The sequence below is a fragment of the Eleutherodactylus coqui genome, chromosome 13 (assembly GCF_035609145.1).
Source record: "Eleutherodactylus coqui strain aEleCoq1 chromosome 13, aEleCoq1.hap1, whole genome shotgun sequence".
In the NCBI taxonomy this organism is placed as follows: Eukaryota; Metazoa; Chordata; class Amphibia; order Anura; family Eleutherodactylidae; genus Eleutherodactylus; species Eleutherodactylus coqui.
In genome coordinates, this window is record NC_089849.1 from 6,604,547 (window position 1) to 6,676,635 (window position 72,089).

The window sequence follows — 72,089 nt, forward strand, 5'->3', positions numbered from 1 at the left end:
AGACTAACCGTAAGACAGCGACCAATCACAGCGCAGCTTTCACTTTACCTCAGCAGTTTCAGAAATGAGAGCAGCGCTGTGATTGGTTGTTCTGGGCAACGAGGACCTCTTACTATTAGACAAAGGAGGACCTATGGTCTTACCTGCTGACCCACGTATCCATATGATGACTAAAGCGCTCAGTCGTACGGCTTCCCATAACCGCCAGCAGCAGTCTGCAGACCCCCCAGCGGTGGCTCGTCCCCGAGTCGGTGGGGTCTGACGGCCATAAATACGCACCAACGCTCCATTCACTTCAACTGGACCGCCGGGGATAGCTGCCTCGGTGGTCCCATGGCAGTGAACGGAGCAGTGATGCGTATTCGCGGCCGGCTGCTACCATTGACTCGGGTATAACCGCTGGGGGGTCCGCAGGACGGGGGTGACATCTGCATCAGACGGCCTCTTTAATCTGCAGTGTTTGAGGTAACCTTTGCCCTTCGACTCCTCCGGGTTATTTTTAGGCTCAGTGTTCCTTCTGGTGTATTTTTAGAAACATTTCTCGCATCGCTCCCCACCGTCACCTGCGAGGCGGAAACAATGCGCTCATCACTGTCAATCATTATCGGACGCGGCGAACGCCTCACGTGCAGCCAAACAGCAGAGTATCACAGGTCATGGGATTAGATACAGCCACACAACAGACAGTATCACACAGGATAGGATTAGATACACAGCTCAGCCACAGTATCACACATGATAAGATTAGATACACGGCTCAGCAGACAGTATCACACATGATAAGATTAGATACACGGCTCAGCAGACAGTATCACACAGGATAGGATTAGATACACGGCTCAGCAGACAGTATCACACATGATAGGATTAGATACACAGCTCAGCAGACAGTATCACACAGGATAGGATTAGATACACGGCTCAGCAGACAGTATCACACAGGATAGGATTAGATACATGCTTTAGCAGACAGTATCACACAGGATAGGATTAGATACACAGCTCAGCAGACAGTATCACACAGGATAGGATTAGATACACGGCTCAGTATACAGTATCACACAGGATAGGATTAGATACACGGCTCAGCAGACAGTATCACACAGGATAGGATTAGATACACAGCTCAGCAGACAGTATCACACATGATAGGATTAGATACACGGCTCAGCAGACAGTATCACACAGGATAGGATTAGATACACGGCTCAGCAGACAGTATCACACAGGATAGGATTAGATACACAGCGCAGCAGACAGTATCACACAGGATAGGATTAGATACACGGCTCAGCAGACAGTATCACACATGATAAGATTAGATACACGGCTCAGCAGACAGTATCACACAGGATAGGATTAGATACACGGCTCAGCAGACAGTATCACACATGATAGGATTAGATACACAGCTCAGCAGACAGTATCACACAGGATAGGATTAGATACACGGCTCAGCAGACAGTATCACACAGGATAGGATTAGATACATGCTTTAGCAGACAGTATCACACAGGATAGGATTAGATACACAGCTCAGCAGACAGTATCACACAGGATAGGATTAGATACACGGCTCAGTATACAGTATCACACAGGATAGGATTAGATACACGGCTCAGCAGACAGTATCACACAGGATAGGATTAGATACACAGCTCAGCAGACAGTATCACACATGATAGGATTAGATACACGGCTCAGCAGACAGTATCACACAGGATAGGATTAGATACACGGCTCAGCAGACAGTATCACACAGGATAGGATTAGATACACAGCGCAGCAGACAGTATCACACAGGATAGGATTAGATACACGGCTCAGCAGACAGTATCACACAGGATAGGATTAGATACACAGCCCAGCAGACAGTATCCCACAGGATAGGATTAGATACACAGCTACGCAGACAGTATCACACAGGAGAGGATTAGATACACAGCTCAGCAGACAGTATCACACAGGAGAGGATTAGATACACGGCTCAGCAGACAGTATCACACAGGATAGGATTAGATACAGCAGACAGTATCACACAGGATAGGATTAGATACAGCCACACAACAGACAGTATCACACAGGATAGGATTAGATACACAGCTCAGCAGACAGTATTACACATGATAAGATTAGATACACGGCTACGCAGACAGTATCACACAGGATAGGATTAGATACACAGCTCAGCAGACAGTATCACACAGGAGAGGATTAGATACACAGCTCAGCAGACAATATCACACAGGAGAGGATTAGATACACAGCTCAGCAGACAGTATCCCACATGATAAGATTAGATACACGGCTCAGCAGACAGTATCACACAGGATAGGATTAGATACACGGCTCAGCAGTCAGTATCACACAGGATAGGATTAGATACACAGCTCAGCAGACAGTTTCACACAGGATAGGATTAGATACACGGCTCAGCAGACAGGATCACACAGGATAGGATTAGATACACAGCCCAGCAGACAGTATCCCACAGGATAGGATTAGATACATGGCTCAGTATACAGTATCACACAGGATAGGATTAGATACACGGCTCAGTATACAGTATCACACAGGATAGGATTAGATACACAGCTCAGCAGACAGTTTCACACAGGATAGGATTAGATACACGGCTCAGCAGACAGTATCACACAGGATAGGATTAGATACACGGCTCAGTATACAGTATCACACAGGATAGGATTAGATACATGGCACAGCAGACAGTATCACACAGGATAGGATTAGATACACAGCTCAGCAGACAGTATCCCACAGGATAGGATTAGATACATGGTTTAGCAGACAGTATCACACAGGATAGGATTAGATACACGGCTCAGCAGACAGTATCACACAGGATAGGATTAGATACACGGCTGAGCAGACAGTATCACACAGGATAGGATTAGATACACGGCTCAGCAGACAGTATCACACAGGATAGGATTAGATACACGGCTCAGCAGACAGTATCACACAGGATAGGATTAGATACACGGCTCAGTATACAGTATCACACAGGATAGGATTAGATACATGGCACAGCAGACAGTATCACACAGGATAGGATTAGATACACAGCCCAGCAGACAGTATCCCACAGGATAGGATTAGATACATGGTTTAGCAGACAGTATCACACAGGATAGGATTAGATACACGGCTCAGCAGACAGTATCACACAGGATAGGATTAGATACACGGCTGAGCAGACAGTATCACACAGGATAGGATTAGATACACGGCTCAGCAGACAGTATCACACAGGATAGGATTAGATACACGGCTGAGCAGTGCACTCTTTCTGCGAATGACTTTATAAAATCACTTCTGTGTTCCTTTGGCGTTCTTTGCCGACCAGCCGATGAAACAACATTAACAGCTATTTAGTCGTCTTCTCGGATACATATTAATTAATCACTGGAGTGTGAAAGACCTCAGCATGCTAATGACGGCTTGGCCTGTGCAGGGGTCGCGGGGTCCAGCTCGGCCTGTGCAGGGGTCGCGGGGTCCAGCTCGGTCTGTGCAGGGGTCGCGGGGTCCAGCTCGGCCTGTGCAGGGGTCGCGGGGTCCAGCTCGGTCTGTGCAGGGGTCGCGGGGTCCAGCTCGGCCTGTGCAGGGGTCGCGGGGTCCAGCTCGGTCTGTGCAGGGGTCACAGGGTCCTGCTCGGCCTGTGCAGGGGTCGCGGGGTCCAGCTCGGTCTGTGCAGGGGTCGCAGGGTCCTGCTTGGCCTGAGCAGCGGTCGCGGAGTCCAGTTCAGGCTGTGCAGCGGTCGTGGGGTCCAGCTTGGCCTGTGCAGGGGTTGCGGGGTCCTGCTCGTCCTGTGCAGGGCTCTGGGATCCTGTTCGGCTTGTGCAGGGGCAGCGGGGTCCAGCTAGGCCTGTGCAGGGTTTTGGGATTCACCTTGGCCTGTGTAGGGCTTGTGAGGTCCTGCTTGGCCTGTAGAGAGGCCACTGGGTGCAGCTCGGCCTGTTCAGGGGTTGCGGAGTCCAACTCGGCCTGTACGGGGGCCGCGGGGTCCAGCTCAGACTGTCCAGGGGTCGCGGGGTCCAGCTTGGCCTTTGCAGGGGTCAATGGGTCCAGCTCAGACTGTGCAGGGGTCGCGGGGTCCAGTTCGGCATGTGCAGGGGTCGCAGGGTCCAGCTCGGCCTGTGCAGGGGTCGCAAGGTCTAGCTTGGCCTGTGCAGGGTTTTAGGGTCCATCTTGTCCTGTGTAGGGGTTGCGGGGTCCTGTTCGGCCTGTGCATGGGTCGCAGGGTCTAGCTCGGCCTGTGCAGGGGTCCCGGGGTCCAGCTTGGCCTGTGCAGGGTTTTAGGGTCCATCTCGGCCTGTGTAGGGGTCATGGGTTCCTGCTCGGCCTGTGCAGGGGTCGCAGGGTCTAGCTCAGCCTGTGCAGGGGTCCCGGGGTCCAGCTTGGCCTGTGCAGGGTTTTAGGGTCCATCTCGGCTGTGCAGGGGTCGCAGGGTCCAGCTCGGTCTGTGCAGCGGTCGCGGGGTCCAGCTCGGCCTGTGCAAGGGTTGCGGGGTCTAGTTCGGCCTGTGCAGGGTTTTAGGGTCCAGCTCAGCCTGTGCAGGCGTCGCGGGGTCTAGCTCGGCCTGTGCAGGATTTTAGGGTCCATCTCGGCCTGTGCAGGGGTCGCGGGGTCCATCTCGGCCTGTGCAGGGGTCGCGGGGTCCATGTCGGCCTGTGCAGGGGTCGCGGGGTCCACCTCAGCCTGTGCAGGGGTCGCGGGGTCCAGCTGGGATGCAGGTGGCCGAGGTTTATTAGTGGGATGTGCAGAAAATAAAACCGTCTGTTTAGTGATTGCACGAGATCAGTGAGTCCGCGGGTAAGAATAGATGTTGTGACGCACGACGGGTCGCAGGGCGGTTAACGAGTGATAAAAGGTTAAGGTACGGTTACGGATTTGGCCGGGACATTGATGTGACGTGAATAATTGACTCTGCAGAGATGCTTCTGTGAATGGGGCTATAATGTGAATGAGCTGCACTAATAATAACCATGTGCGGGGTCACGGAGTGCGGGCGGCGATGGAGGGGTGACACATGCCTGACATCTCACTCAGGAACACGCTGACATGTAACGCACCTGATCACCTTTCAACTAAACATTCCTGTTCTCTCCTCACGACCGCCCCGACCGTGACTCGCCGCCCCAGGGGAGATGCAAGCAGCGGCGGTGAGTCAGACGGCACATCTGTAGCCGCGGGCCACAAGCCAGCTTTATTTCCACCTTCTACAATAATTCCACTGAAAAACAAACTATTACTTTTATCCACCGTAAAAGATTTTAATGTGGTTGCATAAATCTTCACACCCTAAAACTAATACTTTGTTGTTGTTCCTACAACACCCCAGAGGGGCGACCCCGGGCACCCGGCTAACATGAAGAGCTGGGAGGGTGAAGTGCTGACGTGTGACGGTGGCACTTACCATGCTCTGGAGGGATGCCACACAACCAAGGCCAGTGTAGATTGCCGGCCGAGCTTCGACACTTCTTTGGCTGGTAGTGCCAATAAAGGGGATGAGGGGGGTCGTAGTAGATATCACTCGTGACGCCAGCGTTCCGACACACCATCAATGCAGCGGAGTAAATAACACGGAGACTTGTGTGTAGTACTGTATCTCCGGTCCTCAGGAACGGTTGAGGCCCCTTATAACTTTGTTTGAATAAACTTTGTATAACAGGCAGTTACAGGTATCATTCACTTTCAGCAGTTACAGGCTATATCTCAGAGGTAGGGAGGATACACAGGAACAATACGGCTCTACAGTCCATGTTATCTATATGTCACCGGTCCTGGAAATTGGGTATACTCTGGAGGAGGTAAAAAGTAGGGGTCTCTCCACATACACTCTGGCAGGCAACATTACTCAAGAAGACGGCTTAGCCTAGACGCACCCCGCACATCATCCACGTGGGTGTCACAATCACGTACCTCTGTGCGGTGATCCTAATGACGGACGACAACACAGGAAAAATGCCTGTTTTGTGAATAGGTACCTGTTGTAGTAAAAGTTGTGCACTATCTCTCTGAAAGGGACTCACTCCTCTCACATCTCTCTCTTCTTCCTCCATCTTCACCAACATGGAAGCTGATGGTGCTCCCATGCGGCTCTGTGTTAGCACTCTGTAGCAGGCAAGATGGAAGACCGCTTTCCGCTCTCAGACACTCACTTTTATCACCTCACTTGTACCACATGACACTATAAGATAGATACATTCAGCAGCAGAGCTGACAGGCAATGATTTTAACACAGTTAACCCTTCAGATGCTGCAGCTGTGCAACACACATACAGAAAATGACATGACAGTTTTGCACAGTGCATCTACATGAGGCAGAACATGTATGACATTTATGAAGGGGACCAGGGTGGTGTCCTGGGACACTACATACCCTCTGACTTTATGGCAGCATTCAGTCTTTTTGGCACATCCTGACTCGGGAATCTTTGCCCGCTCTTCCTTGCAAAAGTGCTTCTAATTTATCAGATTGGGAGGGCATCTCGTGTTTAGCGCCCTCTTCAGGTCACCTACAGATCTTCAATGGGATTCAGGTCTGCGCTCTGGCTGGGCCATCTCAAAACTTTGATCTCCCTCTGACGAAGCCATTCTGTTGTTGATTTATAGCATTGGCGTACTGCTGGGGGTCATAATTGTGACCGAGCCCCTTGGCTATGCTGTCTAATTGCCGCGGCCCGCTGGCCGGTTCTGGGTGATGCTCAGGGAGGGGAGAGCCCTTACCCGAAGCAGCTGGCAGCCAATTACAGGCTGCGGACTCCCCCGGCGCGATCCTCCTTTCCACTGAGAGACCACGGTTGTGATTCTATCAATGTGCGGCCGGCTGCGTGATTGGTCCCGCCGGTGGTGGCTGATGGAGGAGGGGAGCGGACCATGCGATGTGACCAGGTATATACCGCTTGCACATACTTGGTGGTCTCCTGTATATAATTATATGTAGGAAATACCCAGGTTATACCAGCATATCACTATGTACAGGGGCACAAGGTGTATATATACAGGGTGTGAATGTTCAGTCTTTACCCTGGGTGATTATTATATCTGCCCCATGTACCCGCGGCCGCCAACAGGGCACTGAGTGAGAAATCCTCTACTTGTTTCCAACCGGCTACTTATATTCCGGTGACTTCTGGAAAGTATGCTCACTAACACTAACGGAGTCCTGGACCAGATATATCTGTGGCACTACAAGTCCCAGGGTGTTGTGTTATAACTGAGCATGGCAGAACTCTTGTGAACCTTTGCTTCGCCCAACGACCCCTCCAGCTGCAGCCGCCGGACCGTCTGGGGTTACACAACGCTTCCTCTCTGGTCAGAAGAAATTCCCTGGCGCTCCGTCACATCCAAAACCCTCTGAACATCTCAGACCACAAGCATAATGTAACATTCAACAAGTCTGAGCTGCAAAGGGCACATTGCGGGCACCACAGCGACATGCCAAGGACCCTGTACAACTTACCACATTATTTATGTGCAGCTAGTATAAGCTATACATCTCTCATGTAGTTATATGGAGCATGCTGGTATAACCTGGGTATCTCCTGTATATAATTATATATGTACAGCTGGTATAAGTTATACATCCTGTATATAGTGATATGGAGCATGCTGGTATAACCTGGGTATCTCCTGTATATAATTATATATGTACAGCTGGTATGTTATACATCTCCTGTATATAGTGATATGTAGCATGCTGGTATAACCTAGATATATCCTGTATATGATTTATATGTGTACAGCTGGTATAAGTTACACATCCCCTGTATATAGTGATATGGAGCATGCTGGTATAACCTGGGTATCGCCTGTATATAATTATATACATACAGCTGGTATAAGTTATACATCTCCTGTATATAGTGATATGGGGCATGCTGGTATAACCTGGGTATCTCCTGTATATAATTATACATGTACAGCTGGTATAAGTTATACATCTCCCTGTTTATAGTGATACGGAGCATGCTGGTATAACCTGGGTATCTCCTGTATATAATTATATATGTACAGCTGGTATAGGTTATACATCTCCTGTATATAGTGATATGGAGCATGCTGGTATAACCTGGAGATCTCCTGTATATAATTATATATGTACAGCTGGTATAAGTTATACATCTCCTGTATATAGTGATATGGCAGATGCTGGTATAACCTGGGTATCTCCTGTATATAATTATACATGTACAGCTGGTATAAGTTATACATCTCCCTGTTTATAGTGATACGGAGCATGCTGGTATAACCTGGGTATCTCCTGTATATAATTATATATATACAGCTGGTATAAGTTATACATCTCTTATATATAGTGATATGGAGCATGCTGGTATAACCTGGGAATCTCCTGTATATAATTGTATATATACAGCTGGTATAAGTTATACATCTCCTGTATATACTAATATGGAGCATGCTGGTATAACCTGGGTATCTCCTGTATATAATTATATATGTACAGCTGGTATAAGTTATACATCTCCTGTATATACTAATATGGAGCATGCTGGTATAACCTGGGGATGTCCTGTATATAATTATATATGTACAGCTGGTATAAGTTATACATCCTGTATATAGTGATATGGAGCATGCTGGTATAACCTGGGTATCTCTTGTATATAATTATATATGTACAGTTGGTATAAGTTACACATCTCCTGTATATAGTGATATGGAGCATGCTGGTATAACCTGGGTATCTCTTGTATATAATTATATATGTACAGTTGGTATAAGTTACACATCTCCTGTATATAGTAACATGGAGCATGGTGGTATAACCTGGGCATCTCCAGTATATAATTATATATGTACAGCTCGTATAAGTTATACATCTCCTGTATATAGTGATATGGAGCATGCTGGTATAACCTGGGTATCTACTGTATATAATTATATAGGTACAGCTGGTATAAGTTATACATCTCCTGTATATAGTGATATGGAGCATGCTGGTATAACCTGGGTATCTCCTGTATATAATTATATATGTACAGCTGGTATAAGTTATACATCTCCTGTATATAGTGATATGGAGCATGCTGGTATAACCTGGGTATCTCCTGTATATAATTATATATGTACCGTTGGTATAAATTATACATCTCCCTGTATATAGTGATATGGAGCATGGTGGTATAACCTGGGTATCTCCTGTATATAATTATATATGTACAGCTGGTATAAGGTATACATCTCTCTGTATATAGTGATATGGAGCATGCTGGTATAACCTGGGTATAACAAATTTGATTTGTTAATTGCTTTACTGTGATACTATTTATATGTGATTGTGCACCACTATGAGTGAGCTTGACAAAGGCCAACATGGCCGAAACGTTGCCTGTTTTTCTGTGATGGGGGAATAAAACTTTGGATATCAATTTGCACCCTGGATGCTGCCGAAGTCTTTTTTCCTTGCTGCATGTGATTTTGGTGATAAGGATCCATTCACCTGTTTCTTTGGCTACTGCATAATCTATGCCCAGCCCTTGGAGGGATATGCAATTTGTGCTGCTGGCGACCTGCTTTCTCTGGGCTCTCCTGTATATAGTGATATGCACCATGCCGGTATAACCTGGGTATCTCCTGTATATAATTATATATATACAGCTGGTATAAGTTATACATCCCCTGTATATAGTGATATGGAGCATGCTGGTATAATCTGGGTATATCCAGTATATAATTATATATGTACAGCCGGTATAAGTTATACATCTCCTGTATATAGTGATATGGTGCATGCTGGTATAACCTAGGGATCTCCTGTATATAATTATATATGTACAGCTGGTATAAGTTATACATCCTGTATATAGTGATACGGAGCATACTGGTATAACCTGGGTATCTCCTGTATATAATTATACATGTACAGCTGGTATAAGTTATACATTCCCTGTATATAGTGATATGGAGCATGCTGGTATAGCCTGGGTATCTGCTTTATATTATTATATATATCTCCTGTATATAGTGATATGGAGCATGCTGGTATAACCTGGGTATCTCCTGTATATAATTATATATGTACAGCTGGTATAAGTTATACATCCTGTATATAGTGATATGGAGCATGCTGGTATAACCTGGGTATCTCTGTATATAATTGTATATGTACAGCTGGTATACGTTATACATCCTATATATAGTGATATGGAGCATGCTGGTATAACCTGGGTATCTCCTGTATATAATTGTATATATACAGCTGGTATACATATAATTGTATATCTTCCGTATACACTGTACTTTTCTGTTTATAGGGTTTGAAGTTTTCCTGTCTTAAGCCCCATTTAGGCGGGCCGACTGTTGGCCAAACAATGCCCGCCCCTCGTCCCGGCACATGCTGACTGCCGTGCTGTTACACATGAGCGAGTATCGTTGGCTCGCAGCAGGGCAGCTGGAGGAGATTCCTCTCCCCGCTCTCCTCCGCTCCTCTCTATTCACTTATAACATAGCGGCCGTTTAGTACTGAACTGCTGTTTATACTGAACGCTCATCAGTCAGCTCATCGCCCACCGTTTATGCTGCATAGGATCCTGAAGGATGAGTGTAACCAGCAGTCGGTCAGTACTGGACGGCTGCTATGTTAGTGAATGGAGAGGGGGAGCGAGAGGAGAGGAGTCCGCTGTGAAGCAAGGATACTCCTGTGCAGCAGCACCGCAGCCAGTGCATGCAGGGATGAGTGGCGGGCATCATTTGCCCGACCCTCGTCCCGTGTAAACGGGCCTTTATTCATGTATCGTGCCTGTAGATGAGGCTGCTATCGCAGGAGGCACCATCTTATCTCGCAGCATCATTTTATCTTCGCTCGATACTCCAGGAATCATTTTATGTTTTATACAGTGGAAAAAAAATATAACCGCTGATGGACGGAGTTTTATGTTTTGTGTCCTTGCACTTTGAGTGTCAACAATAAGGTTACGGCTGAGCGATAAGTTATTAACAAGAGATTCCGCTTTGTTTAGGTATTAATTGTATAGTTAAAATGTTTTGTCCTTGCCCTCCGGCCCCGCAGATCACTGCCCTTTTTCCAAGGATTTTGCCAGAGCATTCAGGTCATAGCACAATACTAAAGGGAGTTAACACATCATCGGCCCACATGCACCTCAGACATAGAGGACCCCAACTGAAGGTTTACACCTCATCTACAGTACAGACAGCAGGAAAGAAGGTTGGATCCTAGAATATTGGAGTTGGAAGGGACCTCCAGAGTCATCGGGTCCACCCCCCTGCTCAATGCAGGATCACTAAATCATCCCACACAGATATTTGTCCAGCCTTTCTTTGAACACTTCCATTGAAGGAGAACTCCCCACCTCCCGTGGTAACCTGTTCCACTCATTGATCCCCTCACTGTCTAATATCTAATCTGTGTCTCCTCCCTGTCAGTTTCATCCCATTGCTTCTAGTCTTTCCTTGTGCAGATGAGAATAGGGCTCATCCCTCTGCACTGTGACGGCCCTTCAGATATTTGTAGACCGCTATTAAGTTTCCTCTCAGCCTTCTCTTCTGCTAAACATTCCCAGATCCTTTAACCGTTCCTCATAGAACATGATTTGCAGACCGCTCACCATCTTGGTAACTCTTCTCTGGACTTGCTCCAGTTTGTCTGTCTTTGTCTTTTTTAAAATGGGGTGCCCAGAACTGGACCCAGTATTCCAGATGAGGTCTGACTACCTATTAGTGCCTCCTCTACATCCCTTGTTTAACAGGAAGCAGCTCAAGTGAAACCATGAGATTGGAAGAACTTTATAGACCAGTCAGATATGCAGGTGCCCAACCTCTAACCATCCCCCCTCCCCACATAAAACTTTGTGTCTTATCCTCAATACCCCCCCGCCCCCTTTTTTTGTTATTATTTCGGCAGTTTTAACTCTGGATAATTATTTCCAGTGATTATATTTGATGTTTATGAAGCAATGACTGCTTTGTTTATATTTGTTTTAATGTATTATCCCAAAATTCAATAAAATTTATGAGAAACAGATGAGGTCTGACTAAGGAAGAGTAGAGGGGATAATGACCTCACGTGATCTAGACTCTATGCTTCACTTAATACATCCCGGAATTGTGTTTGCCTTTTTGGCTGCTGCATCACATTGTTGACTCATGTTCAGTCTATGATCTATTAGTATAGCCAAGCCTTTTTCACATGTGCTGCTGCTTAGCCCAATTCCTCCCATTCTGTATGTGCTTTCTTCATTTTTCTTGCCCAGATGTAGGACTTTGCATTTCTCCTTGTTAAATACCATTCTGTTAGTCGCCGCCCACTGTGCAAGCTTTTCTAGATCTTTTTGAATCCTCCCTCACAAATCCCTTGTGTTAGCTATCCCTACTAGCTTTGTGTCGTCCTCAAATTTGATTAGTTTCCCATAAATTCCCCCCCTGCAGATCATTTATAAAAATGTTGAACAACACTGGTGCAGCGTCCCATAGGAAGACCCCGGACACCTGACATATGTGGGAAGCTGGGAGGGTATAGTGCTGGCTTGTCACTGCGGCACTTATGCGCCTTCCCGGAGGGAAAACATGCAGCCAAGGCCAGAATGCCACTGCAGGCCATCGGGACAGCACTAGGATAGGGAATGCCCACTAAACAGAGAACAGGGGTTGTAGTTGTCACGTGTGACGCCACGGTTCCTGCACACTGGTATGACCCTCGGTAGTTGAATAAATTCAGTCACAGACAGTTCTTAGTACCACGGGTCTCTAGGAACGGTTAGAGCCCAGCATAAACTTTACTTGCAACCAGATAATAGAAGGCAGTTCAGTGATAGACTTTACAGTGTAGGAAAAGGACTTCAGAACGTAGTACCTCCACACGGCTCTCATAAGCTCAAAGTCGCACATGTGTGAACAGAAATTATCTTGCAGCACCTCCACCCAGACTCGTGGCTGTGACAATTAAAGGGTGTACCTCTACGCGATGAACCAGGCCTCAGACGGTCACATAGGAAAGATTAGAGGATTATTTAGTACCTCTGCACTGGCCTTGAAAGAAGTTATTACTCACAGATGCCCTCTTACTCTTGGGGGCTCGCTCCATTCACATCCCACTCCCAAGCAGCACGGGAAATCTCTCCTCCTCTTCCATGCTTCAGCACATAAGGGCTGATGGAGCCCCTATGTACCTCGACCCCCTAAACAGCAACACTCCTGAAGACATGGACTCCACTCCCGCTCTCAATCACTCACATTTATAACCTCTCATATACCACATGACATAACTGATAAAATCCAAAGCCTGCATGTAAATGTAAACATTAACCCCTCAAGCACTGCAGCTGTGTAACACACTGCAAATGACAAGACATCTTTGCACAGGGCATCAAGACAAGACATACATGTATGACATTTATGGAGGGAACCTGGATGAAGCACCACTGGTCCTAGGACAGAGCCTTGTGGTCCCCACTTGATACATTCTTTCACTTGGATGTGCAGCCATTTATGACCACTCTTTGTGTACGATCACTCAGCCAGTCGTGAATCCACCTAATAGTTGCCTTGTCAATCCCATATTTGGTCATTTTTTCAATAAGTATAGTATGAGATACTTTGTCAAATGCTTTAGTAAGGTCAAGATATACTATATCCACCGCATTTCCCTGATCAACCCAGTTGGTGATTCTGTCATAGAAGGAAATTAGATAGAGGTGGAAACTTCATATCTGTGTTTGTGATTAGAGATGAGCGAGCATACTCGTCCGAGCTTGATACTCCTCCGAGTATTAGGGTGTTCGAGATGCTCGTTACTCGTAACGAGTACCACGTGATGTTCGGGTTACTTTCATTTTCTTCCCTGAGAAATTTGCGCGCTTTTCTGGCCAATAGAAAGACAGGGAAGGCATTCCAACTTCCCCCTGCGACGTTCAAGCCCTATACCACCCCCCTGCAGTGAGTGGCTGGCGAGATCAGGTGTCACCCGAGTATAAAAATCGGCCCCTCCCGCGGCTCGCCACAGAGGCATTCTGACATAGTTCAGGGAAAGTGGTATCTTGGTGAAGCTGCTATAGGGAGAGTGGTAGGAGTATTTTAGGTTTCAAGAACCCCAACGGTCCTTCTTAGGGCCATAGAAATCGCAGATTGCACCTATGTGCGATCTCTGTTCTCTTCTCTATATGCGCTCAATGGGGCCGGCGGCAGCAGCGCCGACCCCATTGAGAACATATAGAAGACAAATCATTCCTCTGCCACAGCTGTAACAGCTGTAGCAGAGAAGAACGATGTTTGCCCATTGAATTCAATGGAGCCAGCAATACAGCAGGTTCCACTGAAAGCAATGGGCTGCCGGCGATCGCAGAATGAATTGTCGGGAAGGGCTTAAATATAGAAGCCCTTCCCTGCAATTCATCCAGAAATGTGTTACAATAAAAATATATACCGGCGTATAAGACGACCCCCCAACTGTCACCTTATACGCCGGGAATACAGTGGAGCAAAGAATAAAAATCATTACTTACTTCTTCAGACGTTCTGCGGCGCTGCTGCAGGCTGTCGCTCCCTCCTGGTCCACGGCAGAGCATTGCTTTCTGGACGCAGGGCTTTAAATCCCCGCCTCCAGAAACACATGTGCCTTCAGCCAATCACAGCCAATGACAATGATGTCATTGAATGGCTGTGATTGGCTGTGTTTCTGGAGGCGGGGATTTCAAGCCCTGCCTCCAGAAAGCAATACTCTGCCGGGAACCAGGAGGGAGCGACAGCCTGCAGGAGCGCCGCAGAACGTCAGAAGAAGTGAGTAATGATTTTTATTCTTTGCTCCGCTGTATTCCCGGCGTATAAGGTGACAGTTGGGGGGTCGTCTTATACGCCCCGTCGTCTTATACGCCGGTATATATTTTTAGTGTATCACATTTCTGGATGAATTGCAGGGAAGGGCTTATATATTTAAGCCCTTCCCGACAATTCATCCTGCGATCGCCGGCAGCCCATTGCTTTCAGTGGAACCTGCTGTATCGCCGGCTCCATTGAATTCAATGGGCAAACATCGTTCTTCTCTGCCACAGCTGTTACAGCTATGGCAGAGGAGAACGATCTTTATGCTGACAGTGTGGGGGGGGGGGCACTCTTGCCGCTATTGTGGCTTAAAGGGGTTGTCCCGCGCCGAAACGGTTTTTTTTTTGTTTTTTTTTAACCCCCCCCCCCCCCCCCCCCCCGTTCGGCGCGAGACAACCCCCGATGCAGGGGTTAAAAAAACAAACCGGAGAGTGCTTACCTGAATCCCGGCGGTCCGGCATCTTCATACTCACCTGCTGAAGATGGCCGCTGGGGTCTGCTCCCTCCGTGGACCGCAGCTCTTCTGTGTGGTCCATTGCCGATTCCAGCCTCCTGATTGGCTGGAATCGGCACGTGACGGGGCGGAGCTACACGGAGCCGGCATTCTGCACGAGCGGCCCCATTGAAGACAGCAGAAGACCCGGACTGCGCAAGCGCGGCTAATTTGGCCATCGGAGGCCGAAAATTAGTCGGCACCATGGAGACGAGGACGCCAGCAACGGAGCAGGTAAGTATAAAACTTTTGATAACTTCTGTATGGCTCATAATTAATGCACAATGTACATTACAAAGTGCATTAATATGGCCATACAGAAGTGTATAGACCTACTTGCTGCCGCGGGACAACCCCTTTAATAGTGGGACCTGGGAACTTGAGATGCAGCCCAACATGTAGCCCCTCGCCTGCCCTATCCGTTGCTGTGTCGTTCCCATCACTTTCTTGAATTGCCCAGATTTTCACACATGAAAACCTTAGCGAGCATCGGCGAAATACAAAAATGCTCGGGTCGCCCATTGACTTCAATGGGGTTCGTTACTCGAAACGAACCCTCGAGCATTGCGAAAATTTCGTCCCGAGTAACGAGCACCCGAGCATTTTGGTGCTCGCTCATCTCTATTTGTGATACATTACTGAGCCCGGGGATTCTTTATATTTTAATAGATACAAAGTTTGTTGTAATTGATGCCATTCAGCGAATTACTGATCTTGAGCATTATAGATGGGAAGATGGTGTAGAGATGGCAAAAGTCAAAGATGTTGAGGAGTCGTTCTCTGCAGAGACCGGTTGTGGCTGGGAAAAGTCTTCAGACTTGGATGAAGAAAACAACCTCAGTCTGAGAATCCGTCATCCGTGGGCGCTGGAGGTGACTGCACCGTAATCCTGAGCAGTGATTGGACTTGGCGTAGAGTTTATAAGAAGTTGTACCTTTCACATCTGTAGAAACATTCTCGTGACGGGTAGGGGCATCATAACTGGACTGCTGGTGGGGTCTCCGAGGCAGACCCTGACAGTTACAGCCGGAACAACGTTTATCAAGTAAAAAGACAATTTTTTCAGTTTTGAGATTTTTTATTGAATAAAAAGAAACAAAATGAGAAAGATACAAAGTGAGATAGAAGTGGAGACAAACACGTATGTACAAATATACAAAGTCACATCCAGAAACGATGCACATAGCAGAATACAGCCATACCACACACTGATATCAGTCACAGTTCAAAAAGTTCCAAAATGTGGGTGGAGTCTGCCCAGGCGTAAGGTGGACCAACGTTAGGGAAGATGTTGTGAAGCTGGTGACTCGTCAATTCACGTGAGGTACATACGAATTCTGAGCCGTCAGTTTCATGGAACCTGGAGCCATAAAGTGAGGCAGGAGGTACATTGTGCCTCGGTTTCTACTTAATTACCGGGGAAGATATTGGGATAAGCACAGAACTGATGCGACTCTTCCATGTGACAGCCATCACTGCTTCAATGGTGCCGTCACCCCACTTTCCACTGAGTCCTGGTGCGTGGAAATTGGGGTCCCAGAAATAAACTCATCCGACTCCTCGTTGGAGACACAAAGTGCAATCCTCTTTTGCGCCAATCCTCTACACCAATTGGCGTCAAGGAGTTTTGGCGCTGTGCCGCCTTTGTCATTGACGAACCTCTATGGAATCTTGATCTCCTTATGTATCAATAGACCTGTATGTATGCGGCTATAAGTGCCCCATGCTCCGGCCTCCATCCGCCGCCGAAGGTCCCGACCTTTGCAGATTTCATAGATTTGACTCCAGGGTTACGTGTAAACATCTGCATTGCATCGCTGCAATTCAAGCATTGTGGATTGCGCCGTCAGTAAAAGCCGGAGGCGCGAGTTTAGAAACCAGTATGGCCGGTCCGGTCGTCTTGTGTGTCATTGAGAGATGGGAGCACAAACCTGTCAGTGCGAGATGATGGGGATGGAGTCAGTTTACAGGCACATGAGCAGCATTTGTCACCTCTTATTTGTTACTTTGTGTCCTTGTTTGTTACATAACTTGATTTATGCAGTTGGTTAACCCTTTCAGGGCCAGAGATTTATCCCCCCCGCCTTCCAGGAGCCGTAACATTATAGTTTTTCCACTGACAGCCGTAGGAGCGCTCGTTTTTTGCGAGTGAAGTTGTATGTTTTTATGGTATCATTTAATGTGCGGAAAAACGGTTACAAATTTTTACGTGGACTAAAATGAAGAAAAAACTTAATTGCGCTATTTTTGGGAGGTTTGGTTTTTACAGTGCACTAAAATAGACATATGAACTTTGTTCTATGTTCACTACGATTACTGTGAGATCACATTTTCATACCTTTTTAAAAGGTTTTTCTATTTTTGAAAAGTAAATAAAATTTCTTAAATCTTGCTTTTTGTTGCCGCATTCTGAGACTCGTAACTAACTTTTTCGGCGTTTGGGCTGTGCGAGGGCTTGTTTTTTTGTGAAGTGAGCTGTAGGGGGGGGAGGGTTGTACCATTTTGGGGTGCATACATATTTTTGATCACTTTTTATTCACATTTTTGATAGCTGTGTTTCGAGAGAAAAAAAAAAAAAGTCTTCATTGTGCAGGATAAATATTATGACACCCTAAGAATTCATACTTTTACATACACAGCAATCCCAAGTATGTGTTTTTTTTTTTAATTACTCATTTTTTTAATAGGATTTTTTTTTTACCTTTTTAATGTTTTTTTAATTTAATTAAGTTAAAAAATAAAGAATTTTTTTTCACACTTCTTTAGTCTGCACGGGGGACTTGAACTTGTGATCATGCAATTGCTGGTACTATACATTGTGATATTGCAGTATAGTGATTTTTGATGTGCTTGATAGGCACTTATGCATGGCAGCCCTGGGAGCCTTCAGTAGGCTGGGCTGTCATGATCGACCATTTGCATCTTCCAATTGTGCCCATGAGGTGCAGAATGACGTCCTCCCTTCCTACTGCCTGTTTAAATGTGCGGTCAGCTTTGAGCACGGCACCTAAACTGTTAACAGCTATGGCTGATGTGGCAGCCGCTGGGTATGGAGCTCCGCTGCCCGCTGGGTATGGAGCTTCGCTGCCCGCTGGGTATGGAGCTCAGCTGCCCGCTGCATACATACTTCAGGGCTGCAGAATGATTGTTGTTAATTTGCAGGGGGCAAGGTGCGGCCTTGGGACACCCCTGAGGGCCTCACCACTATAAGCCCCTAGTGGGGTTGTCGCCCAGCTTTCCACAGGCTCAGAGGGGCATATACATCTGAGTGATGATTTCCCTTGTATGGGGGTCTTTATTTACATCCCATTACTCCAGGCTGTATTCATGTAGGGACCACTGATCCCTCCTACACAGTCTGAGCTCCGATGATCCCCCGTCCTCCAACGGTTCACAAAGACTTAGGATGCAAGTCTTGTGTTCCAGGAGGAGGAAGAAGAACTCGGCTGAACTGATGCTTGTATAACCAGAGGATGAGTCACTGCGTCACATTACAGGGAACACAAAGTATCTTACTGTCTCCCGAGCGACGCCAGTATCCCTATAAGTGCCGGATGATCGGAGTCACCCGGGCGAGCCCCCCAGAGCAGACTCACCTCTACCTCCTGAGGAACGCCACCGGGACATTCCTACTGGGCATCAGGGTCACCGAGTGAATGGTCTCCACAGGTTTATCATCGGTGGCCACAATGTTATATCTCCTGACCAGCTGCAACACAGAGATCAGACTGTTAAAGGGCCACTACAGCATTATGTAAATGACAATACTTCGGGGGGCGGGACAAGGACCCGCTGACACCCGGGGGGGGGGGTGGGTTGACGGGACAAGGACCCGCTGACACCGGGGGGTGGGGGGGGGTGGGGACAAGGACCCGCTGACACCCGGGGGGGGGGGGGGACAAGGACCCGCTTGCACCCGGGGGGGGGGGGGGGGAACGGGACAAGGACCCGCTTGCACCGGGGGGGGGGGGGGGGGACAAGGACCCGCTTGCACCCGGGGGGGGACGGGACGGGACAAGGACCCGGTTGCACCCGGGGGGGGGGGGACGGGACAAGGACCCGCTTGCACCCGGGGGGGGGGGGGACGGGACGGGACAAGGACCCGCTTGCACCCGGGGGGGGGGGGGGACGGGACAAGGACCCGCTTGCACCCGGGGGGGGGGGGGACGGGACAAGGACCCGCTTGCACCCGGGGGGGGGGGGGACGGGACGGGACAAGGACCCGCTTGCACCCGGGGGGGGGGGGGGACGGGACGGGACAAGGACCCGCTTGCACCCGGGGGGGGGGGGACGGGACAAGGACCCGCTTGCACCCGGGGGGGGACGGGACGGGACAAGGACCCGCTTGCACCCGGGGGGGGGGGGACGGGACAAGGACCCGCTTGCACCCGGGGGGGGGGGGGACGGGACAAGGACCCGCTTGCACCCGGGGGGGGGGGGGACGGGACAAGGACCCGCTTGCACCCGGGGGGGGGGGGACAAGGACCCGCTTGCACCCGGGGGGGGGGGACGGGACAAGGACCCGCTTGCACCCGGGGGGGGGCATTGTATTCTGCAGTGTAGGGCGCACTCACCCAGCAGAGACTAAGTTGCAGCTGCAGTTCTGCCAGGCGTCGGCCGATGCACATCCTCTTCCCGATTCCAAATGGAACGTAAGCGAAGGGGTTGATGGTGTTCTTGTCTTGCAGCCATCTCTCTGGACGAAACTCACTCCACTCATCGAAACATTCTTCATTGGATCCCAGCACATGGTTGTTAATGGTCAGGACGGTCTGTAGGAGGGGCAACAATATCCTTATGGTCAACGCATTGTATACATGAACCAGGAGGATCAGGATGAACATGAAATACAGGCCCCTCCCCCTCTAAGTGACCAGTTGTCAGAACAATCACCTGGTTGATAGGATGGGGGGGGGGGGGGGGGGGGTGACAGGACGGGGTGTAGTGTGGAACTTGGGGTGACAGGACGGAGCCTTGCTGTCAGACACATTCTGGAGCTGCTGTAGGGTCTGACGGGGTGTAGATCAAGCCAACATGGGGTGGAGCTGGCCTGTAACGGCCATATGTAGGAGGAAACCAAGGGACCACTCTTACTATTCTAGCACCCCTGGACAATAGAGAAGTCCTCTGAAATTGCCCCAAAGGCCGACACTTTCTGTAAACACATTTTAATAGTAATATTATGAGAATTCAGTTTTCAGATATACTTTCTGCATCAAGTACTTGCCAAGAAGTTGCCAAGATCACTGCTTGCTGTCAGTGTGTAAGAACCTGTTTACCATGAAAGTCTCCCCTGGTCATGTGACCATGCAATGAAACTAATGGGAATACTCACTCCTTTGGGTAACACATATTCTCCCAGGACGGTGTCTTTATCCAGAGTGCGGGTTGTGAAAGGAATAGAAGGGTTTATCCTTAAAGAAGTAGAGAGACAGCATATAATATATACTATTACATTGTATCAGTGTATAATATACATATATTACAGGCAGGATGCTGCAGGGCTCCAGTATCAACCACTAGAGTGTGGGTGCAGCTCTGGATGTGACTGGAGTATTGGAGCAGTAAAGCGGCTCGTCGGTCATACCTCATGGATTCCTTTATGCAGGCCTTGAGGTACGGCATATTCCTGATGTCCTCCGCTGTGGGCACTTGGCCGGGGGACAAGACGCTCTGAATCTCATCATACAGCTTCTTCTGAATGGCCGGATGACGGGAAATATTAAATATGGCCCAGAGTAAGCTATTCGCTGTCTGCAAGGAAGGAGGGAAAGGCGGATTCATTTCATTCAGGTGCTTGTGTAGATTAATTAGAATATTCTGCTGGTGGCAAACTATGCAAATGAGCGCTAATTACCCCATTTAGTGACATCACACAAAATCCTTCACCTCATCACCTAACCCCAGTGTCAGGATGTCAGGGCCGCCTCTCCTAGCATAAAGGCCCATTTAGACCCAACAATTCTCACTCAAAATTCGCTCAGACGCCTTTTGAGCGAGAATCGTTGGCCCTAACCGCACGGACATCAGGCAGTTCTCATTAACGATCGCTCATCGTTGCCTTTCAGCAAGCTGAAAGAACGATCAGTCTTATCCGTGCCGCGCACGGAGTTCTCAGCGGGATACCGCTGATACTATTGTTTCAGCTGGTATCCCGCACGGAGAACATAGCAGGAGTATGCAGAAGACAGCGCTCCAGCTGTGTTCTGTATACCCCGCTCAGAGCGCTCAGTTGTATACCAGCTGTGTTCTGTATACCCCGCTCAGTTGTATACCAGCTGAGCGCTCCCAGAAGACACCAGCTGTATGCAGAAGATAGCGGTCCGGCTTGTCTTCTGCATACAGCGTGCCTTCATTTACACACTTATGCAAAGTAAACGCTCAAAACCGTCACGCATACCGCCGTTTGAGCGAATTTTGAGCAATAATCGTAGTGTCTCAATGGGCCCTAAGTCATGTGACTCATCCTTGAATGGGGGTGTCCCTACTAATTAACATAAAAGTGAAAAACTGTAGGGAGACTTCTGGGTAATGACATTTCTCGTAGGTCACAGAGAAGGCCGCACTTCCTGATACAAAGGCGCGAACAGCCCCTCCAGCAGCGTGCAGTCGGGGGGCTCCTGCCGTTGCACCTTTGTATAAGTACATGCGGCCCCTTCTGTGATTTTCGTACATTGGACGCCGTTCTCGGTGGCCTTCTTACCGTCTCCACGGCTCCGATCAGCATCTCGGTGATGGTGGCGTACATCTCCTTCTTGGACAGCTTGCTGTCCTTGTAGATGGTGCAGAGGAAGTCCTCGTCGTCCTTGGAGGACAGCTTCATCAGCCGCCTGTCAATGTGACACTTGGCTGCAATGAGAAGCGGAATATATCAGAAAACGAAGAGCGAGGCCGGCGGCGACAGCGGTGGAAGGAAGGGCTTAGATACAAACTAGGGGTAGAAGTGGCATCTTATACCAGAGCAAAGACGGCGGAAGGAGGACGGCAGCGGAACCACAAGAGCGTTATATATTATAATCTACAGGGACTGCAGGCGATACATGAGGTCCCAAAGGGCGCCAGCCACCCGCTTGTAGGGTGGGCACCAGACAGATGTAGGCTGGGGGAGATCACCCCCCTTAGATCTTGTGGAGCTACATGAGTCCTCGGTCTCCCCTGATGTTGTGTGATGCCACCCTCACCCATCTGCACCCTGCAGCACAATCCCTTAGTTTTGCTACTATATCTGTGTGCTGATGCTGTATTTATGTCATGAGCTTGGTTCTGGTGCTGTATTAATGGTCAGACAGAAGGATCCGGGGAAGGGGGGGAATTCAGCACAGTGTGCCAACTAACCTAAGGCCAACATTGTGGCTAAACTGTATCTGAGCATATCATGTGTGATACTGCCTGCTGAGCCGTGTATCTAATCCTATCCTGTGTGATACTGTCTCCAAGCAGCATACGGCACTACAACCCCCATCGTGCAGTAGCGGTCTACAGGCAGGTGACGCACCGGTTCTGAAGAGGCTGTCCCACGCCTTGGTGTGATTTTTCCAGACCCTCGTGTTTAAGCTTCGGTGTAATTCCACCGGCGTCACCATCATCTGCCCGAAGGTGCTCATCATCTGCGTAGAGAACGGGGTTAATATACAGATTATAATATGCAGGTAGAATATCCCGCTTTCTATATATAACGGTTGTGCGTTGGCTCTCCAGCACATTTCCGTTTCCCCCGTATGTCAGCGGGGAATATAAATGTGCTGGACAAACAGCGCCTTCTGTAAAAGGTGCCAACAATGCAGCAGCCGGGTCACAGATTATGCCGGAGGGAGCCCCCTCCCCGCCGCCCCTCCTGCCTCATTACCCCCTCCCCGGAGCGTTGGGAATACATGACTTACTGTCTTTATGGCGGTGATGAAGTTGAGCGCCTCCTCCCCCGGGGTCGGCTCGAAGAATCCAAATCTGCTCTCATAGAGGACAAGACAGATACCTGAAAGAGCAGCGAGGGTTAATCACAAATACTGCGCAGCCCTGTAGGGTATATAATACTGATGTGATGCAGAGGTGCCGTAATCACCAGACGCCGGGGAGCAGCGGATATAGAATACACGGACGGTGGAATCATCGGGCCTTACAGATATAGATCGTCTAAAACCGGGAATGAGAAATCCTTCCGTCTTCCGTGAAACTATTAGGAATCCTATTCGACTGAATGGCATCACTGGGGCATCTTTACTGCAGCTGGGGGCACTACAGGGAGGGCACTATAAGAGGGCACCAAGCGGACAGGGCTGGGTTAGAGGTGCGGATTGTAATCAACAATATGCTGCGGCGCACCACGGCTGCGGCACGGATTGTGCCCATTTCCGTTCTTGGAGGGGGGGGGGGTAATCGTGATATGCCCGTCTCTCCTGGTTGTTGACTCACTTTCCATGGACCACTTGTTCAGCTCGCAGTACAGATCTTCAATCCGGCCGTCCGGCGTGCAGACGCTGTCGATTCTCTGGATGAAATCCACCATAACCTGGGATGGATCGGGGGAGATGAGAAGGACCACCGTTATACCATCAGTGATAGTCGCAATGCTTAGCGTTACCAGTCTCTGGGAAAGCTGGGCAACCACCAATATGGCCGCCATTACAGCTACTACAGGGGTTGTCGATTAGATGTCCCAGACTCCACCAACAAGGCGGCTGCCATGGCGGCCATATTGATTGTCGCCCAATTTTTAGATGACGGATAGAATTTTTACCTCGTTGATTTTCGTGTCCAACTTCCCAACTTCTGACGGCTTCATCAGCTTCTGCTGGAAGGCGCTGCGGACCCTCTGCCAGTCTTTACCTTCTCTAGATGGAGAGGGAATGTAGAGTTACACACTGATCCCCAAACCCCCCGGAAACACCCCGGCAATCCAGAAAACATGGCCGCCCTATCGATAATCTGCTGTATGATGAGGCGCAGGACACCTGCCCTTTAACCCCTTAGTGACCATTATGATCCTGAGGACATGACGATTTGGGGGGTGGGGGTGGGGAGGGAACGGAGTTTTTATCTTTTTTAAAAGCCATAACTCTACCTTTCCGTCAAACGGCCCCATTAGGGGTGCAGAGAGCTGTAGTTTTTATTGGCCATATAATGTATTGTAGAACTTATTTATTTTTTTAAACAGGGGAAAGTGCGCAAAAAGTTTTAAACTAATTTTATTTTAATTTTTTTATGTCCCTGTAGGGGACTTGACCAGCAATCCTATGATTGCTCTGATAATACACTGCAGTATTTATATACAGCAATGTCTTATTGCTAATCATAGCAATCACAGACCATGGCAGACCTGGACGCCATTGTCTAGAATCCTTTTGCCATGGGAACCCATCAGCCCTCCGCGATTACATGGCAGAGAACTGATGACATCACAGAGGGAGCACCCTCCCTCCATGAACTTTTTGCATGCCACGATCAACATTGATTGTTTTCTCATTGATCTCCGCTGTTGCAGCTGGAGACCCTCTGTCAGTCACAGCGGACTCCCGCTGCAGATGGCGTAAGGGGGTTTCCCCACTAATGACATAGCTGTGGTCCTACCACAGGAAACCCCCAGTGCACCCTGAGCTCACTGTGTGAATGGAACAGTGGTGCACATGCAAGACCGCCACTTCATTCACTTTAACAGGGTGGCGGAAGATTGCAGAGCGCATTGAGCTCCACCTATAGAAGTGAATAGAGCAGCGGTCACACATGCGCACTGCCATGTTATTCCCATGGGGAGTTCCAGGTGCGCCAGTCCCAGTGGTTGGACCCCCAGCGATCAGACATTGTGGAGAGGAGATAAAGGTCATTAGTGGGAAAATCCCTTTAAAAAAATCGCTGCATTGTGAAAAGTTCTGCAGCTTTCTAATAGACGGGAGTTTCCATTTCTTATTATTTTCAAAATCTCTGCTTGGTGTCATTGAATGGAAACATACATCTTTCTATCCAGAGGCTGCAGACCTGTTCTGTCCCAATATGTCTCTCAGCTGAGGGTTTGCTACAATATATGCAGTCCAGACAACCTCTGACTCCAGACTGATACATTGTAGCAACTCTCAGGACTGGAGGGAGATTTATGCGGCTGTTGATGTTTTTTGCTCCCAAAATACTCCCTGTGGGATTCATGAGACACTAGAATAATATTACGTCGGCGCTCTTCCTCTCTGGGTTTCGCTAGATTTGGTTTTTTTGACCCCTCTGGTTTTAGAATTCATCTCTATTCATTTATTTGATGACTAAGTGGGAAAATATGCGGCGGCGTCTCCACGCGGTTTATCCAGACTCCTCGGAACGGATTCACTTCTCTACAACCTGGATTTATGGGGCGCAGCAGATGGGGCGATGCCCCTGCCAGCCGGGCGTGAAAACAAGATGCATGCCAGAGAGCCAGGGTGAGGTCCTGTAGACAGCAGACACCCCTGGATGAGAGGCTTACATGAGGCTGCGGCTACAGAAACTGTCACCCAGCTTCCCACAGACCCAGAACGTCCTGGAAATCTGCCCCGAGTGCCATCTACTACTGCGCTGCCTGTGTGCCGACATGTCAGGTGATCACATACTTTAACTCGTGCCCCCTCCAATACTGCCCCCTGGGGTACCCCACTAGGGTAATGGTGACCCATCAGAGTATGTACCATTAATAACCCCCTTCTGCATGGTTTTTTTTTTAAATGTTTAATATGCAGCATAAATTACATGAAAATATTTTTTGCAGGTCGGTACCATAGCAAGATTATGGAGCCTCGCGTGGTGCAGAGTGTAAGCTCTTGCTCGCGACCTGAAGGTTGCAAGTTCAATCCCCCATGGTTTAGGTAGCCAGCTCAAGGTTGACTCCACCTTCCATCTTTTTGAGGTCAGTAAAATGAGCACCCAGCTTGGTGGTGGTGGTAATAAATAATAAAAAAAATAATTACCTGAAAGCGCTGCGGAATAAGTTGGCGCTATACAAATAAGATGTATTTTATTATACCCAAATTATGTATTTTTATAGTCTTCCCAGTTTTGCACAATAAAAGCCGCCTTTTCAGAAAATATATCTTTTTTCATTGTTGCGTTCCATAACTTTTTTATTTTCCCCTGGGGCGCAGTGCGGGGCTGTTTGTGCGATGAGCTGTAGGTTTTAGTGGCACCTTTAATTTTTTGATCATTTTTATTGCTTTTTTGGGAGGTGAAATGCATTTTGACTCAGTTTTTTAGTTTGCCTTTTTTTTCTCTCCAGAGCTTGTTGTGAAGGATACAACGGTGTTCAGTCATCGCACTGATCATTACGGATGCCACAATACAAAAGCAGTTTTTTAAAAAAAATTTTAAACAGAGCAGGAAGTGAGAAAAGTTTTGGCTCCTATTTACACCTTATTATGTCCCTGTAGGGAGCTTGAAGCTGCTATGCCAGGATCCGTGTTCTCACCAATCCCGGCTGTCCATCAGAGGTGGCTCCTTGTGCGGATGGTGCAGGCTCAGCTTTTGAGCCCGTGCCATCCATGGAACATCCTGGATAGGGAAGAGGGAAGGGTTAAAGGGGGTTGCACAGAGATGGTAACCATTGTTCGTATGCCCCATTAGGACAGAGTGGGATCCTCTGCTTGTGGCCATAATGGAGAGCAGCTCCCATCCAGGGTCACTTTGTGGCATCCTTGTATTATAGGACCCCCATTTATATGAATGACCGTCCTGTCATACTGCATTTCCAAAATGTCTCGTACCGCAGCGCCCCCCCGGCGCAATCATCTGCTGGCCAGAACTGGGATAATCAGCTGCTCGCCCCTGCATCCCTTTAGGGTTTATCCCGCCTAGCAACGTTTACAGCAGAGTTTGCAGAAAAACGTGTTGCCCAATCCGTCCGCACGGAGACCTGCGGATGTCTGCAGCTGCGTGTGAAAAGACCCTTAAAGATGAAATCTCTACCAAGTTCAGCAACTTTCTAATATTGTGGTATATTTATGCCCCCCCCCCCCAACCTCCTTAAATAAGCACCTTTGTGTTCCTTCTCATTTTTAAGATCTCTGCTTGCTGGGAACCTTTATATCCTCCTGCTCACACAGCTAAGGGCTTGTTACAATGTCCAAGTATGGAGTACAAGATGGGAAGAGATGAGTGCCTCACCCAGAGGATTGCCTAGACCAGTGCTCCCACCTCCGGTCCTCAGGGACCCCGCAGGGCAGGTTTTCAGGAGGTCCTCAGACATTATCAGAGGGGTTCTTACTACAGGAAATCCTGAATACATGACCTGTTGGGGTCCGGAGGACTGGAGTTGGGAAACACTGGGCTAGACCCAATACAGCTGTAGCTGCGAGGAATAAGAGGTCAGGATGGATTTTCAGCTTGTAATTGTAAAATTAAAAAAGGTTCACAATTATTGACAGCAAGCAGAGATCTTAAAAAAAAAAGAAAAAAAAAAAAGAACCAAGATGTCTATTAGAAAGTTGCCAAACCTTTCATTGTGCAACAACTCAGCTAAACTATTGGACTGGATGACTAATTGGATTTCCTGAGCTTTGGCGGGGATGAAAGGGAAAGTTCAGAAATAACAGATTCACAACCAGAGCTGCAGCGACATCAGGAAGGATCATGCAGGTAGTAGAAATGATGAGGGTTGGGATCCTCCCTGCACAATTGTATCCTCCCCTAGAGTCAACCCCCCACCCAGCTGATCTAATATATGTTGTCCCCCCCCCCCCCCATTAGCAACTCTGTTCAGCTGTTAGTCAGGAGCCAGCTTTCCCAGGCTCCTGACTAACCTCAGGATGGATTACTACACACAGATTTGCCATTCAGTAGTCTAGAAAAGCTGGGTGAAAAATGCTTGTAGTAATGGATATTTAGGCAAAAAAAAAGTGTATGCAAATCCATGGGATGCAAATCTCCTGCATAGCCCTGGGATGACTCCCTGTGGAACTGCACAGATTTTCAGTCATCTAGGTCACTGTATCCCACCTCCAGTCCTCAGGGACCCCCGCAGGTCACGTTTTTTGGATTTCCTCAGTGTTTTGCACAGGTGATGTAATTATTGTCAGTACCTCAGACATTGCCACAGGTCGTCTTACCATGGGATATCCTGAAAACATGACCTGTTGGTGGTCCCTGAGGACTGGAGTTGGGGACCCCTGATCTAGAAGAGCTGGGAGAGAACTTCTATAGAAGTTGTAATAACGGATAATGAGGCAAAGAAACGCACGCAGATCCATATCCGTCCACAGAACAGCTGAGGACCTTGCATAAAGCAGCCTAAAGCTCAGCTTCCTGCACCCCGCCAGTGTGATTGGAGAGGCCCCTCTTAGCGTATGACAGTGTAATATTCTTCCATCTTCCTATAGTGTCCTGTGTAATGTAACCCTTAAAGGGGAGGTGGTGGCACAGACTTACAGTATGAGGAGTCCATAGGCCTCGTCCCGGTAGTCTCTGTACGCCTTCCATGGTTTGATCTCCAGCCTTTTGGGATAGTTACTTTCTTCTCTGAACAGAGCTTCCAGCAGGCAGGGGGTCCCGATGTGAACCGAGTCAAAGGAGCCCAGCTTCATGCGGAATATCTTCCCAAACTGCTTGTGGTACTCGGCCTGGAGGGACAGGAGCAATAGTGTTATATAATATTACAGCGGGGGGCAAAGACTCCACAGGATGGGATGTAAGGGGGGGGGGGGGGGGAATTGGAGGGAGCCGTCAGGGAACTGATGCCTGCTTTACCTTCTTCACTTTTATGTTTTACATCTCTCTATCATTTCTTCTCCTCTTCCCCTTTCAGTTCATCTTCATCATAGTTTTCCTTGTTTTCTCTCCTCTTCCTCTTTTCTGGCTCTTTCTTTCTTATCTTCTAAATCATCTACTTTTTCCCCTCCTCCTTTTTGTTCTCCATCACCATCTTCTTCATCTCGTTCTCTTCATCTTTTCCCCCTTTTTTCTGGTTTCCTTTCCTCCCTTCGATATTTTCTTCTCTTTCCTTCTTCATCGCAGTTTCTTTGTTCTTCTTCATCTTCATCATTCTCATCATCTTCACCTTTTTCCTTACCTCATCGGCATTTTCTTCCTTTTCCTCTGCTTTATCTACTATTTCTTTCTTCATCTTTTCCTCCTTCTTGCTCTTTCATCTTCTTTAATCTCTACTTCATCTCCTCTTTTCTCCGGATTCCTTTCTTTTTGCTCCTTCTTCCTTCTGCTTTCTTGGCTCTTACTTCCTCATCTTCCCTCCTTCCCGTTCTATCTCACCTTCAACTTCTTGATTTTCTTTCCTTCTTCGTCTCTTCTGATTTCTTCCCTACTCCTCTTCCGTTTGCTTCGCTAAACGATGCTGTGTTCTATTTCTTCGATCCTTCACCCTTTCACTGCCACAAGGATCGGCGTTTCACATCCTTCTCATCAAGCAGAAACTTTTATAATATTTCAAGCCAGAAGATGATACAATGTGATAATAGAGTGCGCTTCTATAATGTAATGGAGGGTAATGTAACGCTGGAACGGATCAGAGTATAATGTAGTGGAACAATATAAATGTGGTTTCAGATAATGTAATATTACAGAGTAAGAACATAGTATTAGCTCGGTGTGTGGAGTTCCCTGGCATCACATCAGACTGTCAGCTCATGTATCAGGTCATTAGTCATAGGACATCGTACAATAAAGCATCACATGGCGTTATATATGGTCACATTCTGTCACCCTGCATAGACTCTATATTGTTCTGCTATATACGATATTGTAGAACATTATCTGATGACATCATCGGCAGGTCGTACTTTCGTACAGTCGCATTACATGGGGTATTTACCAGCGCATGGTGTTGCCTCTTCAGTCCTCCTTTCCTCAGGATCTCCACCAGGCTCCCCAGGATGGGCCAGTTGGTGGGACCAGGCAGTGCAGCCATGGAGTGTGGGCAGGAGGCTGGGGGCGTGGGGGTGATGGGGAGCCCCTGGGGTTTCCGCTCACAGGTCACTGCATGTTTGTTGTGATGGACACTGAAGCCCCTTGCCTTCATCATCCACATTTTGAGTCTTGCAGCCATTGTGCAGTTATTGGTGGAGGCGATGTATACAGCTGCATTTTGGTTGGTATATATATAGCCGGGGTGTCAGGAATAGCTGCCTGTATACTGGCCCCAGCCAATGGGAGCGGCCCGGCACGTCACAAGGTGCTCCAGTACTTTGAGTTCATTAAAGGGCTGTTTTCCTGGCAGCAATCTCAGCTGCAGCCAAGTCCCAGGATCAAGGCGTTCTGCAACAGCTGCCCCGGGATTGGTCCCTGCCCGCAGGCTCCACCCGCACAGCCCTGAAAAGTTCACTTTTTTCCTTTGTTTGTCAATGTGACAAAACTGAAAGGCTGACATGTGTCATACGTGTACAATAGCTGCATTCAGCACCTGCCACCTACTGGAGGAACTCCGAGAGCGCAGAGCAACACACGCTAGTGTGCAGGTCTACAGGTGCGATGTAGCAGAGCCCAAATTAAATGACGTGCACGGCACCTGCAGGTATCACAGTGCTAACTTTCTGAGGACAGATAATGTAGTAAATGTGACCTGCAGTCCCATGTAACACCATAGATAACACAGTGCTAACTCTCTAAGGACAGATTATGTAGTAGATGTCACCTGTAGTCCTATATAACGCCACAGATAACTTAGTGATAACTCTCTGAGGACAGATAATGTAGTAGATGTGACCAGCAGTCCTATGTAACACCACAGATAACACAGTGATAACTCTGAGGACAGATAATGTAGTGGATGTGACCAGCAGTCCCATGTAACATCATAGAGAACACAGTGCTAACTCTCTGAGGACAGATAATGTAGTAGATGTGACCAGCAGTCCCATGTAACACCATAGATAACAGTGATAATTCTGAGGACAGATAATGTAGTAGATGTGACCAGCAGTCCCATGTAACACCATAGATAACAGTGATAATTCTGAGGACAGATAATGTAGTAGATGTGACCAGTAGTCCCTTGTAACACCACAGATAACACAGTGATAACTCTAAGGACAGATAATGTAGTAGATGTCACCTGCAGTCCCATGTATCACCACAGTGCTAACTCTCTGAGGACAGATAATGCAGTAGATGTGACCAGCAGCCCCATGTAACACCACAGATAACACAGTGGATCTTTTTATTATAAAAGTTAAAAAAAACAACATAATGGGATTATAACAAAAGATAAAATAATAGAAAAATTGCCCAAAACATACATATTTACAAAATATTACCGAACAAGAGAAGATAGTAAACTGCCCCGGCGGCGCCCCCGATCACTCGTGTCCCATTTATATGAAACAATTTATATCAAAATATATTACAAAAATAAAGAGAAACCTCTCCAGCAATCCTGCCCCCACCCCCCATCCTGCCCCCCCCACGAGTTACACGCACAGGGCAGAGCCGCAGTCCGCATGTGGAATCCTGCACCAGAATCCGGCCCTGGCAGCAGCGGCGTCCGTGGGTACCTGCTTCCTTGATCTTCCCCTGTACTGCGGATGGTCCGCACGGCTCGCCATCGGACATGCGCAGTACAGATTTACTTTATAAACTCCTGCTTTTCCCGCGGAATCTGCGGTCCATCAGCAATGTAAATTGGGGACGGGCCACGGGTTGGACGACTTTCATTGACTCCACTGGAACCCGTCCGTCCGGACACCGCAGGAAATTGGAGCATGCTGCGACTTTTCATCTGCGAGCGGAAACCGCAGTTGGTTTCCGCTCATGCGCATGAAGAATCACCTTTGCATAGCATGCTATAGGCAGAATCCGGAGGTGATCACCCAACCACCAGGATCTCTGAATGTGCCATAACACCACTCGGCATAGGTAAGGTCAGCTAGCCGAGGCCAACCAATGGAAGCCCCTACCCTCCTGTATACCTCTATATTAAAGGGACAATGACGCAAGAAGTGGTCCATGCTCTCCAGAGTGTTCCCACACACCTCCCAGGGGCAACCCCTTTCCTCGGTGTTGCCGTGCCTCAAGTTGTCTCCCACATATAGCTTACCATTGGAGCAGCCCCAGGTCAAGTCCCAATACTTCAAGGGGATTCATATTGAATTTAAAACCTACCCTCAAATTCCACCCTGGGCAGTTTGCTGAAACCCTCTGGTCAAACACACGCCTAGCCAGCACTCTGATTTCTCACATAGTCAGTCGCCATTGGTATAAAACCACTCCTGAAAAAAAGGCTGCAACCATCCCTTACAGGAGGAGACCCCGGAGCAGCGCTCTCTTTCCAGAGATTTGCGATATTAACTTTCAAAAATATATTCACGAGGAATACCACTGGGTTGACCATACCCAACCCGCCTAGTCTCCTCGTATGGTAAGTAACCTCCCTCTTGACTGGGTTCAACCTATTCCCCCATAACAGCTGCAAGAACAGGCTGTAGACCCGTGACCAAAGAGGTTCGGGCAAAATGCAGACACTTCCCAGGTATATTGGCAAAGGGAGCAGGTAAGTCTTGATCAAATAAACCCTTTCTCTCAGGGTCAAAGACCACCCTTTCCATCGATCCACCTTTTGAGCGGCATTCCTCAATCTGCCTTCCCAGTTTTTCTCTGGATGATTTCCTTGGTCGAATTCGATGCCTAAAATCATAGCGGAATCCTGGGGTTCTGGGAGAGCGTCTGGAAGATTAAAATCAGGATCTCCCCTTCCCAGCCAGAGACTCTCACACTTTTCTCAATTAATCTTTGACCAGGAGACCTCAGAGTAGCGGACAACTTCTGACATCACCCACCTGGCCTCCTTTTCATTGGAGAATAGGATAGTAACATCATCAGCATGTACCAGTGTCCTCAAGGCTGAGCCCATCCCCTCCAGGTCCATCCTCATGCCTGCCAATGGTCCCCCGTCTACCCTTTGGAGGAAGGGACCAACAGCGAACATGTAAAGCAAAGGACTCAGAGAGCATACCTGGTGGACACCAAATCCGACCCCAAAAGGATGGCCAACCATGAGCCCCAGAAAGGAGCTGGGACACAAATTTCACCAACCTACTGAAAAGCACTCTGGCCAGAATCTCTCTGTCGGTATTGAGGAGCGCTATGGGACACCATTTCTCAATACGGAAAGGATCTTTACCTTTTGACAGAATAATTAGGGCTGACCTCCTCATTGGCTCAGGCAAAATGCAAGGGATAAGTATTCATTAAAAACCTCAGTTAAAAGGAGAACCAAAACTTCCTTAAAGGCATTATAAAACTTGGATGTTAAGCTATCAGGACCTGGCAATCTGGACCTAAGCCATCAATCGCCAGTCCAACTTCCTCTTCTGTAATTGCTTCTATCAAAACATCAAGAGAGGGATCTACTCCTGGTTCAGGAATGGTTTCTGCCAGGAAAGCCCAGATTCTACCCAAGCAATGTCCAGGATCCCTGCTATTGACCTTTTCTGGCACTCCGTATAGTCTAACAGAGCCTTGACCAATTTACATCTCACTGACATCTTATAATTCCTGTAGGGGTCAGGCGAGTGATTCCTCCCAAAATCCCTCTCAAAAACTAAAGATGAGTGTCTATCATACCGACATCTCTTCAGCAAGAATTCCACACTGGAGACCTCCTCACGGCTTCACCCAGTCAAGACCAAATGCGGGAGTTTCCTCCTCAGGCTCGTATGCTTTCTGTTCAGGCTTCTGAGGTTGGAGAATGTTTGAACATCTCCCACCACTCTGACTTACTGCTGCTTAGGCCCAGTAGAGGTTCCTGGCTCTGAAGAAAGTCCTCAAAGGACCGTCTTATTTCCACTTCTTCCAGGATTGATAAATTCAGCTTCCATAAACCTTTGCCCATCCGAGGGGTCTCTGTGACATTCAGAGAAAAAAGAATCAGTCATCAGAAAACTCCACCTCCACCACCAATAATTATGAAGAGACAGCTTCTTCCATTAAATAAAACCTATCTATCCTAGAACTACAATTACTACTTTCGAAGTAAGTGAACCCCATGCATCTTGGGGTGTGCCAAACGTGAAAACCCACAAGGCGTGCCTCACTAACTATGCTATTTAATGCAATGTTATCATAGTCGAGCTGGTCATTGGGACCTCCTCTATCACAGAGCCTCGTGGCATTATTAAGGTCTCCTCCCAAGACCACTTGCTGGCTTGTAAAAAGGTAAGACTTAATGCTCATAAAGAGGTCTTTGCGCCCCCACTTTTACTGGGGCTCTTAGCTATTGATAAGACACAACCCTTAACCTCCCATGAGAATATCCAAGATCAGTCAGCTCCCTATTTGCACTCGAAAACCTGTCTACATTCTACCTGTGAGGTCTTAAAAAGACCACCACCCCACTATAGGGCTCGGCTGCAAGAGACCAATAGGAGGCTCCACATCTCCACTCACGCTTGGCTTTGTATATGGCCGACAAATCCGTCAGCCTGGTCTCTTGCAAAAATAAAACGTCAGCTTCAAAGGCTGCAAACCTAGCCGTATCTGACTTAATGCTGGCAACAATTCATGGATGTCAGCGTCAACATTGGGAGTGCGGCCATCATTGGTGATCAATTTGGATGGCTTTCCTCTTACTCTCCTTCTCCTTCCTATCTGTTGAAGTCTGAAACTGAGACATCCATACCCCCTTACATTCTTACCTTCACTTGGTGGCTCGGAAGGTCTCTGGTAACTCCCCCCATGCCTGTAGGGGTCCAACTCAGAGTTGGTTTCTTAAAAATAGCCTCCTCCAAGCCATTAGCCCCCCTCTAGTAACACAGGAAACAGGACTTCCAGTCGCACATATGGGATGGCCTTTGACCTCGCCTCCTGCCACCATACTAAATGTAATCTTGTCAAAAGAATTTGGGAAACAGGCCCTCCAGCTGCACCCACAGCTTCCTGTTCCACATTAGCAGGGTCCAGGCTTGGTTGGACAAGTGGGCTACCCATGCAGCTACCTCTCTTCCCGGTTCAGAGGCTTGCCCCGGGAGGTTGATGTACCTGTACTCCGCTGGGTGATCTTTTGCCACATTTTTTCTTGTTTTTAGCCCAGGATTTCCATTCAGGGAGGTCATTCCCAAAACAGAGAGGCTCTAGGGTATTCTAGGTGCTTTATGTATGCCATTAGTCTTCCTCCCGGCCACTGTCCTTGCCATTTTATCCAGAGGAGTCTGAGTTTGAAATGATGGTAGCTTGCCCGGCTGGAAGCTCACTGTGCAGGGTCTGCTGACTTTCCACTGTCTGCAGTTTATTCAACAGAGGCCTGCTCCATGTTGGACACTGGGTCCTTGGTCTCAATACAGACCTCAGCCAGACCCAGCTGAGACCCTACAAACCGGTCATCATTCACCAGTTTTTCTGCAAAGGGACCTGAACCCTTAAAGATGGCTGCCCTTCTCTCCACCTGGGTGCCTTTAAGTCTTGAATGGCCTGGATATATTGGGCCCTCCTTGCCCAACCTGAGTTGCTGGCCAGAGATCTATCTGCCTGTAACTCATGCAGGAGCCTTTTGATGGTGCCACCGGCCCCACGGTACCCATGGGCATATAGTAATATAGGCTGAAAAAAGACACATGTGCATCCAGTTCAGCCCCCAATGTCGATCCAGAGGAATGAAAAAAAAAAAACAATGAGGTAGAAGTTTCTGAATTTTTTAAAATGGAAAACTAGAAAATAAACGCATCAAAACGCAGGTGAATTTTAAAAAGTTGGAATATTTTTAAAAATTAGTAAAAACAAAACTTTTGGTAAAAAATATAAAACAGATTTTTTTAAAATAAAATTCTCTGTTTTTCCCAGTGACGTCATCAGAGTTTGCTTTCAGCTGTTGTGTGTTTGGCCGCCGTGACCTCGGCTCTGCGCAGCTCTCCTGTAATTACGTTATCTCTGCTGTGATTATGAACTCGCTTCCCTCTTATGATGAGTGAGTATTATAAAGGGTCAGCCTCGTTAATCTTTATGGGGCCCCATAACAAATGACCTCGTTAGGCGTAGTGTTCATCAGATCTGGTAGTGCGGGGTCATGTGAGTGCAGAGATGTCTCACTCATTTGCATAGTATCTTTGTGAACTCGGAGGAATCTTCCTGGAAGGAGAACGCGCTGCTGAGGCTCTGAAAGTTGTTCCATATAAAATGACTAATGCAGCAATTTGTTCTGAACCTCCTGCACCGAGAACAAGCGGCTTTCATTCAATTACAATTTTGTTTTAACTTATTTTGTATTTTTTCTTTCATTTTGTGGTTGAGAAAAAAAACGGAAAAGTTAGCGAAACGCGTGGGAGAAACTTCAGGATTTGTTTCTAAAAAGTCCATTTATTGTGTGTCTTGCAGACGGATCCGTGTCACCTCCGGTGATGGCTGTGCTCGCAATAAACAAGTGCACACAGGCTCTTGTCAAGTGACTCACACATTTCACGCTCCGCTGTTAGGGAGGCAAACAAAACCTAATCAAGAGGCAGGCAGGAGCGCTCATCCTCTGCACCGTATTGTCAGTCCCCTAATTAGGGCAGGTTTGTGGTTTTGTTCTGAAGTCAAATGAGCGATTTAGTTGGCAGACGGTCGCGTTTTGATGGATTGTTATTTCATGTTGTCTAATTGGTTGCTAGGCGTTACCTCGCTCATTCTGACAGTTACGGCATAGTGGTGCCCATAGAGCTACATATACCTCCGCACGGACATACAGGAAATAATCATTGGTAAACATGGCGCGTTTCTGTCACCATTCACTTGCTCCTGTTGCCGCGAGGGGTCACCAACCTGCTCCTTCCTTTGAACATAGGGCTCACATACTCCCATCCCCTCTCTTAACCCCGTAGTGACGTGACCTATTTTGGACCTAAAGGTTCGGTCAGATGAGCAATTTTGCTTTCGCTCCTATGTGTGCAAAATAAAGAGCACTCCACGGATGTGCAAAACGCGCGTGACCGAAGCTGCGTACTTTTTTTTACATGTGCGCAAAATAGTGTGTGCACGCCTTCAACGGGCAAAGTTTCAGATGCCCGTTCACTGGTGCAGCTGCTCTACGAAGGTGCCCTCATCACTGAACACTGCGACAGCATTGTCACAGTGTTCTGTGATGATAGGACCCCCCGCAGGTATGAAAGAATCCCCTATCACAGCTCTCAGAGCTGTGGCAGAGGACAGTGATGCTATCCCATTGCTTTCAGTGGGGCCAGGGCTGCTGCTGCCCCATTGAGAGCAATATAAGCCCTTCCCCCGAAAATCATCCTTAGGGTGACTACCCACTACAGTTTTTTTTCACTGCGAAATTCGCAGCGTTTTTTTTCCTGCAGGGGTCTATGGGACTTGTAATGTTAAAATCGCGATCACGCACAATCGCAATTTACCGCAAAATCGTGGTTTTTTGCGATCACGATTTTAACATTACAAGTCCCATAGACCCTTGCAGAAAAAAAAAACGCTGTGAATTTCGCAGTGAAAAAAAACTGTAGTGGGTAGTCACCCTTATTTGTGGAAAAAAATATGTAACTCGCCTAGAAGCGCTGTCCGGCTCCTCTCCCTGTCCCTGTCAGTCTTCTTCTGTATTCTGGTGGCCGGGGATTTAAAAATCCCCGCCTCCAAAAAAGTGCTGCCTCTGATTGGCTGAGCGCTGTGATCAATCAGAGACAGCGCTCAGCCATTGAATGACAGCTGATTTTCCTTATATTTCAAGCCCACCCCCCACCCCCCGAAAAATAGCGCTCCCAGGGTTGCCTTTATCCTATTGCTTTCAATGGGGCGGCAGCAGCCAGAGACTTTCTGGCCCAGGGTGATGAAGACTCCTCTGAGTCATCCTGCACTCCATGACTTGGCTTACTCCATGTCTGGACTTCTCCTCTCCAGACCGGGCCTGAACCACACTAGGTTAGCCTAAGCTGGACTCTTCCTCTTCACTCAGCCATTCTCCCTCTCTGTCTGACTCCAGACACATACTGAGACTTAGACTGACTAACCCCACCCATTACCTGTCTTTTATACTCTCCCCATTAACCAATCCTTAGCTTAGGGGAATCCTTCTACCCAATCCCAGTCCTAGCTAGGGGTGATTGACAAGTAACAGAGTGGGTTAGGGTGCATTCTGCATCAATTCTGCCCACCCGCATCACATCCTGTATCCAAGCTAGAGGTGGCTGAAAAGGGTAGTAGAGCCTCCATACCTACCCGTATCACATCTTGTATCCAAGCTAGAGGCAGTGCAAGAGGGTAACAGAGCCTCCATGCCCACTCACATCACATCTTGTATCCAAGCTACAGGTGGTATAACAGTGTACTAGAGCCTCCATGCCCGCCCGTATCGCATCTTGTATCCAAGCTAGAGGTGGCACAACAGGGTACTAGAGCCTTCAAGCCTGACCATGTCTCATCTTGTATCTAAGCTAGAAGCAGTACAACAGGGTACTAGAGCCTCCATGCCCCCAATATCACATTTTGTTCCAAGCTAGAGGTGGCCCAACAAGGTACTAGAGCCTCTATGCCCCCCATATCACATCTTGTATCCAAGCTAGAGGCATAAGAATAGGGTACTAGAACCTTCATGCCCGTCCGTATCCCATCTTGTATCCAAGATAAAGGTTGTACAACAGGGTACTAGAGCCTCCATGCCCACCCTTATCCCATGTTGTATCCAAGCTAGACTTACTGTTGGAAATTCATTGGTTTTCTAGAGAAAATTACGCCAGGAAACTGATCATGACGCGCTCCACAATTACCGCCTGTTTTAAACATTTTCTGACACTTTTTATGACTCACCAACAAAGGGGCGTTCCTTAATTGAAAAGAGAACACGGCCTAAATGTGACATTGTTTGCTAAAGTTTTGCGCAATTTTTGGTGTAAACTTAGCCAACTAATAGAAGGTATGAAGACCTGACACATTTATCATGCAGCACAGCTGTTGTTCGCTCTCTCTAGTTGTTAGACCATATTAGTAAATCTGCCCCTGTATTGGAGAAAAAAAACATATTCATGGTGGTTTCTTTATTTGCGCCTTTTTTTGCCCCAAAATGCTGCATCTAGATTTTACTTTTAAAAGAGTTTTCCAACTCTTAAAAAAGTTGCCCCAGGGAAGGAAAAAGCTAGAAACTAAAATAGCCATTACTCACCTTTCCACTGGGCCTCCACTCCAGCATCGCAGAAGCTGAACCCGCAACATCCACAGCAGGAGCCAGCTGTGACAACCTACCTCTACAACGGTGGGGATTGGGGGGAACACCAATTCCCACTAGTAACCCCTTACATGCCACGATTATGTTAAAGATTCACAGAGGGAAGGCACTCCCTCTCTGATGTCATCGTCCAGCCGCCGTGTAATCACGGAGGGCCGATAGGTTGCCAATGGCATCCGGGTCTGCAGTGGCCTGGGATTGATATGAGGAGTGATAATGCATTGCGGTTTAGAGGTACTACAATCAATGCGATCATAGTGCTGCAGGTTTAAATCCCGTACAGGAACATAACAATGTAAAAAACAATAATAATTTTAAAAAAATGTGAAAAAATAGTAAAAAATACTTTTTTTTGCACACTTCCCCTCTTTGTTTAAATTCTCTGGGGAAAATTAAAAAAATGCACATATATGATATCATCACATATGTAACGCTTCCACACGGCTGATTTTGTCACAATGCAACAATACTACAAATCGCATGTATGTGGAGCCCCTGCTTTCCTACGGGTTCCTCCACACGAGCGATGTCTTGTAGCCTACGACATTGCAAGACTACAAAATCGCAGCATGCTCTATATAGGCACGATTTGTGTTTTTTTTTCTGTAGCCCATGTTTCCTTATGGAATCTTCCTTTTTGTTGCATCACATCACACAAAAACGTGGTTTTCATGCGATGCAACTTTTACAATAGGAAATCCTACAGCCAATCAGAGCCAATCATTGAATAACTGTGATTGGTTCATCGAGTGCTGACTCTGATTGGCTGAGCCAGCGCTCAAGAAACAATCAGAGCTAGATCCTTCTGAAGGCGGGATTTTCAAATTCCTGACCAGGAAGCTCTGCAGGAGAACTTCAATCAACTGCCGGGAGCTTCAAGGAAGACATTAGGGAGATGACAGCGCCAGAGAGGTGATGTATTCTTTTTTTTTTATGCAGCTAGGATTTATTTTTGAAGTAGGGCTTATATTTCAAGCCTTCACCCCCCTGAAAATCCACGCACGTGGTCCAATAAAGTCATGCGACTTTGTAGCAACACAAAATCGCGATATCGCCATGAGAAAACACTGATGCCAAAGACTTTTACCTTGGAGCGGGAACGGGGGAGGGGTGGAGGGGGCTCCGTACATAATGATAGACAACCCCACAAAAGACAAGAAGCAACCACTTTAGTAATTCGCGGAAACAGGCTGCTTGATAAAGGACATGCGATCTGGAACGTCTCTGAGTTATTATGGGACTGCATACCATCTGTCTAGAAAATGTCATCTTCCTTCCGGTCCTGCATTGTGCAAAGAATAGCCGTGGAAAGAATACCTGTCCGTATGTATGGAGGAAAGACGTAACTTAGAAAACACCGCCATCAAGAAGAGCGTTATAAGTAACCATGACCTCCAAAGCGGCAGTACCTTCCCCGTAGGGCTGCGGTCAGGAAGACGTCTTGCAGACAGACATTCTTACATAATCTAAGTGGTGGGTGGAATATTTTGTATCTGGATTTGCGGTTTCACGGAAACATAAGCAGAATTTTATGATAGGTCTTTAATATATTTTTCACAGTTTTGCTCTATAAACCTCCATGTGATGTGAGCGCTATTATATAATAATCGCCCCCCCATCTCTAATATCGTCCCTCATGAGTCATGTGACCGGCGCAGCGGATACCTGCACATGAAAGCTGTAATGATTAAGATTTGGTTGTCATTTTAAACTCAGATGGAAGGAATAGGAGATGAAGTGGAAAATGAAGACTAGAGACATTATCAGGTGGAACATGAATAGCAATGTAGTAACAGTATAATGTATCGTATGAAGAGTAATGGGGGTATATGTCAGAGGATGAAGAGTAGGAGCAGCGGATAATTTAGAGTAGTGAGTATGAAGTATAATGGCAATATATAGTAGAGTATGAAGAGTAGTGGTAGTATATGATACAGTATGAAGGTTAAAGAAAATACAGGTTTGGATATGAAGAGTGATGGGAGTATATGGTATGAAGAGTATTGGCACTAGATGGCAGAGTATGAAGAGTAGTGGCAGTATATGGTGGAATATGAAGACTGGAGTCAATAGAAGTAGCGGGTAGAGTATGAAAAGTAGCTGCAGTAGCTGGCAGTGTATGAAGAGTAATGGAAGTATATGGCTGAGTATGAAAAGTATTGGGAGCAGATGAGAAAGTATGAAGACTAGTGGCAGTCTGTGATGAAGTATGAAGAGTAGTGGTAGTTGTAGTGTGTGAAGAGTAGCAGTGGTTGAGCATGATGCATAATAGAAGTATACGGTAGAGTATGAAGAGTAGTGGCAGTACATGGGAGATTAGGAGAAGCAGTAGATAGTAAGGTATGAAGAGTGATAGCAGCATATGGTTAAGCATGAAGAGTCAGGAGATGGTGGAATATGAATGGTAGTGGTGGAAAACCATGTAGAGCAGGGGTAGTAAATGGTGGAGTATAAAGAGTAGTAGGAGTACAACCCCAATTCCAAAAAAGTTGGGATGTGGTGTAACATGTAAATAAATGCAAAGAAAGAAAGGATAGAATTATTTTGGAAATCTCATCTAACAATATTTAGTTCACAGCAGAACATGGAACTCATCAGGAGGGGAAGGGAGACATTTGCCATTTAATTTAAAGAAGTTAACTTCTTTAAAAATTGATGGCAGTAACATATTTGACAAAAGTTGGACGGGGCCGTTGTCTACCACTATGTAAAAAGTGAAGAGACCAATAGCTGAAGTTTTGGTTAAGGAATGTTGTCCCATTCTTGTCTGATGGAGGATTCTGGCGGCTCCGCAGTCCTCGGTCATCTTTGCCGGATTTGTTTGTTTCATAATGCACCCAATGTCTTCTCTTGGTGGAAGGTCCGGACTGCAGGCGGCCGGTTCATCACCCCGGACTCTTCTCCTGTGAAGCCATGCTGTTCTGATGGATGCAGTATATGGTGAAAGGTCCGGACTGCAGGCGGCCGGTTCATCATCCCGGACTCTTCTTCTGTGAAGCCATGCTGTTGTGATGGATGCAGTATATGGTGAAAGGTCTGGACTGCAGGTGGCCGGTTCATCACCCCGGACTCTTCTTCTGTGAAGCCATGCTGTTGTGATGGATGCAGTATATGGTGAAAGGTCTGGACTGCAGGCGGCCGGTTCATCACCCTGGAGTCTTCTCCTGTGAAGCCATGCTGTTGTGATGGATGCAGTATATGGTAAAAGGTCTGGACTGCAGGCGGCCGGTTCATCACCCCGGAGTCTTCTCCTGTGAAGCCATGCTGTTCTGATGGCTGCAGTATATGGTGGAAGGTCTGGACTGCAGGTGGCCGGTTCATCACCCGGAGTCTTCTCCTGTGAAGCCATGCTGTTGTGATGGATGCAGTATATGGTGAAAGGTCTGGACTGCAGGCGGCCGTTTCATCACCCGGACTCTTCTCCTGTGAAGCCACGCTGTTGTGATGGATGCAGTATATGGTGAAAGGTCTGGACTGCAGGCGGCCGGTTCATCATCCCGGACTCTTCTCCTGTGAAGCCATGCTGTTGTGATGGATGCAGTATATGGTGAAAGGTCTGGACTGCAGGCGGACGGTTCATCCCGGACTCTTCTCCTGTAAAGCCATGTTGTTCTGATGGATGCAGTATATGGTGGAAGGTCCAGCCTGCAGGCGGCTAGTTCATCCCGGACTCTTCTTCTGTGCAGCCATGCTGTTGTGATGGCTGCAGTATATGGTGGAAGGTCTGGACTGCAGGCGGACGGTTCATCCCGGACTCTTCTTCTGTGAAGCCATGTTGTTCTGATGGATGCAGTATATGGTGGAAGGTCTGGACTGCAGGCGGCTGGTTCATCACCCGGACTCTTCTCCTGTGAAGCCATGCTATTCTGATGGCTGCAGTATATGGTGGAAGGTCTGGACTGCAGGCGGACGGTTCATCCCGGACTCTTCTTCTGTGAAGCCATGCTGTTCTGATGGATGCAGTATATGGTGGAAGGTCTGGACTGCAGGCGGCTGGTTCATCACCCGGACTCTTCTCCTGTGAAGCCATGCTGTTCTGATGGCTGCAGTATATGGTGGAAGGTCTGGACTGCCGGCGGACGGTTCATCCCGGACTCTTCTTCTGTGAAGCCATGCTGTTCTGATGGCTGCAGTATATGGTGGAAGGTCTGGACTGCAGGCGGACGGTTCATCCCGGACTCTTCTTCTGTGAAGCCATGCTGTTCTGATGGATGCAGTATATGGTGGAAGGTCTGGACTGCAGGCGGCTGGTTCATCACCCGGACTCTTCTCCTATGAAGCCATGCTGTTCTGATGGCTGCAGTATATGGTGGAAGGTCTGGACTGCAGGCGGACGGTTCATCCCGGACTCTTCTTCTGTGAAGCCATGCTGTTCTGATGGATGCAGTATATGGTGGAAGGTCTGGACTGCAGGCGGCCGGTTCATCACCCCGGACTCTTCTTCTGTGAAGCCATGCTGTTCTGATGGATGCAGTATATGGTGAAAGGTCCGGACTGCAGGCGGACGGTTCATCCTGGACTCTTCTTCTGTGAAGCCATGCTGTTCTGATGGATGCAGTATATGGTGGAAGGTCTGGACTGCAGGTGGCCGTTTCATCACCCCGGACTCTTCTTCTGTGAAGCCATGGTGTTCTGATGGATGCAGTATATGGTGGAAGGTCCGGACTGCAGGCGGCCGGTTCATCACCCCGGACTCTTCTTCTGTGAAGCCATGCTGTTGTGATGGATGCAGTATATGGTGGAAGGTCTGGACTGCAGGCGGCCGGTTCATCACCCTGGACTCTTCTCCTGTGAAGCCATGCTGTTCTGATGGATGCAATATATGATGAAAGGTCCAGACTGCAGGCGCCCAATTCATCCCGGGCTCTTCTCCTGTGAAGCCATGCTGTTGTGATGGATGCAGTATATGGTGAAAGGTCCGGAATGGAGGCAGCCAGTTCACCCTGGACTCTTCTTCTGTGAAGCCATGCTGTTCTGATGGATGTACGAGGGCTATACTAAAAATAATGTAAAAGTGATCATAACTTCTTTATTAACTGATGCAGATTCTTCAAACTGCACATGTAGTATGAGTGACTCTTCTTCTATACGGGTGTGCAGAGATGACAACATTGACAAGAGCAATGTTCACAGGTGGATGAAGAAGTTTACAGGAGGGGAAACCAGCATTGAAGACAAACCATGCAGTGGGAGACCATCAACTGCGACCACTGACACCAATCATCAGCGAGTGGATAAGTTGATTCACATGGACAGACGTGTCACAATCCATGAGCTTGTTAAACAACTGAGCTGTGGTTACATTACCATACAGAAGATGGTAGAAAACTTAGGGTATCAGAAAGTGTGTGCAAAGTGGGTACCTCAGCAGCTGACACCCGATTTGAAGGAGAGAAGGCTGGGAGTCTGCTCCGATCTGCTTGAAGGATTCAAAGCCCATGAAGACACATTTTTTTCCTATCTGGTGACGGGATCAAACATGGGCGTATCTTTATGATCTTGAAACGAAGAATCAGTCCATGCAATGGCGGCACACCTCTTCTCCAAGGCCTAAGAAGTTCAAGAGCCAGTGATCAGCACAGAAAATCATGGTGACTGTTTATTTGGGATGACAAGGGCGTCATTCTCCTTGAATTTCTGGAACACGGCCATACCATCAGCAGTGAGTGGTACATTGAGACACTCTAGAAGCTAAGAGAAGCCCTTAGGAGGAAATCAAGGAATCTGAAAGCCATCCACAATCATCATGACAATGCGCAAGCGCACACCTCTTTGGCAACAATTTAGGTGATCTACAAATTGGGCAGGTCTGTTGTCCCCCATCCACCATGCAGCCTGGATCTGGCACCCTCCAACTGGTGCATTGGCAGGGTCTCGCTTTTATAATGAGTCTAATAAGCAGCAAAGTGGGGCCAGGACAGCAGAACAGACCAGGATTATGAGCATGGTTAACGTCCAGCAAAGGAGCCATCCAGAGGCCTGATAGCTCAGCAAGGAGTGCTGTTGTCTGGAGCCCAGGAGGTTCAGGGTTCAAGCACTGACACATGCAGTGATTTCCATTACAAAATCATGCCTGTTTATAATGCAGCGCCGCCTGAGGGCCCATAGATCCCAAGCAGCCAATGTTGACCATCAGCTTTGTCTCTTGTGCACAGGAATTTATCCAGAGTCTCTGAATCTTTTGATGATATTATGTTCTGTAGATGGTGGGATAGTCAAAGTCTTCACAATTATACATTGAGGAACATTTTTCTGAAATTCTGTCACAATTTTTAGATGCAGTTTCTCACAAATTGGTGAACCTCTGACCATCTTTACTTTTGAGAGACCCGGCCTCTCTAACATGATATTTTTATACACAGTCATGTGACTTAGTAGAACATTGGACCTCCAGCTGTTTTTCATTAGTACTACTTACATTTCCAGCCTTTTGTTACCCCGTTCCGAACTTTAGTGGGATGTGTTGCTGCCATCAATTTTTAAAATGAAATGGACAAATGTCCCCTCCCCCTCTGATATGTTCTATTGGGAATACAATCTGCTTAGATGAGATTCCCAAATCATTGTATTCTTTTTATTTCTTTACATTTTAGACAGTGTCCCAACTTTTTTGGAATTGGGGTTGTAGATGATAAAGTATGAAAAGTGATATACGCACTGATGTGAGCATGAAGAGTAGGAGTAGCAGATGGGGGGGGGTATGGAGAGTAATGTAGTAATGGTAGGTGGTAGAAGCAGTGAGAAGGGACCTATGAACAGCAGTGGTGTGTATGTAGGTGATAAGTAGCAGTAAGAGGATGAGGAGCAGTGAGAGGAGGGAGAGTTTTCAGCACATCCATGATGTCATCTTCGTGATATACACACTTCATAGTCCTGACCTGTTACTATCTGTACAATATTAAGCACGTGCACAACTTCTTATACCCGCCGGGGGTGAATTAGTGTTTCGGCTTTTCTAGGTGAAAGGTTTCTTTGACTCATTTATGAAAGCTGCTCTTTTGATATCCACCACCACATCACTTAGCGACAGCCCCACCTATTCAGTAACTCACATTCATAATCAGATCGTCATCACCTCTCAGCGTTCCTCTGCCCTCTGGTGGACAGACAAACCCCCGTCACCAGCTTCGTCTGCATTTTTTTCTGTGTTCTGCGGGGGAGGGGACTTGTACCTAATGGAGACCTCTGCTGGCCAGATCATGTAATGGTATCTGGGAGCTTGATTGGAAAGGGCGATTTGTACCAAGACTTAGTAGCCTATTATGTCTATAAAGAGTGAGGGCTCAAGGACCCCAACTATCTTCAAGTACTTGGTCTTAGTTACTATAATCACCTTCACAACTTTAAATTATACTACCAAAATCTCCCAGAATTCCTGGGAGGCTCCTGCAAAAAGGCAGAGACTTCCCGCACTACTAGATGATTTGGCAAGTCTCCTGGGCAAGAAGATGGCACAGAGGAGAATCGTTGTACAACGGCTTTGAGAGGGCATGACATCTTGTGATCAGTAGCACAGTGCCACGTGAAGGTCACGTCACACCTGCTCTCAGATAATGCGCTGACCTCTCCTCTGCGCAGCAGAAGGCAACATTTTAGACTGAGTTTGACCGCAGGCAGATAATAATTGGTGCCCGGAGCGGTGGTGCCAGTATTTCTAAAACAGTTGCACTTGTTGGCTGTTCCGAAACCACAATATCAAAAACGTACCAAGACTGGTTGTACCATGGACAGACATCCAACAGGATGTCACACAGTAGCGGGCCACATGTGGTTGATCCTAGAGGCGAGAGTCGGGTGGCACGTCTTATATTTCAGTAACGACGGGCCGCAGTGGACCAACTAACCCAAAAGTACAACAGTGGGGAAGTTAGACAAATTTCCACAATGGCCCTATGGCATTCCTTGCATCAAGTGGGTTCAATAACTAAAGACTGGCAAGGGTACCACTGAAGACCCCACATACTGGCCAACAATGCCTCACATGGGCTTAGGGAAGATGTCAATAGATATTGGATACATGGCAGAAGGTTGTCTGGAGTGATGAGTCCCATTTCCTTCTGAACCATACAGATGGCTGGGTCCACATCTGGTGTAAATGGCATGAAGCCATATCCCATGGGTGCGGAGATGGAGTTCAGCAGGTCGGTGGTGGCAGTGTCATGGTCCGTGGAGTGTTTTCCTGGCATGGCCTAGGACTGTTGGTCATCATACCCAAATCCTTTAATGGTGAACACTACAGGGACCTGTTAGCTGACCATCTGCACCGACATCTTCAGGAAGTCTTTCCAGACCACAGTGCCATCTTTCACCAGGACATCGCTCTGTGTCATTGAGCTCAAATCACTAGGGAGTGGTTGGAGGAACACAACAATGAATCCTCCACACTGCCTTGGACTGAAACTCTCTGGACTGTAACCCCATTGAACATGTTTGGGATTGCTGGAAAGGGATGTGAGATCTGCTCCCACTTATCGAAAAAATGTGCACCCACTGACAGAGCTGCTGCAGCGGGCATGGGGCGAGTAGAGTATGGCGGATGTTTGCCACCTTTTGTGACCACAACCACTGCACCTCCTGTTGTTCCGCCCCGATAGTTACACCCTTCACGACCCAAGTTATTATCATTATAGGTCCTCTGAAAACATATATGGGGAGTTCCTTGGATTCTGTCCTTACCTCTCAGACTCCTGCGCCTCGATCATCACCTCCATAAACTGTAAGCCGATTTGTTGTGCGAAGTAAAACATGGATTATAATAGCTCTAATAAATTAGGTGTCACATCTCCCGGCGGCTGTCACAGCCATTTTTCCCCGGTGAGCGGTAACCCATTAAAACAATATAATGATATAACAACATCAGTGAGTCTGACAGGTTTCCAATGGAAGAGACAATAGCGATGGCGCCGGCCCCTCAGGAGAGATGGAAATCTATTACCGTCACACCGGAGACAATATTCTCTTCTCTGCCAATTTTTATTACATCGATATCACAAAACATTAATTTTACTTTCACAGGTAAATGTGAGATTGCCGGGGACACCAGGGGGACGGGGCTGGAGGATGTTAGAACCGTACTGCATTACTGGTGACGAGATGAGATGTGACAGGTGTCCTCTGCTGAGGAGGCTAGAAAGCTCCTTCAGGTTGGTGCTAAGACGTTGTCTGCATGGAGAAGCTGATAGGTGAATGGAAGTCATGGAAATTTTACAAGAAGCAATGGGTGAGGGAAGACTGAGACACCACAGGCCGGTGGTGTCATCCTTCCCAGTGCATTGGTCAGTTGGTTACTAGGTTGCCATTTAATCTACATAGGTCTTTGTGCCTCTTCATCATCTCAGCCCTCGAATGCTATTTGATGGGCCGACCACTCCAGCGGCTCCTAGTATAAGGGCAGACTGGAGAGATTTCCTTGTTTGCCGATATTCCTGGTCATTCCACGGGTTACAGTTAGTGCTGATGTGAGGAAAAGGCTTCTGCTACTGTGACACGGGCTTGGCAGATGGCATGAATATTTCATTAGGGTTGGAAACTGCAGGGAAACTCCAGGGAGAAATTAAAGGGGTTTTCCAGGCAGCTGCCTTAGCCAGGACATAACACAAAAGCTCATACTCACCCTGTACATCCCCGACTACTCCAATGCCATCCCTGATGGTTTGTGTTACTAGTCCAGTATTTGTGGCATGTCATTGCTTCAGCAATGTAAACAACACCAGTAGGAGACCACAGACTGGTGGAGGGCTGTAGACTGGTGGAGGACCGTAGACTGGTGGAGGACCGTAGACTGGTGGAGGACCGTAGACTGGTGGAGGACCGTAGACTGGTGGAGGACTGTAGACTGGTGGAGCAAGGCCAACTGAAGATCATGGACTGGTGGAGCTACAGTGGTTTTATATAAATGGTATCAAAAGTACTGTGACACCAACCAATCCTGTGCTATCTGGCGAAGAGGATATGCAAATCAGATAGGAAGGACAAGGGCCATTGGTTATAATGAAGTGCACCCCCAACACCAATGGGTACAGAGACATCCTGGACAATGTGGCATCACCTGCCCTGTGGTAATACTCTGGTACAGCGCAGTGTCTCCACCAACATGACCGAGCGCCATCTCATACGGCACGCAGTGTGGGGAGCAGAACGTCTGCAAACTTCATTAGCCCAAAGTCCAGACCTCAATCCCATCGAGTATCTTTGGGATGAACTAGAACACTGTATCCGTGCGCCCAATACGTCTATCATCCCCCCATCACTATCTGAAGTTCATCCAGGAATGGAGGCAAATCCCTCCACACATCTATGGGGATCTGGTGGGAAGCGGCCGCAGAGGGCGACTGCAGTCATTGAGGCCACAGGATGCCAACACCAAATGGAAAAATGTGAAGAAAATCCAATTTCATCCCCTTCTATGTGCGCCCCAATATTGTAATGGCAATGTGCTGAGTGAGCAGAGCAATGAGTACCTTTCAGCATTCATGACCTCTCCTTCCAGAAGTTGTACTGTACATCAGGGAAGTGCATTGAGGTCGGCTCTTTATCTGTTGTGCTCTAATACATGGAGGCTGATATCTCTCTTGTCTGATATCTCAGGTTTCTGATATCTCCTCCCTCTAATATCTCACCTCTCTGGCATCGCATCCCAGAGCTCTGGATCTCCGTCCTGCTGACTCACGGCACAGCAATCCAGCAAATATTTTTCAGCTGTGTGACGGACTGGGAAGCAGAGATGCTGCAACAGTGAAGGGGTTACTGAGGTCATCACCTACCAGCAGTGGTCAAGGCTGGTCAAGCTGACAGGCTGTACATGTGCCAAGTCAGTAGAGGCTCATGCATCATCATTGGGCGTGCTCGCTCCTCTTTTCATTGCTGGGAAGTGGATGGGAAAAGTCCCAGTTATAAAATGCGATTAATTTGTCTGACCTGCAAAACATCTTACCAGAAGGGGGTATCCACTGTCAGCCTACCAGCTCGACAGCCTTGATTATGGCACATTTTGGGGCCCAGTCCAGGAATGTTGCTTAGAAGGGCTTGTCGAGGCATGTACCTAATTAATTGGTGTCAGGAGGGGGCCAACAACCAATCTGCCTTGGTGCCACGAGGGGGCCAACAACCACTCGTCCTTGGTGCCAGGAAGGAGCCAACAACCACTCAGCCTTGGTGCAGATATAAGCTAAATCTTGGCTGCATATAAAGTAAGGTTTAAATGCGACTGTGGTCCTGCCCGCAATCAAGGATCACGTTGCCAGGGGTGCCCCAACCCTTTATGGTGCCTACGTGAAATGGCATCAACACTGGGAAAACCACCCACTCATTTTACAGGCGTTCAAAGCTCCAATACAGAAGACACCCAACACATATTTAACCATTGAGACTTGTCTGAAATGAGAGAGTAATAGTGCCTCCAGTAGTGGCCTCAATAGTAAGTGTCTCCCTTAGTGGCCACAATAGCAATCCTGACCCATTAGGGGCCCCAGTAGTAATAGTAACCCTGGTAGTGGCCCCAGTAGTAATAATGTCCCTCATTAGTGGCCCCAGTAGTAATAGTGACCCTCATTAGTGGCCCCAGTAGTAATAGTAACCCTGGTAGTGGCCCCAGTAGTAATAATGTCCCTCATTAGTGGCCCCAGTAGTAATAGTGTCCCTCATTAGTGGCCCCAGTAGTAATAGTGTCCCCTGTAGTGGCCCCAGAATTGAGTCATATCAATGTCTATTTGCAATGCCTCAACAATGGGGTCGCAGACGGTGACTGCCCCTACATTATCTCCACGTGCCCTAAAGCAGACTTACCCTTTAAAAATGAGTCCGGGGAGTTTGCAGACTCTACTGTGTCCTCTAGAACATCTTATTTATAGGAGACTGTCCCTTTAATTGAAGGTGCTACGCAATATCTGCACTTTTGAATAGCAAAGTTGAAAATTATAAGCGAAACCAATAAATCTTCTTTAATGGCCGCTAAGTGGGCGACAGCTGATGGACTGCGGTGTTTCACCCACAAAGCTTCACCAGAAAACACTGTTGTGCAACGTGTTGTGATTGTGGGAGCTCAGGCCGTATCTGCCGCTGACCAGCACACCATTAACCGCCGCCTGACCTTACAACTTTATTTACACAGCTCACAATTACACAACTTACTCTGTTATTGTACGAGGATGGAAACTTTTTTCTTCCTGATAACGCCACGTGGGTAGAAAAACGATCACAGATAAGGGCGTATGGCACATAGGAAAGTGTTGTGACATCCCTCACCTGCTTGTGGAAAATACTAGGGAATTTCTTAAAGGGGCAGGCCACCTTTTTAATCTGTTCTCTTTGCATGAAGACAGTATGAATGTCAGCTTTGGAGGAAAACAGGAGACCAAGTCTGTTCACGTCAAAGGGCTTCTTACTGGAAAAAATTTCCCTTGAGATTTCCCTATAATACCAGCTGACTATGGGGATCCCAGTAGAAGGATTACTACCCCCCCCTCACCTGCCCCACCTTATGACCAGGTGAGCTGAAAGATGGAAAGTTATCTGCTTCAATCGGAATGTACTGGGATTAATTACTTGGACAAACTAATTTAACACAGAGGCCTTTTACTCTGGGGGCACAAAGGGGTTAATTACTTGTGGCCACAAAGGAGGCTAATTACTCTGCAGGCATAAAGGGGACTAATCGCTCTGGGAGCACAAAGGAAGCTTAATCCTGTGGAAGCAACACATAGGGGCTTATTATTGTAGCATGGAAAAGGGGTGTGGCCTCTGAAAAGGGGTGTGACCTACGTACAACTTTTGCTGTGCGTTCCTCTCAGTGTTCTCTCTGAAGTTAGTTTATAAAAGTTGGTAAGCCATGAGTTAACCTTCCTAATGTAATGATAAATTACAATGTAACAATATGGTTCGGAGCATCTTGTAACCCGAGCAGATAGATAGTGTGATCAGTAAAGCCAGGGGTCGCTAACAGGTAGATATCGTGGTGGTGGTGGTGGTGGTGGTGGTGGTGGTGGTGGTGGTGGTGGTGGTGGTGGTGGTGGTGGTGGTGGTGGTGGTGGTGGTGGTGGTGGTGGTGGTGGTGGTGGTGGTGGTGGTGGTGGTGGTGGTGGTGGTGGTGGTGGTGGTGGTGGTGGTGGTGGTGGTGGTGGTGGTGGTGGTGGTGGTGGTGGTGGTGGTGGTGGTGGTGGTGGTGGTGGTGGTGGTGGTGGTGGTGGTGGTGGTGGTGGTGGTGGTGGTGGTGGTGGTGGTGGTGGTGGTGGTGGTGGTGGTGGTGGTGGTGGTGGTGGTGGTGGTGGTGGTGGTGGTGGTGGTGGTGGTGGTGGTGGTGGTGGTGGTGGTGGTGGTGGTGGTGGTGGTGGTGGTGGTGGTGGTGGTGGTGGTGGTGGTGGTGGTGGTGGTGGTGGTGGTGGTGGTGGTGGTGGTGGTGGTGGTGGTGGTGGTGGTGGTGGTGGTGGTGGTGGTGGTGGTGGTGGTGGTGGTGGTGGTGGTGGTGGTGGTGGTGGTGGTGGTGGTGGTGGTGGTGGTGGTGGTGGTGGTGGTGGTGGTGGTGGTGGTGGTGGTGGTGGTGGTGGTTGACTTCTGTCTGGTAGCTCAATAATCTCACACTGAGGAAGTGGAAGGGCCCGGCTTTTATAGAGCATCCAATCAGGAACAAGGCGGAGCCAAAACAGAGAACTTGACCAAGAGCAAAGAAACATGGACAAGGTCATGCAGAAAAGCTATCTGACTCTCTGAATAGCTCAGCAGGAAGAGCTGCCGTCTCAAGCACAGGCGCTCCTGGGTTTGAGTCCTGACATACAATTGCTTCTGGGCTAAATAAGAGGCCCCTGATTACACCCTGTTATCATGTTACCTTTGGCTGATATGCATTAAATTAGTAACCAACAGATGGCAATGATCAACACATTCCTTGTAATTTGTAGTCTACTCCTGCCCGGATTGGTATATACTGTTATGTTTAATCATTTTTTATTAATTTTTGCGTATAAAAAATAGGAACAAAGTAACAAGTAGATCTGACAGGATCCGTAAACAGGATATAGAAGAACGTACATCATACTGAGAGACTAGGAGCCGATGCAAACATGTACTCCAGCGGACATTCGTGGAGTGTTCAGCTATTCAATGTATGGAAGGAGTAATAGTCTACACGACCAAACGTTTACATAAGTGCTCTGAGGGTATATACTGTTATAGTGCCGTACTCTAATACCATCCGGCTGGAAACAAAAAAATGCAATAGTTTTGGATTTTTTGCAACTTTTGTTTTGCGATTGCGTTGGGTCGTAACTACAACGCTGCGATCTTCATGTCACGTGCAGCCCTGAAGGGGCTTTGCCATTACCCCTTAAAGACACAGAACATATGTTTACGTCCCGGGTTCGTATGGAGAGGGATCGGGAGCAGATACCAGCTGCTTCTCACAGCTGGCACCCGCTTGTAACAGCCATGTTCAGCGTTAATGTCGCTGCCAGTTCTGACAGCAGCATTTAAATCCCTCGATTGGTTTTACAGGGTCCTGAATGTGCGATGGGTCCCACTGATGCCATGGCTGAGCATCTATCTATGTGTGGCATGTGTGATCATGTCTGTCAGATCATGATCTAATGTAACACTATGGTATTATACTATATTGCAGGAGCAATCAAAGAATCGCAAGTTCAAGTCCCCTAGGGGAATTTTAAAAAATGTAATAAGTAAATAAAACGTTTTATTATTAAAACATAAAAATATATTTGGTATTGTTGCGTCCATAAAAGCCTGATCTATCAAAGTGATGTATTACTTATCCTGCATGGTGAACAAAAAAATACAGAACGCCAGAATTGCTCCTCTTTGTTCACCCCATTTCCCCCAAAAATGTAATATAAAGGAATCAATAAGATGTATCACTCCAAATGGTACCAACAGAAACTACAAGATGCCACTCAAAAAATGAGTCCTTACACAATTATGTAAATAAGGAAATTTAGTGAATCCTGCACTGAGCCGGAGGGTGTACCCGATGACCCCAGAGGTCCCTTCCAACTCTACCAGTCTAGGATTTTATGTCAATGGAAAGAAAAGGTTACAGCGGTCAGAAGATGGCACTTTTATATTTTTCCACAGATATATTATTTTTTAAAACAAACAGTTAGTTATTAGAGATGAGCGAGCACCAAAATGCTCGGGTGCTCGTTACTCGGGACGAAATTACCGCGATGCTCAAGGGTTCGTTTCGAGTAACGAACCCCATTGAAGTCAATGGGCGACCTGAGCATTTTTGTATATCGCCGATGCTCTTTAAGGTTTTCATTTGTGAAAATCTGGGCAATTCAAGAAAGTGATGGGAACGACACAGCAACGGATAGGGCAGGCGAGGGGCTACATGTTGGGCTGCATCTCAAGTTCCCAGGTCCCATTATTAAGCCACAATAGCGGCAAGAGTGCCCCCCCCAACAATTTTTACTTCTGAAAAGCCCTCATTAGCATGGCATACCTTAGCTAAGCACCACACTACCTCCAACAAAGCACAATCACTGCCTGCATGACACTCCGCTGCCACTTCTCCTGGGTTACATGCTGCCCCCCCCCCCGCACGACCCAGTGTCTACAGCGCACACCAAACTGTCCCTGCCCAGCCTTCAGCTGCCCTCATGCCACGCCACCCTCATGTCTATTTATAAGTGCGTCTGCCATGAGAAGGAACCGCAGGCACACACTGCAGAGGGTTGGCACGGCTAGGCAGCGACCCTCTTTAAAAGGGGCGGGGCGATAGCCCACAATGCTGTACAGAAGCAATGAGAAATAGAATCTTGTGCCACCGCCATCAGGAGCTGCACACGTGGGCATAGCAATGGGGAACCTATGTGCCACACACTATTCATTCTGTCAAGGTGTCTGCATGCCCCAGTCAGACTGCGGTTTTTTATAAATAGTCACAGGCAGGTACAACTCCGCAATGGGAATTCCGTGTGCACCCACAGCATGGGTGGCTCCCTGGAACCCACCGGCTGCACATTAATGTATCCCATTGCATTGCCCATCACAACTGAGGTAACGTCATGTTTAATGCAGGTGGGCTTTGGCCCACACTGCATGCCCCAGTCAGACTGGGGTTCTTTAGAAGTGGACACATGCAGTTACAACTCCCTGTGGACCCACAGCATGGGTGGCTCCCTGGAACCCACCGGCGGTACATAAATATATCCCATTGCAGTGCCTAGCACAGCTGAGGTAATGTCATGTTTAATGCAGGTGGGCTTCGGCCCACACTGCATGCCCCAGTCAGACTGGGGTTCTTTAGAAGTGGACACATGTAGTTACAACTCCGTGTGGACCCACAGCATGGGTGGGTGCCAGGAAGCCACCGGCGGAACATAAATATATCCCATTGCAGTGCCCAGCACAGCTGATGTAATGTCAGCTGTAATGCAGGTGGGCTAAAAATTAATTGGATTACACTGTAGGCGAGGGCCCACAAAAGTTGGTGTACCAACAGTACTAATGTACCTCAGAAAAATTGCCCATTCCCAACCAAGAGGGCAGGTGAAACCCATTAATCGCTTTGGTTAATGTGGCTTAATTGGTAACTAGGCCTGGAGGCAGCCCAGTTAAAATAAAAATTGGTTCAGGTGAAAGTTTCAATGCTTTAATGAGCATTGAAACGTATAAAAATTGTTTACAAAAATTATATGCCTTGTGGGCCTAAGAAAAATTGCCCGTTCGGCGTGATTATGTGAGGTTTCAGGAGGAGGAGCAGGAGGAGGAGGAGGAGGAATATTATACACAGATTGATGAGGCTAAAAGGTCCCTGTTTTTGATGGTGAGAGAGATCGATGCTTCCATCCGCGGGTGCAGCCTACGTATTGCTTACGTATCGCTGCTGTCCGCTGGTGGAGAAGAGAAGTCTGGGGAAATCCAGGCTTTGTTCATCTTGATGAGTGTAAGCCTGTCGGCACTGTCGGTTGACAGGCGGGTACGCTTATCCGTGATGATTCCCCCAGCTGCACTAAACACCCTCTCTGACAAGACGCTAGCCGCAGGACAAGCAAGCACCTCCAGGGCATACAGCGCTAGTTCAGGCCACGTGTCCAGCTTCGACACCCAGTAGTTGTAGGGGGCAGAGGCGTCACAGAGGATGGTCGTGCGATCGGCTACGTACTCCCTCACCATCCTTTTACAGTGCTCCCGCCAACTCAGCCTTGACTGGGGACCGGTGACACAGTCTTGCTGGGGAGCCATAAAGCTGGCAAAGGCCTTGGAGAATGTTCCCCTGCCTGCGCTGTACATGCTGCCTGATCTCTGCGCCTCCCCTGCTACCTGGCCCTCGGAACTGCGCCTTCTGCCACTAGCGCTGTCGGATGGGAAGTTTACCATCAGTTTGTCCGCCAGGGTCCTGTGGTATAGCATCATTCTGGAACCCCTTTCCTCTTCGGGAATGAGAGTGGAAAGGTTCTCCTTATACCGTGGGTCGAGCAGTGTGTACACCCAGTAATCCGTAGTGGCCAGAATGCGTGTAACGCGAGGGTCACGAGAAAGGCATCCTAACATGAAGTCAGCCATGTGTGCCAGGGTACCTGTACGCAACACATGGCTGTCCTCACTAGGAAGATCACTTTCAGGATCCTCCTCCTCCTCCTCCTCCTCCTCCTCCTCCTCCTCCTCTGGCCATACAAGCTGAAAGGATGACAGGCAAGCAGCATGTGTACCCTCAGCAGTGGGCCAAGCTGTCTCCTCCCCCTCCTCCTCCTCCTCAACACGCTGAGATATAGACATGAGGGTGCTCTGACTATCCAGCGACATACTGTCTTCCCCCGCCTCCGTTTCCGAGTGCAAAGCGTCTGCCTTTATGCTTTGCAGGGAACTTCTCAAGAGGCATAGCAGAGGAATGGTGACGCTAATGATTGCAGCATCCCCGCTCACCATCTGGGTAGACTCCTCAAAGTTTCCAAGGACCTCGCAGATGTCTGCCAACCAGGCCCACTCTTCTGTAAAGAATTGAGGAGGCTGACTCCCACTACGCCGCCCATGTTGGAGTTGGTATTCCACAATAGCTCTACGCTGCTCATAGAGCCTGGCCAACATGTGGAGCGTAGAGTTCCACCATGTGGGCACGTCGCACAGCAGTCGGTGCACTGGCAGATTAAACCGATGTTGCAGGGTCCGCAGGGTTTCAGCGTCCGTCTTGGAGTTGCGGAAATGTGCGCAGAGCCGGCGCACCTTTCCGAGCAGGTATGACAAGTGTGGGTAGCTTTTCAGAAAGCGCTGAACCACCAAATTAAAGACATGGGCCAGGCATGGCACGTACGTGAGGCTGCCGAGCTGCAGAGCCTCCACCAGGTTACGGCCGTTGTCACACACGACCATGCCCGGTTGGAGGCTCAGCGGCGCAAGCCAGCGGTCGGTCTGCTCTGTCAGACCCTGCAGCAGTTCGTGGGCCGTGTGCCTCTTCTCTCCTAAGCTGAGTAGTTTCAGCACGGCCTGCTGACGCTTGCCCACCGCTGTGCTGCCGTGCCGCGCGACACCGACTGCTGGCGACATGCTGCCGCTGACACATCTTGATTGCGAGACAGAGGTTGCGTAGGAGGAGGAGGAGGAGGGTGCTTTAGTGGAGGAAGCATACACCCCCGCAGATACCACCACCGAGCTGGGGCCCGCAATTCTGGGGGTGGGTAGGACGTGAGCGGTCCCAGGCTCTGACTCTGTCCCAGCCTCCACTAAATTCACCCAATGTGCCGTCAGGGAGATATAGTGGCCCTGCCCGCCTGTGCTTGTCCACGTGTCCGTTGTTAAGTGGACCTTGGCAGTAACCGCGTTGGTGAGGGCGCGTACAATGTTGCGGGGGACGTGGTCGTGCACGGCTGGGACGGCACATCGGGAAAAGTAGTGGCAACTGGGAACCGAGTAGCGCGGGGCCGCCGCCGCCATCATGCTTTTGAAAGCCTCCGTTTCCACAAGCCTATACGGCAGCATCTCCAGGCTGATCAATTTGGCAATGTGCACGTTTAACGCTTGAGCGTGCGGGTGAGTGGCGGCGTACTTGCGCTTGCGCTCAAACAGTGGCGCTAGTGATGTCTGGACGCTGCGCTGAGAGACATTGCTGGATGGGGCCGAGGACAGCGGAGGTGAGGGTGTGGGTGCAGGCCAGGAGACGGTAGTGCCTGTGTCCTCAGAGGGGGGTTGGATCTCAGTGGCAGGTTGGGGCACAGGGGGAGAGGCAGTGGTGCAAACCGGAGGCGGTGAACGGCCTTCGTCCCACCTTGTGGGGTGCTTGGCCATCATATGCCTGCGCATGCTGGTGGTGGTGGCTCCCCAGCTGATCTTGGCGCGACAAAGGTTGCACACCACTGTTCGTCGGTCGTCAGGCGTCTCTGTGAAAAACTGCCACACCGTAGAGCACCTTGACCTCTGCAGGGTGGCATGGCGCAAGGGGGCGCTTTGGGAAACAGTTGGTGGATTATTCGGTCTGGCCCTCCTCTACCCCTGGCCACCGCACTGGCTCGGCCTGTGCCCACACCCTGACTTGGGCCTCCGCATCCTCGCCCGCGTCCACGTCCTATAGGCCTACCCCTACCCCTCAGCATGGTGTATTACCAGTAGTGCAGAAACAGAACGCTGTAATTAAATGTGCCGCTTATTGGCCTGTGGTTGGAGGCTGACTTCGCTTACGGAACTCCAGGAAATAATTTTGCGCACGCCTGCTGTAACACTTAGCTGGCTGCGTATGAATTAGGAGGACAACTACACCCAGCACAGACCCAGAACACTGAGGACAGTCACAGGCAGCCCAAATAGATTTTTTTCCCCAAATGTTTTTGGAAAGGCCCACTGCCTATATTCAATAAATATGTCTTCTGTCCCTGCCTCACAATATATGTCTTCTGTCCCTGCCTCACCACTACTGGCCCTGGAGTATGTATAATTACTGCAGGGCGCAATGCTCTGCACGGCCGATATACAAAAAAAAAAAAAATGTGCAACACTGCAAAAAGCAGCCTCCACAGTACTGCACACGGTCAGATGTGGCCCTAAGAAGGACCGTTGGGGTTCTTGAAGCCTAAAATACTCCTAACACTCTCCCTATAGCAGCTCCGGCACCAACAGCACTGTCCCTGATCTCTGTCAGAATGCATCTGTGGCGAGCCGCGGGAGGGGCCGATTTATATACTCGGGTGACACCTGATCGCCCCAGCCACTCACTGCAGTGGGGTGGTATAGGGCTTGAACGACGCAGGGGGAAGCTGTAATGCCTTCCCTGTCTTTCTATTGGCCAGAAAAGCGCACTAACGTCTCAGAGATGAAAGTGAAAGCAACTCGAACATCGCGTGGTACTCGTTGCGGGTAACGAGCATCTCGAACACGCTAATACTCGAACGAGTATCAAGCTCGGACGAGTACGTTCGCTCATCTCTATTAGTTATCTCACTCGGACCACAAGGGTCCATAGCACTGGTCTAGAATGACCACGACCGAGAGCATTGTTCCATTCAGTGTTGATGTCGGAGGGGGTACCGTTGCCTATCTGTTGCACCCATGAGTGCCGCAGACGAGCAGGGGGCCTCCGCCATCCGCCAGGGGGTCGTCTCTCGATTTTCCTAGCAATTGCTGCGGTTAGAGCACGGTGGGCCGGGACAACTTCTGACAAGCGTGCAACATGACCAAAAAGTGCAAGTCGTCTCCTTGTCATTGTTTCTGTGATTGACTAAAGCCCCGTGTGAGCCTGGATCTGATGAAGGCGAACCAACGGACACAGAGAATCTGGCATTGGCATCGCATGTGAAAGGACTCCAGACGCTCAGTGGTTTCTGACAGCAAAAACAATCACAGAAAATGGACGTTACTTACTGGGTGAGGAGGGCATATAGATGCATCCTCCTCTCACCATGCAGGTCGCTGACTACCAAATGGAGGACCCAATACCACCTGTGAGGACACCGATAAGACAGCCACTCACACTGCCTCCTGATAATGAGGGGGGTGGATGCTTGGTGTAAACTCCCACACATAGTGGATACAGGGTGCCAGACCATTCTGATATATGTAGTTCACCATGCAGACCAGCAACCTATTAATGACGCCATGATAATTTGGCGGGTTGCCCTGCACTTTCATCAGTGAACCACATTGGTACTGCCACCTTGGGCTCCCCCTGGAGTCTTAATGCCACGCTGCATTATGCAGGTTTGGTAGAATCGAATCTTGGTCCGGAGTGTTATGTTCTGCCTCCGCCAGACTTTATCCAGGGACCTCATCGCCGAGGCTGCCAGCGCTATTCTCCACAGGATGGCAGGAAGCGCCCTCCCATTGGTGCACTGAACGCTTCAGGGGTACGCGAGCTCACTAACAGCGCCGACTCTCTGGCCGTTTACGTCTAGGTCCAGAGGGATTCTGCAGCTTGGTTTTTTGCCAGGAGAAGCCCAAGACAGGACGCCTCAGAATCACACTGATCCAACAATTGTCCCAGATGGTTAGATGTGACGTCCAAGAGTGCAACATCGTCGGCAAGCAGTACAAGCAAGAAAACAAACTATATAAACTGTGTATCGTCGTAACCGGACCGACCCGCAGAATAAAGTTCTCATGTTATTTTTTGCCGCAGAGCGCCATAAAAAGAAGATTCCACCAAAGAATTTAGTTGTTTCCCATTTCACTCCACTTAGAATTACACTATATGGTACATCATTAAAAATACAACTCATCACGCTAAAACAACGAGCCCTCATGTAGCTACGAATCCGGAGAAATAAGAGTTAGGATTTTCTGAAAGCAGGGAGAAAAAACGAAAATTAAAAAAGGGGCGTGTTCTTAAGGGGCTGAAGACATTGATCTCCTATGCACAGGATAGAGGAGACGAGTCTGACCATTGGGGTCTAATCACTGGTGGTCCCAGCAATCCTGATATGCCTGAATGCCCCACGTGAATGGAGTGGTGATGCCCACTGCATTCACTTCTATGGGTCAGAGGAAGATTGACAAGTGCACCCATCTCTTCCTGACACATAGAAGTGCATGGAGCGGTGGTCAAGCATGGGCACTGCCATTCCGTTCCCATGGGGCATTCAGGGTGCACTATTCTCATGTTTGCTGGGGGCTCCAGCGGTTGGACCCTCCTATCAATCGGACATTTATCTTCCATGCTGTGGATAGGGGATAAATCTCTTTAAAGGGGTTGTCCCGCGAAAGCAAGTGGGGTTATACACTTCTGTATGGCCATATTAATGCACTTTGTAATGTACATTGTGCATTAATTATGAGCCATACAGAAGTTATTCACTTACCTGTTCCGTTGCTGGCGTCCTCGTCTCCATGGTGCCGTCTAATTTCAGCGTCTAATCTCCCGATTAGACGCGCTTGCGCAGTCCGGTCTTCTCCCTTCCGAATGGGGCCGCTCGTGCCGGAGTGCTGGCCCTCGTAGCTCCGCCCCGTCACGTGTGCCGATTCCAGCCAATCAGGAGGCTGGAATCGGCAATGGAGCGCACAGAGCCCACGGTGCACCATGGGAGAAGACCCGCGGTGCATCGTGGGTGAAGATCCCGGCGGCCATCTTACTAAGGTAAGTAAGAAGTCGCGGGAGCGCGGGGATTCGGGTAAGTACTGGACGGCAATTTTTTTTTACCCCTGCATCGGGTTTGTCTCGCGCCGAACGGGGGGCTATTGAAAAAAAAAAAAACCGTTTCGGCGCGGGACAACCCCTTTAATGGAAAAGCCCGACCCCTAGTGGTGGTCTGCAGTGCCGCGGTTAGGGTTTTCTTCCCCCGCTGCCCCGTATTGTAAATCGTTAGACGTTTCTTTAACATTTTGATCATGAGTATTGTGGCGTAGCCTCGGACTGGATCTAGCGGGAGATAACACGGGGCCGCATGTGTCACGTTTGGCAGGCACATTCCGAGAGCTGTAAACGAGCAGTAACTGCCCTATAAATACCGCAATGGCAGCCAGAGACCGTAAAGTGGTGGGACATGTCCAAGATTCCGATGTTTTATACACTGTAAGATCAATAAGGAGGAAAGTTCATGCGGTGACCTAAGAGACGCATCCATTGACCTTCATCATCATCACCATGCCACCTGAACACACAGGACGACGCTGTCACCCAACTTTCCCAGACACCTGAACACAATTGTTCTTGGTTTTGCAGATATAGCAAAGCGGGGGATGGGTTATTACCAAAAAAGCTGAGTACTGACATGTTTCATGGATGCCATATTAGTTGTCACTCAGCTTTCCATGAAATGGATACAAGAAGTGATGGCCGGATCAACTTTACCAAAGAAGATGACTTGAGAAGCCCCGGGGTCTCCTGAGGATCTCCCTCATTGGGTCTCCTGTTCTTGTTTCTCCCCAGGCCTTCAGTCGGCACAGACTCCCCATTCACGGCCCACACAAGGGGCGCCAACCGGCAATCAGCGCTCGTCACCCGCACGTTGACTCATTATGTGAATGAGCAGCCGCAGCGCAGAAGTAACCGTGGCTGGCGTCCAGCAATCAGCAGCTGGAGCAGCAAACACTTCCCAGACTGGAAATGGGATTAGTTGGCGAGTGTAAATCATCCATGGCTCACGCTATATTTACACAATTGGGGGGTGGGCATCGTTGGAGGGCTCAGATGGAAATGCCAGCGTGAGCTGTTCTGGGTCCTAGAGGGTTATCCCAAGATTGGAGGATGCAGCGGATGTGTGGGACGGCGCGGAGGGGACAGACGGAGTCGGGACAGTTTAATGCAGAAACATAAACTTTTACTAAACAGAAAATATTCTTTACAGTTCAGGCGGGTTCACTACTTCAACGCTGCATAACAATTTACGACAGTGTCCGCTATTTCTACCCGTAGGAGGGCGCGATAGTTAAACGCTGCATTCGACTACTCATTCCCAGCACAGCGGTTAAGTAAGCGATTGTCCTCTTAGCAGTAAATCCTGCTGACCGTCCCGTTGGGCACCGAAGGTTTAATCTCACTTCTTGAAGGCCTGAAAGGATCCGTCTTTGGTTCAACGACTGGAGTGTTTCCCGCTCGGCGGTCTCTTGGTTTGCGCTCCCCGGATCACACAGCTCCTTTGGATTCGTCAGACTGTTGACTGTCCGCCAGCAGGAGTTCCCAGTTCTTATCTGCCTTTACAGCCGACTTTCGTATTCTGCAGCTTTCTCTTTCTCGCTTGTCAGATCTCCTTCGTTTTCATGTGCAGAACAGGTTCAGAGGGGCGACACATACGTGGACATGTAAAATGGGCGAGGGGTGTAGGCAGAGATGCTCCGGAGGGGTTTACCGGGCTGAGCGCACGCCTCCGGGCACCGCTGGGTGTAGAGGCCTCAATCATACTTCCAGGGTCCACAAAGGATGGCGGAAGTATGAGCTAGGGTGCCATAAGGCCTCGTCACCGGGTTCTGGCCACACCAGCTCGGTACTGGGCCTTGACCGGAAGTAGGGCCAGGGATAACAGATACTCCGGGGAAAGACAGTGAATGGTCTCTGGCCAGACATGTTGCTGGAACTTCTAATAGACGGAGTCCACACAGACAGTTGACCTCGTTCGGGGCGAAGAATTGAACAAACTTTCACCCGTGTACTGGGTATTATAGGAATAATGACCCCCCTTCACCAGGAGTACAAGATGTTGGAGTATAATGTCTCTTACTGGTCAGTCCCGGGTATTAGGAATAATAGCCCCCCCTATGGGATGTTGGAGTATAATGTCTCTTACTGGTCAGTCCCCAGGTATTATAGGAATAATAACCCCCCCTACGGGATGTTGGAGTATAATGTCTCTTACTGGTCAGTCCCGGGTATTATAGGAATAATAGCCCCCCCTACGGGATGTTGGAGTATAATGTCTCTTACTGGTCAGTCCCCGGGTATTATAGGAATAATAGCCCCCCCTATGGGATGTTGGAGTATAATGTCTCTTACTGGTCAGTCCCCGGGTATTATAGATATATTAGCCCCCCCTACGGGATGTTGGAGTATAATGTCTCTTACTGGTCAGTCCCGGGTATTATAGGAATAATAGCCCCCCCTACGGGATGTTGGAGTATAATGTCTCTTACTGGTCAGTCCCGGGTATTATAGGAATAATAGCCCCCCCTATGGGATGTTGGAGTATAATGTCTCTTACTGGTCAGTCCCCGGGTATTATGAGAATAATAGCCCCCCCATGGGATGTTGGAGTATAATGTCTCTTACTGGTCAGTCCCGGGTATTATAGGAATAATAGCCCCCCCATGGGATGTTGGAGTATAATGTCTCTTACTGGTCAGTCCCCGGGTATTATAGGAATAATAGCCCCCCATGGGATGTTGGAGTATAATGTCTCTTACTGGTCAGTCCCGGGTATTATAGGAATAATAGCCCCCCCTATGGGATGTTGGAGTATAATGTCTCTTACTGGTCAGTCCCGGGTATTATAGGAATAATAGCCCCCCCTATAGGATGTTGGAGTATAATGTCTCTTACTGGTCAGTCCCGGGTATTATAGGAATAATAGCCCCCCCTATAGAATGTTGGAGTATAATGTCTCCTACTGGTCAGTCCCGGGTATTATAGGAATAATAGCCCCCCCTATGGGATGTTGGAGTATAATGTCTCTTACTGATCAGTCCCGGGTATTATAGGAATAATAGCCCCCCCTATGGGATGTTGGAGTATAATGTCTCTTACTGGTCAGTCCCGGGTATTATAGGAATAATAGCCCCCCCTATGGGATGTTGGAGTATAATGTCTCTTACTGGTCAGTCCCGGGTATTATAGGAATAATAGCCCCCCCTATGGGATGTTGGAGTATAATGTCTCTTACTGGTCAGTCCCGGGTATTATAGGAATAATAGCCCCCCCTATGGGATGTTGGAGTATAATGTCTCTTACTGGTCAGTCCCGGGTATTATAGGAATAATAGCCCCCCCCTATGGGATGTTGGAGTATAATGTCTCTTACTGGTCAGTCCCGAGTATTATAGGAATAATAGCCCCCCCCTATGGGATGTTGGAGTATAATGTCTCTTACTGGTCAGTCCCGGGTATTATAGGAATAATAGCCCCCCCTATGGGATGTTGGAGTATAATGTCTCTTACTGGTCAGTCCCGGGTATTATAGGAATAATAGCCCCCCCCTATGGGATGTTGGAGTATAATGTCTCTTACTGGTCAGTCCCGGGTATTATAGGAATAATAGCCCCCCCTATGGGATGTTGGAGTATAATGTCTCTTACTGGTCAGTCCCGGGTATTATAGGAATAATAGCCCCCCCTATGGGATGTTGGAGTATAATGTCTCTTACTGGTCAGTCCCGGGTATTATAGGAATAATAGCCCCCCCTATGGGATGTTGGAGTATAATGTCTCTTACTGGTCAGTCCCGGGTATTATAGGAATAATAGCCCCCCCCTATGGGATGTTGAAGTATAATGTCTCTTACTCGTCAGTCCCGGGTATTATAGGAATAATAGCCCCCCCTATGGGATGTTGGAGTATAATGTCTCTTACTGGTCAGTCCCCGGGTATTATAGGAATAATAGCCCCCCCCTATGGGATGTTGGAGTATAATGTCTCTTACTGGTCAGTCCCGGGTATTATAGGAATAATAGCCCCCCCTATGGGATGTTGGAGTATAATGTCTCTTACTGGTCAGTCCCGGGTATTATAGGAATAATAGCCCCCCCTATGGGATGTTGGAGTATAATGTGTCTTACTGGTCAGTCCCCGGGTATTATAGGAATAATAGCCCCCCCCTATGGGATATTGGAGTATAATGTCTCTTACTGGTCAGTCCCGGGTATTATAGGAATAATAGCCCCCCCCCCTATGGGATATTGGAGTATAATGGGATATTGGAGTATAATGTCTCTTACTGGTCAGTCCCGGGTATTATAGGAATAATAGCCCCCCCCTATGGGATATTGGAGTATAATGTCTCTTACTGGTCAGTCCCGGGTATTATAGGAATAATAGCCCCCCCTATGGGATGTTGGAGTATAATGTGTCTTACTGGTCAGTCCCCGGGTAGCGGGTCTGTTCCACTGTCTCTTACTCTAGTTGCCTACCAGTAACCGATTATCTCTGACGCCGTGGACGGCTCCTTTGAGGCAGGAAGGCTCGATGAAATGGCTGGCTCCGGTATGGTGCAGAAGTGGTACTCTCAACTCTCTGTTATGCGTGTAGGGTGCTGGAACTTGTAGTTCTTGCAATCTTCTATGACGCCCGTGGGGCACTGGATCTCGTGGTCAATACCTAGCGATGGAGGTACTCCATGTGATCTGGATTATGATTTTCTCCAGCAGGCTTTTGGGGTATTTTGTCGCTTTCCTAATTGTATCGTGTGCACACTTCGTGGAGCAAATTAGACACAAGCTATCAGCCTCATATCCAAAATGGCTCTCTGCCCAGAAACAGCCAGACAGGGCCTTTTATTGTACAGACACACAATGGGCGTGCAACAGGTTACATCAGTAACATATAGGATTCTCATTTGTCGGATCATATAGAATCCTCCGCCTCCCCTTCTCCCCACCTCTCTCAAGTAGAAGCCTTTGTCTTTAACATGTGTCCAAATCTGAAAGTGAAAGTAGATATCCCTTTGTTCAAGAAGATTCTGTGTGTGGGGGATGGGGAGGACTGGGAAAACACTCAAGCAATAACATAACACTGTGATTTAACTCTTTCCTTATGCAGCAGAGTTCCACCTTAGGCTGAAGTCACAAAACACACATAATACGTCTAGTGCAAATCGATAGACATTTTACACCAACCAATCATCATGTCTATCACAATCCCCCCTTAAAATGTCTATCCTCTAACTCTCTATCTAATTTTCACAGTTCTCTGCACATGAGCCTATAACTGGAGCGCGTTGAAGGTTCGTTTTAGAGTCTTCAAGGGGGTGTAGGACTTGTCCACTCCTTCTGGGGATGCATCCAGCAAACTCATGGTGGGAGCGGCTTTTCCAGCATCAGTTTCACAGGTTTCTCTGACACAGGGGATAACACAGCAGACTAGAACAGAAAAGGTAACCATCAGTTCACATACAACAGCGACGCCCGTCTGTGCCAGGATCCTTTACCACCCGCTCATCCATAGCGAGTGCTGGTCCCAAAAGTTAGCTCTTTTTAGTTAGTGTGGTCAGCTTCTTAATAGCAACTGCGTCTTTACCCGCGGGTCACGTGTCGTCTAGGATGTAGGTACAACAAGTCTCCCCTATCATCTTACAGACACTCCCCTTTTTAGCTAAAGTCATATCTAAGGTCATTCTATTTTGAAAAGTCATAGTCGAGGTAGGTCCTATTGGTCGACTAGTCCCTATAAGGCGTCTCTAGTATAATTTATAAACCACTGCTAATTATAATAAACATAATTAATCCAGTCAACATTTATTTACCCTAATGATCAGGAAAATGGACTCGAATCTAGTTTTAACTTGGTCTCTAATTTTTAAAACTTGTCAGGTACCCCCCTTGGCTATCCTATGACGTCAATGTACACGTGTAGATCAAAACTACCACCAGGGGTCTCTCTTCTCGCTCTAGTATAATGTTACAATACTAGTAGCGTGCACAGGTACGCACGGCGTGGGACTCCCTAATCTTCACCCACACCAATGTCCCTCCTGGAGATAGTCCTAATGGTGAACACGTCCAAGTCGCCTCACCCTTGCGTCAGGGTTTTCCCACTGCCCGTAAGTCCCTACTCCTAGGAGGGGGGGGAATCCCTACCTCACCTCAGAGGGAGGCCATGGATTCCCTGGGCTCATTTCCGGGCATCCATACCCTCTATCTGTACAAGTTAACACCCCACAGGGTGTGCCCTCGCCGGAACCTAAGGTCTTCTGCACTATCCCTTGGCAAATGGGAATTCCACTGACAATCCATCTTAGGAGATCGGGGCAGGCGCAGTACTAGTACATTTCTCCTTTTCTTTGGTAGCGTATGTGGTTGGCATTATCGGAACTGGCTCTTCATCTTTTTTAAACAAGGGAAATATTGCTGAGTTCCCCAAAAATCTCCCTCCACCCTGCCTAATTGCCCGGCAGGTGTAGTTCCCAGGGTAGTCAGTAACACTCTCTCCGGTGCAAAACACTTAAGTAGTTATAGAGTATTCCTCCTTCCATCTCTCACGGACAGTGTAATTAGCGGAAATGTTCGTGAAGAGACTAAGCATCTACAGGGAGATTTAGGGGGACCATCCCCGAGTGTAGTCGGGCACTACTGCACATGCAACAGTTAGACTTGTTGCTCCTGTTAGCATTGTACCTCATCAACTCCAACCAGAGATTCTGGTCAGAGTAGCCAGTCGCTACTGTCAAGGTGTCCTCAAAAGGTAGGGTCGGCTATGATCATCATGTTCGTCAAGGTCTTTATCTTACGGCGGAGGGGGTTAATTATGGGCACGGGACTAAGTGAAGGCTTCCATTCGGCTGCATCTACCATACCCCTTATTTTAAACTTCCCTAAGGGATCTGTCCTCCCGTACCGGTATGTCCCCAGACTATAAGTCTCCCCGTCCCCCGGGCTTGGATCTCCCATGGTTAATGTAAAAACCGCATTAAAACCAAGCAGCATACTAAGTTCAGCCTTCCAATACCTGCTGTCCTTATTATTCTCAAGGAGGGTTATACGACTAATTAGGGATTTCCCGCTCCTATCTTTCTTATTTAAGGCACTTCGCGGTTTATAGGACTAGTCTATTCCTGTGTTACATCCCACTAATCCCCAATAACGGCAGTCTTCTCCCCAGACGTTATCAGTGGCGCAAACATATTGTATTCCCCGGGTATATAAGTCATATAACCAGCTGGACTGAGCTAAATCTGGCCTGCGGTGGGATCTTGCGCCTAGACACGGGACCACAGTACAATAGTCGAAGGAATATGCGGCTACTTGAGCATTGGACGAGTTATACTAGAAGGTAACCATACCCTCATATTCTTCCGACTAAGGATTCCAGTTGCCACCCTCCTCTCTCACTAGCCCTAACCAGAGTAATGTCTTTGGCACAACTAAGACTGGTCTCCCAGATCCGAAGCTTTCTTACAGTATGAAGCGTGGATCCATGTAAGTCTTTCGGCTAGTTTCACAGCTGTGGCAGTAGTCAGAAGCACCTGGTAGGGGCCATCAAATCGGGGCTCAGGAGGGTGCTTCCTGGGGAACTTCTTGACGCACACCCAATCCCCAGGCTGCAAGATATGTGTCCCAGTGTCTGCCTCTGAGTCTGGAAGAGAACACCTGTGCATAGGCTTTGATTAGTGCTTTAACAATGGAAATCACATACTTAGTCAACACATCAGATTGTAATTGTAACTACTGAGGATAGTAACGACCTAGCCTTGGGGCTAGCCCAAACAATCTCGTAGGGAGATAATGTATAATCCCCCCTGGGTTCATATCTAACACTGTATAAGGCTATTGGATGACAGTCTTTCCAAAGTGGCGTCATTTTTAAGTATCTTACTTTTTAGCGTGCCACTACGTCTCTCCACCTTTCCACTACACTAAAGGTGGTAGAGTATGTAAAAGGCCTGGGATACACCCAGAGCAGACATGACATGTTACATTTACCTGCGAAGTTTATACCTCTGTCTGACTCTGAATCACTTCTGGTACCCCATATTCACAGTTTACCTCGTTCATGAGCTTCTTTGCAGTTACCTACTTGTTTGCCTTGGTAACAGGGTCAGCCTCCAACCTGCAAAGACATCAACAACAACAAGCACGTATTCATACTTCCCAACAAGTGGGAGCTGAACGTAGTCAATTTGCAATCCCTGAAATGGGTAGAGTGGTCCCGGCAAGTGTGATGTGGCAAATTTACTTCTGCCCTGACTCACCTATGGCATAGATCATGCTAAACCGGACAAATGATGCAGCAGCTACAGAGAACCCAGAAGTCGCCCAACCTCTTTCAAGCGTCGTCGTCAATGCTGCTTTACTAGGTGGGTCTTTCCGTCCATCAGCTGGGCCATCATGGGATACAGGAACTGTGGTGGGCAAGTGCTGTTGACCGTTCACCACACGCTGTCCTGTTTCTGCTGCTCCCATATTAGTCCATTTATTCTTTCCTTCCTTGCTGGCTGGTAACTGTAAAAGTCTTTAGCATATCAAAGTCCAAATTTTTGTCAATGTCCAAAGTTTTTGCCACTGACTCATGCTGTCAGTATCTTTCTTCTTTCTTCCACGGCTTGAGGGCCGCTGCCTTTGCTGCGCTGTCAGCGAGGGTGTCGTCTCTCACCTCTCCAGTGTAGGACTCGGTGCGAACTCTCAACTTTGTCAGGTAGAAGCAGGGCCTCCATGCGACTCTGTACCGCTGCACCATTCTCAATTGGTTGTCCTGCTAAGGTAAAAAAACTGTCTGGCCTTCCATATTGGGCCGTAATCATGAGCTATGCCAAATGCATACCAGGAGTCAGTGTAAAGGGTTGCCGTCTTACCTCTCGCCACTCTACACGCCTCAGTGAGGGCCTTCAATTCCGCTTCTTGTACTGTGACATGCGGAGGCAGAGCTTCTGCTTCTAGGACATCTTGTTGTGTGACCACTGCATATCCTATGTGGAGTCATCAGTCCTCACCCTGGTACCATCTGCAAAAAGCTCAACATATGCATTATCAACAGAGGTTCTGATAACTGTTTGCATACCTGCAGTTTCTTACTGTATTAGTACTAAATAATCGTGCTGATGTTCTATTTCACATGGATCAGAATCTTGTAGCACAAAATCATTTTTTTTTTTTTTTTCAAACGCAATCGCTGATCTACAACACCTAGATCATCTATGGCCCAGATCACCTCTGCCTCCCCCCTTTTGAACAGGAATACTCAATGGAAAAAGAGTAATTGCGTTCAAACTAGTAAACCAAGAGGCACAAAAACAAGCACTTTGTAGGTCAAGGTGACATTATATGCAGCGAAGTCTGAGCGAAAATCTCCTTACAAAAAATTCTTTTTTTTTTTTTTCCTTTCAGGTCGCAGTTAGCATTTTTTAACACAAGGGGGCGCCACACGATTCTTATTTTACGTCACCCAGTGTAATAGTATTTCAGGGTATGGCCAGCGTTTAGCTTTTACTCTCCTGTCGGAATATAATTATAGCTTCAGTGTAGACTGACACTAGAATATACAAAAGACTTAAAGAAAAACTAAAGAATACGGATGAATTAACATCCTACTCTGGGCAATTCAATCCCTCTTTCTTCACATAAAAAGTAAAATTACTTCACCAAATTGCATGAAAAAGTTTGCTGGGTGACTATAGGGAAATTATTCCATCTGTAGGAGCCTTCCATAACATCATCTGTCTGAGCATCCATTGGAGAAGCGGGCAGTGGAAAACAGAGCCCCTGGGAACATGAGAGAGCGTCCCCTGTCATGTATTCCTGGTCTCTGCCCCCCCATGCATCAACTCCAATCTTCCATGCACTATAAACCAGCTTAGTCATCTACTATGTCCCAAGCTGCATCTCCACAAAGGTTTGTTTCCCTGAACTTATCACACATCCAAAGTGGCCACATCTTGGAGCGTAACAAAGTCTGGTCAAACAAAACCTTACTTCAGACAATCATGATGTTAGCACTGGATACAGTGGCATTGGGAAATATAGGCCTCCCAAGTGCAGCAAAATGGCTGCCAGAGGCAGAAAGGGGCGGGGCTACAAATCTCCCAGGTGAGGCAAAATGGCTGCCGGAGGACCGGGCGGGGCCAGGGGCAGCAGCACTTCCAGGTGAGGCAAGATGGCCGCTGGAGGAGGAAGGGGCGGGGCCAGGT

At 48.2% G+C, this 72,089-nt stretch overlaps 2 protein-coding genes across 2 annotated transcripts; both read right to left on the reverse strand.

Moving 5' to 3' along the window:
* Positions 1 to 3,443: 3,443 nt before the first annotated feature.
* Positions 3,444 to 6,116, reverse strand: LOC136588317 (uncharacterized). The gene is made up of 3 exons (XM_066587430.1): positions 6,063 to 6,116; positions 3,910 to 4,155; positions 3,444 to 3,797 (listed from the first exon to the last, which is right to left on the reverse strand). The coding sequence occupies exons 1-3, from the start codon at positions 6,114 to 6,116 to the stop codon at positions 3,444 to 3,446; spliced, it is 654 nt and encodes a 217-aa protein (XP_066443527.1).
* A 10,260-nt stretch (positions 6,117 to 16,376) lies between these two features.
* On the reverse strand, positions 16,377 to 30,503 carry CYP24A1 (cytochrome P450 family 24 subfamily A member 1). The gene is made up of 12 exons (XM_066586524.1): positions 30,081 to 30,503; positions 28,685 to 28,875; positions 24,048 to 24,141; positions 23,723 to 23,819; positions 23,194 to 23,285; positions 22,809 to 22,920; positions 22,017 to 22,162; positions 20,901 to 21,067; positions 20,649 to 20,727; positions 19,888 to 20,085; positions 18,910 to 19,022; positions 16,377 to 17,244 (listed from the first exon to the last, which is right to left on the reverse strand). The coding sequence occupies exons 1-11, from the start codon at positions 30,312 to 30,314 to the stop codon at positions 18,912 to 18,914; spliced, it is 1,521 nt and encodes a 506-aa protein (XP_066442621.1). The 5' UTR covers positions 30,315 to 30,503; the 3' UTR covers positions 16,377 to 17,244; positions 18,910 to 18,911.
* Positions 30,504 to 72,089: the final 41,586 nt, after the last annotated feature.

Excerpts from the sequence above, each read along its gene's own strand:
- LOC136588317 (XM_066587430.1), bottom strand. The coding sequence starts at position 6,116 with ATGGGAGCACCATCAGCTTCCATGTTGGTGAAGATGGAGGAAGAAGAG. Across the intron at positions 4,156-6,062 it reads TGGAGGAAGAAGAGAGAGAT|GCCGAGCTGGACCCTGCGAC; the intron begins GTGAGAGGAGTG and ends ACCCCTGCACAG. Across the intron at positions 3,798-3,909 it reads CAAGCCCTACACAGGCCAAG|GCCAAGCTGGACCCCACGAC; the intron begins GTGAATCCCAAA and ends ACCCCTGCACAG.
- CYP24A1 (XM_066586524.1), bottom strand. The coding sequence starts at position 30,314 with ATGGCTGCAAGACTCAAAATGTGGATGATGAAGGCAAGGGGCTTCAGT. Across the intron at positions 23,820-24,047 it reads TGGACACGAAAATCAACGAG|GTTATGGTGGATTTCATCCA; the intron begins GTAAAAATTCTA and ends GATCCATCCCAG. Across the intron at positions 22,163-22,808 it reads GGACAGCCTCTTCAGAACCG|CCAAGTGTCACATTGACAGG; the intron begins GTGCGTCACCTG and ends TTCTCATTGCAG.